The sequence below is a fragment of the Selaginella moellendorffii genome, unplaced genomic scaffold (genome assembly GCF_000143415.4).
Source record: "Selaginella moellendorffii unplaced genomic scaffold, v1.0 SELMOscaffold_36, whole genome shotgun sequence".
Classification (NCBI taxonomy): domain Eukaryota; kingdom Viridiplantae; phylum Streptophyta; class Lycopodiopsida; order Selaginellales; family Selaginellaceae; genus Selaginella; species Selaginella moellendorffii.
In genome coordinates, this window is record NW_003314297.1 from 336671 (window position 1) to 392202 (window position 55532).

At 45.0% G+C, this 55532-nt stretch overlaps 13 protein-coding genes across 18 annotated transcripts; 8 read left to right on the top strand and 5 right to left on the bottom strand.

Annotated features, from left to right (window-relative positions):
- Positions 1–3978: 3978 nt before the first annotated feature.
- Positions 3979–4837, bottom strand: LOC112349220 (NDR1/HIN1-like protein 3). The gene has a single exon (XM_024683275.1). It carries the CDS (start codon positions 4761–4763, stop codon positions 4014–4016), a length of 750 nt encoding a protein of 249 aa, XP_024539043.1. The 5' UTR covers positions 4764–4837; the 3' UTR covers positions 3979–4013.
- Positions 4838–4862: 25 nt separating this feature from the next.
- Positions 4863–5662, bottom strand: LOC9653186 (acyl-coenzyme A thioesterase 13). The gene is made up of 3 exons (XM_002978124.2): positions 5516–5662; positions 5323–5466; positions 4863–5259 (listed from the first exon to the last, which is right to left on the bottom strand). Exons 1-3 carry the CDS (start codon positions 5660–5662, stop codon positions 5101–5103), a joined length of 450 nt encoding a protein of 149 aa, XP_002978170.1. The 3' UTR covers positions 4863–5100.
- Positions 5663–6136: 474 nt separating this feature from the next.
- Positions 6137–6751, top strand: LOC9653187. Its single transcript, XM_002977953.2, has one exon. The coding sequence runs from the start codon at positions 6137–6139 to the stop codon at positions 6749–6751; it is 615 nt and encodes a 204-aa protein (XP_002977999.2).
- Positions 6752–6838: 87 nt separating this feature from the next.
- On the bottom strand, positions 6839–13943 carry LOC9657832 (callose synthase 12). Its single transcript, XM_024683151.1, has 30 exons — positions 13820–13943; positions 13589–13770; positions 13395–13511; positions 13255–13347; positions 13103–13194; positions 12929–13052; positions 12748–12882; positions 12619–12695; positions 12491–12560; positions 12328–12438; positions 12159–12279; positions 11986–12109; positions 11734–11932; positions 11634–11686; positions 11523–11583; positions 11382–11463; positions 11286–11329; positions 11151–11237; positions 11004–11098; positions 10865–10949; positions 10728–10819; positions 10601–10682; positions 10227–10550; positions 9885–10175; positions 9705–9837; positions 9483–9636; positions 8920–9430; positions 8502–8867; positions 7958–8449; positions 6839–7896 (listed from the first exon to the last, which is right to left on the bottom strand). Exons 2-30 carry the CDS (start codon positions 13673–13675, stop codon positions 6946–6948), a joined length of 5253 nt encoding a protein of 1750 aa, XP_024538919.1. The 5' UTR covers positions 13676–13770; positions 13820–13943; the 3' UTR covers positions 6839–6945.
- A 151-nt stretch (positions 13944–14094) lies between these two features.
- Positions 14095–17110, bottom strand: LOC9653188 (rop guanine nucleotide exchange factor 7). Its single transcript, XM_002978126.2, has 7 exons — positions 16398–17110; positions 15989–16105; positions 15712–15866; positions 15581–15655; positions 15201–15500; positions 14747–15133; positions 14095–14689 (listed from the first exon to the last, which is right to left on the bottom strand). The coding sequence occupies exons 1-7, from the start codon at positions 16678–16680 to the stop codon at positions 14273–14275; spliced, it is 1734 nt and encodes a 577-aa protein (XP_002978172.2). The 5' UTR covers positions 16681–17110; the 3' UTR covers positions 14095–14272.
- Positions 17111–17381: 271 nt separating this feature from the next.
- On the bottom strand, positions 17382–19512 carry LOC9653189 (uncharacterized transporter C405.03c). 3 transcript variants are annotated; one of them, XR_002993319.1, is made up of 4 exons: positions 18868–19512; positions 18384–18804; positions 17906–18331; positions 17382–17855 (listed from the first exon to the last, which is right to left on the bottom strand). XR_002993319.1 is itself a non-coding variant. In XM_024683153.1 (4 exons), the coding sequence occupies exons 1-3, from the start codon at positions 19438–19440 to the stop codon at positions 18000–18002; spliced, it is 1326 nt and encodes a 441-aa protein (XP_024538921.1). In that variant the 5' UTR covers positions 19441–19512; the 3' UTR covers positions 17382–17855; positions 17994–17999. The 3 variants fall into 3 exon arrangements, 2 of the variants coding, with proteins under 2 accessions (XP_024538921.1, XP_002978173.1); XM_024683153.1 differs by having other exon boundaries at positions 17994–18331; XM_002978127.2 differs by having other exon boundaries at positions 17382–18331.
- On the top strand, positions 19513–20718 carry LOC112349197 (ribosome-binding factor PSRP1, chloroplastic-like). The gene is made up of 5 exons (XM_024683156.1): positions 19513–19769; positions 19826–19966; positions 20032–20292; positions 20341–20449; positions 20501–20718. The coding sequence occupies exons 1-5, from the start codon at positions 19563–19565 to the stop codon at positions 20596–20598; spliced, it is 816 nt and encodes a 271-aa protein (XP_024538924.1). The 5' UTR covers positions 19513–19562; the 3' UTR covers positions 20599–20718.
- LOC112349196 (uncharacterized sugar epimerase YhfK-like) lies at positions 20614–22345 on the top strand. 2 transcript variants are annotated; one of them, XM_024683154.1, is made up of 11 exons: positions 20614–20791; positions 20847–20897; positions 20950–21096; positions 21151–21363; positions 21422–21453; positions 21508–21567; positions 21621–21668; positions 21734–21844; positions 21895–21972; positions 22030–22095; positions 22171–22345. In XM_024683154.1, exons 1-11 carry the CDS (start codon positions 20746–20748, stop codon positions 22222–22224), a joined length of 906 nt encoding a protein of 301 aa, XP_024538922.1. In that variant the 5' UTR covers positions 20614–20745; the 3' UTR covers positions 22225–22345. The 2 variants fall into 2 exon arrangements, with proteins under 2 accessions (XP_024538922.1, XP_024538923.1); XM_024683155.1 differs by having other exon boundaries at positions 20615–20791; positions 20959–21096.
- Positions 22346–22366: 21 nt separating this feature from the next.
- Positions 22367–24287, top strand: LOC9653190 (auxin transporter-like protein 3). Its single transcript, XM_024683152.1, has 8 exons — positions 22367–22489; positions 22555–22749; positions 22828–22940; positions 23004–23187; positions 23263–23360; positions 23430–23637; positions 23691–23948; positions 24038–24287. The coding sequence occupies exons 1-8, from the start codon at positions 22394–22396 to the stop codon at positions 24224–24226; spliced, it is 1341 nt and encodes a 446-aa protein (XP_024538920.1). The 5' UTR covers positions 22367–22393; the 3' UTR covers positions 24227–24287.
- Position 24288: 1 nt separating this feature from the next.
- Positions 24289–25898, top strand: LOC9657833 (psbP domain-containing protein 6, chloroplastic). Of its 2 annotated transcripts, XM_024683157.1 has the most exons (6): positions 24289–24387; positions 24437–24648; positions 24776–25092; positions 25141–25398; positions 25451–25653; positions 25697–25898. In XM_024683157.1, exons 1-4 carry the CDS (start codon positions 24308–24310, stop codon positions 25309–25311), a joined length of 780 nt encoding a protein of 259 aa, XP_024538925.1. In that variant the 5' UTR covers positions 24289–24307; the 3' UTR covers positions 25312–25398; positions 25451–25653; positions 25697–25898. The 2 variants fall into 2 exon arrangements, with proteins under 2 accessions (XP_024538925.1, XP_002978001.1); XM_002977955.2 differs by having other exon boundaries at positions 25451–25898.
- Positions 25899–26668: 770 nt separating this feature from the next.
- On the top strand, positions 26669–30220 carry LOC9657835 (glyoxysomal fatty acid beta-oxidation multifunctional protein MFP-a). 2 transcript variants are annotated; one of them, XM_002977957.2, is made up of 18 exons: positions 26671–26996; positions 27064–27135; positions 27205–27267; positions 27332–27388; positions 27453–27520; positions 27577–27658; positions 27710–27765; positions 27818–28120; positions 28176–28262; positions 28323–28497; positions 28555–28676; positions 28728–28891; positions 28945–29199; positions 29260–29381; positions 29439–29560; positions 29622–29770; positions 29840–29978; positions 30057–30220. In XM_002977957.2, exons 1-18 carry the CDS (start codon positions 26903–26905, stop codon positions 30090–30092), a joined length of 2166 nt encoding a protein of 721 aa, XP_002978003.1. In that variant the 5' UTR covers positions 26671–26902; the 3' UTR covers positions 30093–30220. The 2 variants fall into 2 exon arrangements, with proteins under 2 accessions (XP_024538949.1, XP_002978003.1); XM_024683181.1 differs by having other exon boundaries at positions 26669–26996; positions 28945–29381.
- A 493-nt stretch (positions 30221–30713) lies between these two features.
- LOC9657836 (histidine-containing phosphotransfer protein 1) lies at positions 30714–32022 on the top strand. Its single transcript, XM_002977958.2, has 6 exons — positions 30714–31015; positions 31113–31243; positions 31341–31409; positions 31491–31562; positions 31633–31705; positions 31773–32022. Exons 1-6 carry the CDS (start codon positions 30956–30958, stop codon positions 31821–31823), a joined length of 456 nt encoding a protein of 151 aa, XP_002978004.1. The 5' UTR covers positions 30714–30955; the 3' UTR covers positions 31824–32022.
- Positions 32023–33426: 1404 nt separating this feature from the next.
- LOC9653191 (BEACH domain-containing protein C2) lies at positions 33427–44199 on the top strand. Its single transcript, XM_024683180.1, has 31 exons — positions 33427–35725; positions 35779–36563; positions 36626–37207; positions 37270–37404; positions 37454–37558; positions 37609–37725; positions 37777–37853; positions 37906–37987; positions 38040–38372; positions 38430–38998; positions 39063–39147; positions 39206–39400; positions 39453–39989; positions 40037–40177; positions 40236–40667; positions 40722–40843; positions 40895–40964; positions 41018–41101; positions 41180–41236; positions 41289–41357; positions 41404–41490; positions 41541–41657; positions 41711–41860; positions 41909–41993; positions 42049–42169; positions 42220–42316; positions 42381–42494; positions 42553–42925; positions 43010–43731; positions 43791–43913; positions 44002–44199. Exons 1-31 carry the CDS (start codon positions 33703–33705, stop codon positions 44068–44070), a joined length of 8658 nt encoding a protein of 2885 aa, XP_024538948.1. The 5' UTR covers positions 33427–33702; the 3' UTR covers positions 44071–44199.
- The last annotated feature ends 11333 nt before the right edge of the window (positions 44200–55532 follow it).

Sequence of the window (55532 nt, forward strand, 5' to 3'; positions counted from 1 at the left end):
ATATATATATATATATATATTAAAAATATATATTAATTTTTAATATAAAAAAAATATTATATATTTATTATAAATATATATATATATATATATATATATATATATATATATATATATATATATATATATATATATATATATATATAAATTAGTGTGTTTCATGTTTAAACAAATGTCAAGAATATATGGTTATACTTTTTATATATAAAGTATAACTATATTTCATATATCTCTTCATTTGCCAACTCCATTTGTCAAATACTAGAATTTAAATAGTTGCTATTCCTTAAACTATTTCTAGAAACTATGATGGCCTGGGATATGAAGGAACATAATGAGGAGACACTTGTGGATTTGTAAGTAGTGCAATTTATTTTTGATCCCTTTGTATAAAGCGTTTCACATGCACAATTTCTGGAGGATTGGCATGTTGAATATCATGCCAAATTTCATAAACTTATAGTCAAACTTACTATAACACTTGATATAGCCCCTTTTATTGAGCAAAGAGCCTTTCAGATCCAAGGGATCTGGAGAGGGAATAGTAAAGCAAGGAAACACAATAAGTAGTCATGGAGAGATATAAGTGATAAAAGCAGAAATAGAAGTACATAAATAAATTGGAATAAAAATAAAAGAAATGAAAAGATTTAAGATTCCTCCTCAACTTTCCATAACTGCCTTTGATGCTTATAGATTAAACATGCAAAAAAGACAAGTATGGTAAACAAGCACCTTTTCTAATTCATTTGCCATTCATTTAAGTTTCCCATACTGAGGCATCACTTCCAAGTTTCATATAATTAGGTCACAAGGATCTGTACATACAAGCAAATATTTCATCATCTTGCCAAAATACCCATTAGCAAAATTGAAAGTCTCAGGAAAAAAAATTATAAACTATATACACGGTATCTGTATATACTATATAGATACAATGTTTGTATACCTCAGTAATATGAAATTATCAAGTTCTATAACTTTTTTGCCAACAAATGATATGTGCTCTTGAACCACCTTGAGCAAAGTTTTTCCATCACTTTGCCTTGACACGAGTCTGAGCACCGGCATAAAGTAGGACTCATTACAAAGCTAGTAACTAGGCTCCCAAACTTCCCATGGTGACTACATAATACAATTGGATGATATGGTGAAGATTTGTGAATTTCCTCTATATTTGTAGGGTGATATGGCATTGTGATTTACAAACTTTGCAACATCTAGTATCTAGTTGGCTTTGACAAGCTCTTTCCCTTGTCAATGGGGGTGAGAATGTGGCATACTTTCGAGGATGCATGAAGAACTTGCTAGCTCAAGTGAATCCAAATATGTATGAGTCTATCAAGTTGGGCCTGTTTTATTTGTTTGTAGCCCATATGCAGCATTCATTCATGGATATTGTCTACAAAACCCTGACAATACCAATGTGATTGCACAAAGTGTACAGGAAATAGAGGTCTTAGCACCACATCCACATAGTATGCATTTCTTTCCTCATTTCATGGCCATCCATATTATTTTGGGAGATAATAATATGATAATGATATAATGGGATATTATTTGGGATATTATTATAAATACTAGAGATATTATTAATTATTTCTATGAGGTTCAGATGTATAGCTATGATGGCATATACTATTATTAGCGTAACTCCTATGTATAAACTAGGGTTTTTTGCTCTTATTGTGTTTTATGTTTTTGCATCATCTAGATTTCTCTTGTTCTTATAGCTTTTTCATTTCTTCTCTTTTTTTTTCTTCTTTTCATTTATTTTTATGGTAGAGTAGTGTACTCCTCCTTTGCAGCAACCTCCTTCTCCTCTTACTTGGTGTAATTACTTGAAGCTATGTGGCTGCAATTGAATAATTAAACTTAGTTGATAGTAGTGTTTGTAACAATCTTCCAGATGATATGTACCATTAGTTTGATAATTTTAAAATGATTGCCACCTATCATTCTTGGGATGATACCTAGCATCTAACGGGAGTTTCTCACATATCTTTAAATGATAGCATTGCAATGGTACAATAGTTTAAGCATAATCAATTGTGCAAATTGAAGTCTTCTCTCAGGTGTCTTCAAGTGCATATTTAGATATACTAACAATAGTGATAATGCCTTCTAACAATTGCATCATCTTTGTTAAAGGCCATTTAAGATGCTTATATAATTTGGCGTTTGCTTTCAGAGCCTCTTCTTTGGTATGAAACTAAATATGTTAGAGCGAATCAAGTTAGGCATATTGTGGCCAGCTCTTTGTCAAGATCTTGTGAGACTTATGCATACACTTACCCTAAACAATAGTCTTTGATTGGCATAATGTTATAAGATATCATCTCTCCCACTTAGCTATATGTGCTTCAATTCCACTTCTTATGAGAGATACTTATATTCTAATGGAGATTAATACTATTATTGCCTATGTTAGGGTGAAGATGTAGTCATAGCTGTGATGTTTATTGCTGGGGGAGATGGTCCAAAGTTGAGTTGAGCTCACGAGTTGAGCTCAATTACAAGTCAACTCAAATCAACATGGTCAACTAAAATTTCTACAAAGGAAATTTAAATTGAATAAATGAAGGTTCTAGCAAACTTTAAAATATTTAATATATAAATATCTAAGTAAATATTTAAGATAAAAGTTTCTATAAGATTGAATTGTTTAGAAAAGACAAAGTTCACGAGAACTTACCTTTTGGAAAGCTATATTATTTTATTATGACTATTGTTACAATTATCATATTTTGATTTGACTACTTAATATTTTGAATACTTTTACAATTGTAGATACTATTTCTTCATTCAAAAGATTTTTTAAGGTTTTTGAGAAAATGGGAAGCAAAGAAAATATAAGATCTGTAAGTAAGAGTTGTAGTGCAAAGGAATGTAAGAATGTTAATTTTGTTTCACTACCACAACCTCTATATTACACTCTTGGTTTTTATTACCCATTTAAGAATGTAGAGACCACTATCACGATTGATAAAAATGCTTCTATTACTTCTAAAACAATAATCTAAAGCAAGAGAAATGAAGAAATGAATAGCATGGCAGAAAACACCAAGAAATCTACTCTATAAAACTTTTTATGACATTTGTAATTTATGTTTTAATTCATATCAAAAGCTCTGTTGCCTGCCTATATCGCAATCCTCTCATATGATAAGACCAAGGTATGTTTTTGCAGTGAATCCTCATTAAAATTTTTCAGGAGTTGTTTGTGAATAATAATTAAAAAATCAAAATTTTTCAAAAGACTCAAAAGTAATATCACATCAAAGAATCAATTTTATCTACATTTCCAAGACTGAAAGGCAATCTCACATGAGAGAATAGTAGTGTGCCAATGTGCTTTGCCACTATAATATAATTTATATTTCCTTGCAAGCGTGCCAATGTGCTTTGCCACTATAATATAATTTATATTTCCTTGCAGTCTACTTCCCTAGATATTTGGCATGCGTAGAAAAGAATATATATATATAGCAAAGTAGGATTTCATTATAATGATAGAGCATATGTATACACGATAATCTAAAATTCTAGAAGCTCTTATGTTTACAAGCAAGTTATGATTATGAAGCCCCATTTCCAAGACTACCAAGGGCTAGATACGGTGGATGTGAATGGTGACAATAATGAAGAATTTCACTTATATTACATGAAAGCCATGCTTGTGTTTACAAATAGAATTATCTAACTTATTTTTATATATATACACACAATATGAGATGGTATAATTTATATATATAGATAATTTAAAATTTATATAAGCTCTTTATTTGAAATTCAATGGTTATAATTTATACTTATAAAAAGACTTAGACTCCTTATTTAGTTTTTTCATATTTGTTTTAAAATTAAATCTCATCCATTATATTTTTGATAAATAGACAAAATTGAATATAAAACAGGTTTATATTAATATTAGGTAAAGGTTATTAATATTAACCTATAGAAAACCTGGGTGTAACGAATATTTCTAGAATATTCAAGATACTTATTCAATATCATAACTTGATATCAGAGTCACAGTTCTTTCTAAGCACGCTCTCCCTGGTGAAGGTGGCCAGGGGCCTCACATCCAAATCGCACCTCTCCACAAACTTCAGCCTGGGCGTCTTGAGCTTCCCGATCTGGAACCGGATCTTCACTCGAATCACCACCCGGAACGAGATCCTCTGCTGCGCCAGCGCCCTCAGCAAGCTGGAGGCCACCGCCCGCGGCAGCACCACGCCGTCCGACTCCACGTCCTTCTCCACGCTCGCCAAGGCTGAGCGCTTGGCCTGCGAGAACCCCGCGAGCACAGCCTCGCCCACCCGGATGTCGTCGAAGAAGACGTTGAGGTGGATGTCATCGAAGAGGATCTTGAGGCGCGTGTTTGGATTGGCCACGTCGAGGATCAAGCCCAGGTCCGCCTTGAGGAGCGCCGTGGAGAAGAAGGTGGTGGGCGAGGCTATGACGGCCCCGAGGTGCCGGACGGCGATGTCGCGGATGTGGACCTTGGGCGATTTGGGGTGGAAGGCGATGTAAGTGACGAGCAGCAGGCACGCGAAGAGCAAGCCGAGGATGAGGAGAATGGTGACGATCCATGTCAGGATCGCGATGGCGGGATTGGGGTGGCACAGGTACCTGGAGGCGAAGTTCTTGTGGGCGTCGTGCTCGTCTTGTTGTTCCATTTGCTCCTTTGATCTGTCAGTGTCTGTGCTCACTCCTGTTTGATCCAAGTGATGTGTTTCGCGGAGAAGGTGCCAAGGCATCAGTGTGTTTGACGCATTGTGAGCTTTAAGCTGTTTGCTTTGATCTCAATCGAAAGCATAACTTTACACTCGGCAACAAGAGAGGAAAGCAAAATGTTACAAACTCTCTAGTTTTTTAATTTGCTTGTTAGATCTTTGTTTTCCTGTAGAAGCATAACACTTCGTGTTTCTCAAGAAACTTTTTCTCGAGCATTGTGTTTGAGTTTTAAACTCCAGGATTGCCAGAGAAACAAATTCTTTCATTTGTGTTCTCTCTCCATACTTGTCTTTCTTACGCTCCAGAGATCGTCTAGATCGTAGATGATATTTCTACTAGATGATCGATGGGAGGTAAAACTCACAGCTTGGAGGTAAACAACGATGGCCGCGAGAAGTACTTGGTGTGATGCCCACTCGCCACAATCTCGCCATTCTTCCCAGCTCTCCTCACCTCGGCCGATAGCATCACAACGTTCTTCCCCTTCTTCAAAACTTTAGACTCGATCTCGAGCTCATCCTGGGAGAGAAAAGGAAACCAGTTTAAGAGTTCTTGGATCCTTGCTCTTGACTCCAAACTCACATCGATCCTGGCGGCCGAGACGTAAGTGATGCTGAGGTCGATCGAGACGCCCGTGTTAGTGCCACCCACTGTGAGCACCGCCATGGTGCTCACGCAGTCGATGAGCGTGGCAATGGCTCCACCGTGGAGCGTTCCATATCCATTCTACAAACACAGTTATACCGGAGAGGGGATCACGGATCTTACTACATACGGCGAGATTGGCGGGCACGCGAATGGCGCAGAGGATCCGGCCTGCGTCGGCGGCCTTGATCTCCACTCGCTCGAGGACACGCGCATCAAAGCCACCGGGAGAGCTCCTGAGCGCCTCCAAGACTGCACGGCCTGCTGCCAACGCCATAGCTAATTAGGGCTCTATTATAATTCATAGTTACTTTTATCCAGGTCCTTTTAACAGTAAACTTTTGCTTTATAGAAAATATAATTTTCTAGCTTAAAAGGTACAGGGAAAACGTTATTTGTTTAAGTTAACTTAATTAATGTATTAATATTAACTGTTTTAACCTTATTTTAACCTTTGGTACTTTTTTGTACTTTCGCTCATTTTGTTTTTGTGAAGCCTGACCGGCTCTTGTCAATGGCGGCCATAGTTTTCTTTAGTTTTCTTTGGCGACATTTACGTATATGCACGAGGCCTTGCACGATAAGTCGTAAAACTGGACCTGGCCTCACCTCAACTCCACACAAATAAAAAAGAAGAAATCCATTCATTCCAACGCAGTCACTGTTTTGTCTGTTCAATGGCCAGCGAAACATCCAAAGGTACGTGTGTAGTAGAAAGAACTCTCCCAAATCCTTAAAGTTGACGACTCTCATGCTAGATGCTCGAGCCGACCACGCGCGTTTCTTCTACTCCTACATTCCTGGAGTGCAGCAGTACAACGATTCGGGCTCTCGTGCCGTCAGGGACCTCTCGGCCTGGAAGCCAGCGCTCAAGAATCCACTCCCCCAGTATCTGGGACAAACTCCCGCCGCCGGCCATCTCCAAAAGCCGGCCTTCTCCTTCCTCTCGGGAGCCCAGGGCACCATCGCTGTTCTTGGCGGTCCCCAGTGGTGGGAGCAAATCTGGGGCAGCAGCCGCGCCGACGACTACACCGTCTGGGGGATCAAGAAGGACAAAGTTCCCATCGGCTTCCACTGCCTGTCTCCGGCCTTCTTCAAGAAAGATCGTGGACGAGCTCCTCCCACCACCTCGGAAGTTCAAGGCCAGGTCCTTGTCAAGAGCGATCTCGTCCAGTTCATCGATGCCGGGGCGCTGGTGCTCGTCTGGAATGACCGCGGAAGCGGGGCCAGCCAGGATGTCTCCATCTACACCTTGCCGGATCATCTCGGAGCTTTTGCTTTCCCGAACTATGATCCTCCTCCCAAGGGGACGTCGTACCCGATGATAAATCTCAGCAAGGGCCTGCTTGTCAAGCCCCCAAAGTGAAAAAGGCTAGCGAGAGCGAAGGTGACTCGGGCAATACAAACGAAAGTTGTGTGAAGTATGTGTGATGGAAATAAGACAAAAACGAACTTACAGGCGTGATATACTCTTTTCCTATCAAAGTCGCGTTAACTACATACACAATCTGGAAACTGTGAGATAGTTCTTCAAAAAAGACATGCCTTTTAATCTTCTTCTCAGTAGGATTTTGGCCTTTTGCCGACGAGAATCCTGGAGATCTGGAGGCCTCTGCTGAAGGCCTGGTTGAAAAGGATCCTCGTCTGCATTGCCTGGAATCCTGGCAGCCAAGATAGAACCGCGGTCGGAACCATGACTAAGATCCCAATGCCGAGCTCGTAGAGGCGAGCCACCGTCACCACCGTTGGCCACATTCCTGTTCTCTCGAGAAAAGGCCTTCGCAGCACCTGTGCAATCTGTAGCAGTCCCCAACCAGTGGGGAGGAAAGCCAACAAGCTGACGATCAAGTCCAAGAACCTAAAGCTTGTAAGCTCGATGAGGAGGATGAGCACCAGCACCGAGAAGAACAACGCGAATGCCTGGATTGCTCTGTAAGTGAGGTGCTCCCTCGTCGCGTACTTCTCGTGAGCGAAGGATAGTATCTTGTGAAGCAAGAACGCCACCACCACGTATATCCACGAGAGGAGATAAACCAGAATACTGGTGCTGTGGTTCGCGATGCCAAGCTGGTAGACAATGCCGTATTGGAAGAAGAAGAAGCGCAGGGAGAGGATCACCTCGAAAACTTTTCCCCATATGCCTGTCGTTCGCAAATGATCCTGCTCTTCGTCCCACCAAGATTCCCAGCTCTGGTCAGCCTTTACCAGGACCCCTCCTCTGTAGAACACCCAGTTGAAGAAATCCTCGTAGTCGTCCACGGTTTTGAGCCAGTCGAATCCCGACGGGTTGAAAACGAATGGTGCCAGGATCCATGTCAGTGCCAAGAACCAGCTTGAGAATGTGAGAAGAATGTAGACCACTGTGTCCTTGCTGAAGGAACCGTATGCCTCGTAAACGACCAGGAGAAGGGCGAGTTCGAGGCCTTTGATGAAGTGGCTTCTTGAGTAGAGCCTGTAGTTCTCCGCAAACCGCTCGTGCTTCACAACAAATCCTCGTCCGGTTGCACGATACTGCATCCAGAAAAACAAAACTATTAAACGGCAAGCCACACAATGCGTAAAACTGAATTACCTTGGCACCGCCATGAAGAAGAGTTCTTCCAAAATAGTGAGTCTTGGTGCCCATAGAAAATGTGAAAAACATAGAGGCTAGTTGAAGCTGGATAGTAAAAAAGTCCCAGACGGCCTTTGAGAATCCTCGCTCAATGGAGTTCTCCACAATCATTGGGAGCGCAGTGAAAAGTCCCAGCTGCACGATAAACTGCTGATTCAGTGCTGCCGTGAGAGCGCTGTTACTAGTTGAACTGGACAGAAGTCCACGCTCAACTCCGCTCAAAGCCAGATATACTCGGCCCCAGAGAAAAGCATACACCGTCAGGACCACCATCATGTTGTTCAAGTAAAACCCGACTGTTGTGTAGTAGAAAGAAAGCATGCGGAAAAAGTCCAGTCGGTGTCCAAGGCGATAAACATCCCGGCTCAAAGTTTGTTCACCGTTGCCACTGGCCACCTTAGCCTCAAATAGAGCTATCTGATTTAATCCAACATCTCGACCCTTGCCAACCTATACAGAAGACATGAGGTGTAAGTATGTCACTGCTAAAATAGCCACAAACCTGGATGTATTCGTGGTGAGTAACGTTTCCTCCCCTGAGAGTGCAGTTAAAACCCGCAAAAATGTCCTCGCTGATGTTGATAACTCTCGAAGCCTTGCTAATTCCACCTCGGGAGATAAACCAGAGCCTGTCGAAGACGTCTGGATGCCCGTAATGCATTCTCACTTTGAGTGGATTAGCTAAGACTCGCTGGCCAAGTGTAACAAAACTAGATTCTTGAGATGACATGAAATGCGCGAGTGAGGAGACTGATCCCGTAAAGACATGCTCACGAACTCCAAGAATAGTAGGCTTTCGCATACCATAATAGCGCGTGAACTCTTGGAGCAAGTTTCGCATTTTCAGCGCTTCTTCAAAATAGTTATCCTGTAAAAACGGAGAGGCTTAGCACAAATATGTCTAATATTATAGAGCATACCTGATTCATGTCAATCGTCTGAACAGCTTCGCCTCTGGTAAAGATTAAAGCGTGGTTCTGGTTCTCAGGCTTCCCTTCGCCTAGCTTTAGTGGACCAGGTAACTGGATCCTGTAAATCTCAACCTCTTGATTGCTGGCAGGATCGTATTTAACGAGAACCGAGTAGAAAGTTTTCGCGTCTCGTCCCGGAACCTCGTCCACGTATGCAATGCGCAAAGCTTCGAACTTCTGCATGAGGAAAAGTATCTCTTCTGCCTGGTGTTCGTTCTTGGCTTTCTGGTTGCCATATATCTGACAGGCCACCACGTACGTGAACTTCAAGCTTGACGCTGCTCGGTATTGCTCCTCCTTGTAAAGCGAGCCGCTTTGTCCGTGACCAAACGAGTCTCGGTGTACGTGTGACCCGTTCCTACTATCGTCAGCCATGCTTGACGCCCGCGACAGCATTTCACGGTAGCCGTGAAGATCATTTTCCGATGCCGAATCTAGAAAAGCTTGAATCTGCAAAGCTCTGTATAAACAGGCTGAGCACCAACCAATCAGCAGAAACATGTGAGACAAACCTGTTGTAGTACATCATTCCACGTACGGTACGTGCGAGAGTCTGGCCACGGTAAGAGGCCCAAAGGCGAAGTTCCAGACCTTTGTCCGCAGTCCACAAATCAGATTCTTTTATGCCAAGACTGCTCATACGTTCCAAGAAGTTGATCCACTCGTCTTCGTAACAAAAACAAAAAAGAAAAAGAAAGTTCAGCACTTGCGTCTAGAAACAGCAAAGCAGAAACCTGGAAATATCTTTTGGAGGTAAAACAGAATTGAGACTCCCTCCTCATTTTCATCAAGGAGCTCGTTCTTGGTGTACAAAACGGATTCGCTATAGTAGGGTGTTAAAACACTAAAGGACAACATCTTTTCCACCTGTGAAAGAAGGAAGTAAGCTAAACAAGATTTCAAGAAACACTCACCTGAGGAGCGCGAGGCATTGTCATAAAGAGAGAGTTACTGAAAAAGGAAATGCGTCGCCTTGCTTCCAAGTTGTGCGGAACACGTGAAATAGACTCTTTAGTACTTAATACAATGTGTACTCGTTTCAGCTGAGGGAAGAAATCGTTGTCTTCAGGGTCTGGTAGAATAATAGACTCAACGAAAGGAAGTGGTTGATCATTTCTCCGCGGTATTAAATAGTCTTGAAGACCTTTGTGCTTTGGAAAATCGCGCACTACAACATCAAATAGATTTTGTAGAGCCGTTACTACCTGAAAAACATGCTTTTTACAAAATTAAGCACGGAAATAACTCGGGCAAACCTCTTTCGTGTCCTCCTGAGTCGGCCTTTTTAACAATGCTGCTATCAAAGGCAATACCCGCGAGTGAATGTTAGGAAGCTCATAAAGGTTGTATTCGTTGCAAAACTTCCCCTGGCTAAGAGCGCTGTCGATCTGTTCAAACAGGCGAGTCAGGGTAGCGTGATCTTCGCTTTCCTCGTTGATAATTTTGCGAAGAAGTATATGTTTCAGGCTTTCATAGCATTCGATCACAGCGGATGGACGGAATTCGTTTTTACAAATCTTTCTCCACAACCTCCTGTCAGTATCCTGCCAATCTCTAGCTTGCCCAAGAGCCATTAAAATCTGAAGATGAAGTTCGTAAAAGAAAAGAAAAAAATAACGAACTAATGTACCTCGTTTCCCAATAAAAACGCTGGCCATTGCAGCACAGAGATGTTCCACTTGGGAGTCGGAACTTCCAGCAAATTGATTTCGCTACAGGTAAAAAGATTAGTAGCCGCACGTAACTACTGCTAATACCTGTTGGAAACCAGATCTTCCTCTCTGAAGGTGTTAATAATTTGATTCCAAACGTGCGCAAACCGCCGCCCTTCTATTTGTTTGGCCTCAATCTGCCAATACTCGTTAGAACACTACCTATTGCAACTGTTTATTACCTTCTTGTAGGGAGACCCAAATCCGTAACGAAGTTTTAACCTGTGCATCAAGTCTTTAAATGCTGCCGACCAACTTCCCCATAACCTGCATGCAAGTTCTCCCATTAGAACAGTGGGCAAAAGTACAGAAAACAAGTACCTGGGCCTTAAGAGTGATTCTTCAGGCATAAGGTTGAACTGAATGGCACTAGCAAAGAAAGGAAACCGCAATCTGAATTGATGGATGCTTCTGATCTGAAGTGTAACAACAATGAATGTGGCAACTTCTTCAAAAGAGAGCGCATACCTCACCAATATGTGAAAATAGGCCAATCAAGGCACCAACTAATGACGAGAACACAGAGTACCAAATTTGTGTGTCCATAAAATAAACCTGAACTAACTCGGTCAATTTTATATTCCAAGCAGAAAAGAGACGTACCAGCACAACCGGAGCCCACAAACATACCGCTGCAATACGATTTCCTGTAATATAAACGGAGTAAGCTTGTACTCTAAAAGACGATCATCAGCATACCTCTTCCAAAGAACTGGTGCCACCTGTATTCGACGTTTGTAGTCCGAAGTGTGGCTCTTGTTGGTCGCACTAGTGGACTGATCTGTTTTAGAAAAAAAGAAAAAAACGATTACAATGGCTTCTGATAAAAATGTGGGGCACCTGGAATGCGTAGCTAAAAGAAAACTTAGCCGCCAAAACCATTATCCAGAATAATGTGTACCTGATTTTTATCACAAAACTCAGCAGTAGGAGGAATCCAGAAATACTCACTTTATGTTGTCATAAAGACTCTCACGTAACCCACGGCCGACAAAAAGCCTCGTCTGCATTATTAGAATCAGCAAAAGCTGCGTATTTGAATTCAGCATACCTGAAACCACCACGTCATCAAGTTGAAGATTTTCCAGTCCTTGTTCTCGATGAAGTTCCGCACCCAGGGTAATATGAAGAGCAGTAGAGCTAGAACTTCCGGGGCTATAAATACCAATGCAGCTTCAATTAACATTTTCAGCCGCTGGTTTGCTGCGTTCGACCAAAATCCGTCCTGCCGGCGCTGGCGCCACATTTGACTGCTCGGACAAAAAGTTTAGTAAACCCGCCGATAAGAGTCTGATCTAGTTACCTGTAAAGGACTGCAAATACTATAACCCAAACAACGCCCGTAACGACCTTTAAGACCATTCTTACTCCAAACATCATGGTCTCTCTTGACATAAGTCGCCTTTGCATCCAAATGTCCAACACAGCTGAACCCAAATATCAAGCGTCAATATGGCTTGCAAAGATCTTGTTTACCTTGAAGGATGCGGAGCCCAGCCCAGGTAATGAATAAACTAAAAAGGTGTAGCGAGATATCTTTTTGTCGTAGTGCAGTCCATGGAGGCCCTGCTTCCTCCCAAGTAATTAGAATTGATGCCTGTACAAAATGGTGCTGTTAAAAGGACAACATATGTGCACAATGTACCTGCAAGAAAAGTATATACATAACCCATAGGCGATCAAAACTCCTGTATAAGTTCCAGAAGGAGCGTTGCTCTACAAATCCAGTTTTTCCAACTTTATGTGTCAGCATGCCCTGTGGAAACTTAAGAGTAAGTTAACAAGTTCAGCTTACAGTGCTAGCATACCGCAGGCTTAACAAAATAATTGCTTCCCAAGTTCAATGGCCATCCTAAATGTTGAAAGCATCTGTTACTCCTGAGCAGGTAAACATGTGCAAGAAAACTGTTAGATATCCATAGCAGGAACTTCATACCAAAAGTATTCGTTCATATCATCGTAATTCCTCCATGCCGAATGAGGAGCTTTACCATCCTTGCTTGCCGCAGCTTCCTGCCGTGAAACATACGTTACAAAATTACGGTCTTAATGGTTCTCAACTCACTTCTTTGACGATGGCATATAGTGGAGTAATCACGTTCTTCAAATACCCATTTTCCCCGTGGCTTACAGGGCGAACAGGCATGGCTGACATTTCGTCAATGTAGTCTTCCAGTATTTGATTCAGCTCGTCAACCATCTGGGACCCCATTTCAGCCCACAAACGTGTGGAAGAGAGAACTTACATTGTGGAATATGAAGGCGAGGCACTCGGGCATAAACCGAAGGTTGGCTGCCTCACCCCACACAAGAAAGTAGAGTGATATATAAAGTAGCTCCAGCCTCTCATCCACCCTTCCGTCATATACTCTAGTTCATAAAAATGTAAAGAGTTAGAATCAATGAAGCATCTCCAGTACTTGAGTTTGTTTGGCCGTCCCATGAAGCTGCACCATAGTCTGTAATTCTTGAGCACTTTCTTACGTAGCTTGACTACCACCTTCTGGTCTAGCTGCACAAGTTTAAACCACGATGAACGAAAGACAGAAACTAGCACACGAAGTAACCTTACCCGATCGATGGGGTCTGGCGGTGGCGTGACTCTCATTTGCGAGTTCGCAAGCAGAAGTATCAAATGCTCTCTTTGGTTCTTCACATTTCCTTCCTGGATAACAGCTTGAGTCAAACTAGCTCCTCAGAGATGACACGCACCTGAAATCCAAAGAAACCTTGAAGCCAATCGAGAAGATCCATCCCTTGTCTCCATTGAAAACCGGGAGGTTTTCTCAATTCTCCCACCGTCTGTAGTGCGGCAACAGCTGCCCGGACCTACACGCAAACAAACATCAATACGAGAGATACACAAAAAACTAAGCTTTTGCTAGAAAAATAGAATCGCGCCGTACCTCTGGAAAATGTAGCGCGACGTGATCCGCCAAGACATCGTGCACAGGAATGATGTTATACGCGGCCCCGGGCAGAGCTGGATTCATCCTCGCTGTTGCTGCTACGAGCTAGAACCACGCTAGAACCCTAGAACTGACAGCTGAGCTCGATCTCGCGAAGAACTACTCGGGACGCATCCTCCCTGCTGCCGCACACATGCAATCTTAGACCGACGATCTGGAAGCGCGTACCTGACGTCGCCCGGAGCTGGAACCCTAGAAATGTGCTTCAGCCGGGCACCACTATCCGCGATCCCGCGAGGAAAGAGAAAAACGCGCCCGTCATTGCCCGTCTCTTGACGGCCCCAGATGCGCCTTTTTCCAACGGAAGCAATCGAATTGATACTGTTCCTAGCCGTTAGATAAACCTGTATACGGACTTTCCAATGCGAGATCTTTGTGGATTTTCCTTGAGCTTTACATCCATTAAAAACCATGGAGAGAAAATGTAGCACTCGTGCAGTAAATTTTTTGCGCATGGAAGTCTCGACCGATCACCAACTTCAATATCGATTCGATCAAAGCGATCGAAAAATTAAATGGGAAGTGCTCGCATTCAGGGAAGAACTTTCCAGGTGATCGTGTTTTTACTTACACGGGGGTAAACTTCAACCATGGTAACTTCTCTGGGAGCTTTTCTCTTTCTCAGTCCCTTCCAGGCGGGCTTACGAGCTTCATGTTCCGCGCGTACGACCGCTTCTGGGCGACGAGATCGTCGACCGCCCGTACGCCGCCGTACCGCCCCGCGGCGGCCTTGCCGAGGGGCGTGGGAGAGTTCGTCTTCTTTGGCGAGCCCACCGGCGCTGGAGGTGGCGAGCAATTCGGCGAGGCGAATGGAGTTGCGTATGGAGTTCGTATCTGGAAGTGTCCCGAGGCTCTTCCTCGCCGGATGATGCTGCTGTTTAGATTCGAGTGAGCTGCTGCTGTTACTGCCGGGGAGTTGATTCGGCCTTGTCTGGCAGCGTCGTCGATGAACAAGACGTCGTCGATCCGAGCGAGGATGTTGAATGCCAAGCTCTCCAACACCCGCGAGTAGCTCTCCAGAATGGAGTGACCAACGTCCTAGAACGAAAGAAAGCTCTCATGAGAAACTCGAACGAAGCTTTGAAAGATCTTTACCCGGTTGTATTGGATCTTGTTCACGTCAAGCACGCTCTGGGGAAGTCCTGGAAACCGCTGCTTGAAGCTGAGAAGCAAGCTCTCCGCTCTCTCGACGAGCGTTTGCCTGTCAATCTCGGCGACGAAGTCCTTCACCTTTCCCCACGAAGACTTTGCATTTTGCTTGATCATGTCTTTCTGCTGGTGCTGCTGCTGCTGCTGTATTTGCTGGTGCTTCTGTTGATGGATCTTCCGCTGCCAGATGTGGATGGCGGCCTCCACTCGGTTGGCCGCCTCGAGTGCGTTGTGCTCGGTCGAGAGATTCAAGTGTTGGAGGAGTGCGTCCGGAGAGAACTTTTCGGCTGTCAGTCCTCGGTACATCACCTCTCCAAGGCAGGACTTGCCATTCTACACGAGACCAGCCATCTTTACAGAATGAAACCGTGACAAAGCTGGATGCAACTTAAGTGTGTACCTTTGGGAGCGATTCCCAGAACAAGTCCGGGACCTCCATCTCCGAAAGGACTTGCCCGTTGATCGCCACGGCTGCCTTGAGGATCTGACTCGTGCAGTCTCGTTGGTTCTGGAGGCTCTTCCTGGCTTCGTCCGAGAGTCCATTGGGAGGCACCCGAGGCGTTGGAAGCCACCATTTCTCTTCCTGCCTTTGCAGCGAGTGCTGCTTGTTGTTGTTCTTGTTGGTGTCGTCTTTCTCGGAGAGAATGATTCCTTGTTCCACATACCAGAAGTCTGTCTCTTTGTAGCTATCGAGGGACTCCTACATGCAACAAAAACAAGACTGGCTAAGAAAGAAGAAAACAAACCATTCTAAACTCCAAAATTCTGGTGCTGACTTACCAGTAGCATTGTGTCCAGTTTTCGCAATGCGGGCAGATTGATGTGGATGTCTGAGCGAGGCCTGGTCACCATAACCTGCAAAGCACATGTGTCAAGGAAAAAAGAGGAGAAAAAAGAGATCTGGCTATGACCTCCAGATTGCTTCCATCTCTGAAGCTCTGCCAGGAAGGAACCAGCTCCACAATGTAGTCGCTTACGGAGAGAAGCCACTCCATTTCCCGTCGCCACATTGTTTTTCTTTCGTGAGACAGAGGCTCCAACCTCCAAAGCTCTCCAAACACGGACGCTGTATCGTAAAGAAGAAAAAAAAAAACAAGCCAACAAAAACAAAAGGTAGCTCGTCAGCTCTACAAGTATAGCCAAGCCAGAGTACGAGGACAAAGAGAGAGCTCAAATCAAGTACTCTACCAGCAAGATTTGTGATGGCGTTGGAAATCGCGAGCGCTGTGCAAACGCCTTTGGCGCCTCCGGACATGTCTTCTCCAAGAAGAAGCTTCGCAAACTTCTCCTTCATCATCTCTACTTCTGAAAGAACAAAAAATATGTCATGTCGATCGAAGAGAATAGAAAAGAACACCACTCTCATCCAAAACCTTGAGAAGCACTAGGCTCTCATTCATCCAAAAACTTTGTGGAGAAACACTAGACTCTCATTCATCCAAAAACTTTGTGACTCCCATTCATCCGATTGGCTTCTCCCAATCTTTGTGGTGAAACACTACTCTCACTGGACAAACACTCAGCACAAGCAAGCAAGCAAACATGGTGGTTGCATTGGATTCTTAAAGAACGAACGATAAAAAAAGTACCAACGTACCAGAGGCATTGGTTTCACGCTTGACCCTCTTCTCCTCCCACGCGAAGCTGCTCACGCTCTTGCTATTCAGGCTGCTAGTGCTCACAGATTTCGTGGTAGAAGAACACGAGACCTCGGAATAGGAGCGCTCCCGCCTGCAAAGCGGCCATCCCAGCGGCGACGCATCGCTGCTGCTAGTGCTGGCGAAATCTTCCAGGAGCTCCTCCGGATCGTCGCGGCAAATTCTGGCGTCGTAGCTAGTGCTGGAGCTCAGGCCGTCGAGCAAATCCTCACTGCTATCCATTGACAGAAGCTATTTCGCCCCCATCCAAGAAAGAGAAGAAAAACTGGCCGGAGCTCCACCCACCTAGCAATCGCAAGAACGACCAAGAGGAGAAATCTAAGAAGCGATGCTGCGCATGGGAGAATGATTAAGTCTTCTGGCGACAGCGATGATCGAAGCGAGTGGTAGCGAAATCCCTCGCCGCTGTCGAGCGCTCTCGGTGCGATGGCGTGACCGAAATGATGAATCAGTCGATCGATCGCAATGCAATGGCAAGACACACAGATTGATCGATCGCGCGAGGCTCGCGAGGCGCGACTTGGTGGAATGGCCGCCCAGAGGAGGAAATCTTCTCTGTGCGATGGAAGACGAGGAAGAATCGGAGCGATGAATTATGGGAGACGCTACTTGAAAACAAAGATTGCCGATATCTCTTTGTCTTCATCCCCCGCTTCGCAAAGGCCTTCTTTTGCTCAAAAAAATAGAAAAAAAATTCCACCTTTATAATTTTTTTAACATATTTACCCTATTTACCCTTGCGCCTAAAAGAAGGTAACGGAAAAAATCCATGCCACGTGTTTGCGTACCGCATCCGGCGTCATCCCAGCCGCACGATGGACCCATCTAACGGGCAAGCTCCGCCTCCAAATCTTTAAAGGCGCCGGCGGCATTGGACGTGTGTTAATTGCGTTGCCGGCCGGCGCTTGGCACATTTCCGTACAAAAGATATCGCGTACGAACGTTACATTTAGTCAAAAGAGTGACGGCCGTTAAACTGCTGGCGCGCGACGACGACGACGACGACAAGTACGGTAACGAAATGTGATGCTGGCGTATAAATGCTTGATTGAGAGTGGCCCCCATGCATGCTTTCCTTCCTTCGTTTATTCGCTGCTAGCCCTAGGCTAAAGCAAAAGTTCCTTTCGTTGGATTGGCATTTTTGATGGATTGGATTGGATGGAAGGAAGTAGTGGAAATAGTGGTTGTATAAACACTCGGATGTGACCGTATATACGCTTCACGCCTGCCTGTGATTGATAGTCACATACTTGTCGATTTTCTTTTCAGTCGATCGATGCTTTTCACTCGACGAGCTGGAAAGTCAATGCCTTGGGAGATATAAAGTCCACACCCCTACCAGTAGCTCGATCCTTTCTTCGTTTCCATGATCTCGATCTTTCCGATTACGAGGATCACTGCATTGTAGTTTATTAGAAGAAAAGCTTTAGGATTGCCAAGCTCTTACGTCATGCCCCTCGTTTAGTGTCGATAAGTAACTCACTCTGCGCGAGCGGCAGCGACAAAGAAAACTTTAAAGAAAGAGCCTCGTGTACCTTTTTTCAAGTACTACCAGGGTCCACGAGTACTCCATCCTTGCTGGTGGCAGCAACAGGATCATCCAAGTGTTGCTCGCTAGAGAAACGAGCTTCTTCTCCTGGCGCAGCTTTTCTTTGAGTGGAGCAGCAATTCTCCGGCTGGTTGATGCCAAAGAATCCCGCCAGCACAGCCACAGCGCCAACAACGTTGACAGTTCCTGGAGCATGTCCACGAAGAGAATCAACCACCGCTGCTATTGGCACTTGGAGTGTGAGTCCAGCCGTTGCCACTGTTGTGGACGTGAGAAGCACTGCTTCGGCCCATAAGTAGTCGCTCAGGACGTTGTCCAGCATCCCTGGAGACAAAAACACGCGTCAGAGAAGAAAAAAGCACACTAGAAACTCGACCTTTGCCGACGATGAGTTCCCATTGTGTGGCCGTGAGCCTGTGAATCGGCTCCAATCCTGTGAAGTGTAGAAGCACCACGACCGGACAAAAGATGAGAGCGTTAAACAAACCAAGATACCCCAGGAAGAGAGCCGTGCTAACTTCTTCCGCGGACGAGTTCTCGTCCGGGAACTTCTTACGTATCAAGCTCGTATAGCAGGCGTAGAGCATCGCGGACAAAAGGCAGACCATATCTCCCACCACTGGATGAGGCGCTGAGTCTTTTTGCAGGCTCTCGGAGTCTCCAAAAGCAACAACGGCGCTACCAGCCATGCAAAGAACGACGCTGACGATTTTCAACACCGTGAAAGTCTCGTTGAGAAACATCACGGACGCTATAAACGTGAACAAAGTCGAAGTACTGCTTAGAACGGTGTTCGACTGCGATCAAAAGAAAGAAAAATCAAAACTTGAGGTTTTAAGAGCAAAGAAAGTGTAACTTACAGTGACTGTCGTGTACTTCAAGGAAAGATTGAACGTAAACTGCGCGAAGAACCACACCGGACAGATGAGAGCACTGATCTTCGCGGTTTCCCTTCTCGACAATAATCTCCTCGCTGTGGAACTGGAGCTCTCTTCTTCGTCAGACACAACCTCCGAGCCACCTTCACTGGAAGCTTGCTTGTTCCTTGCGTCTGCCACAACCTCCGAGTCAACTTCACTGATCTCGGCACTGGAAGCTTGCATGTTCCTTGCGTCTGCCAAAGATCCACCAATTTCAATGTCGGATCCAGCACCGGTTTCCAAAAGCTTGGCCTTCTCAGCGTTTGTAAGAACATGGTTCTTAGAGGCCGCCTCTCTCGTCTTGCGCGCCGCGTAGCGTCGCTTGATCCACCACACCAATTCCACGATCGGTATGTAAACCATAAACAAGCTGTTGCAAATGTAGGCGATGAGAAAGGGCGAAATCCCGCTATCAACGACCGATTGCACCACGAAGCTAGCTGCGATCCAGATGACCGCAACCAAAACCACGCAAACCAGTCCTACGATCCAATTCCATGTCGCGCGCAGCATTCTTACTCGGCGAGCTGATCTAAGCTGCGATTACCTCGCTCGCGCGCATGAACCCTAGAAATGCCTTGGAAATGTAAGCCCTAGAAGGGCAGAGGAATGCCACTTGGCTAGAACCCTAGGCGATGATTCTTCTCCACAGCGCAGCGATGATCGGGATGGTGCGACACGGATGCGGCGCTCTTCCGAGAAGGAGAATTGCTGTCGCAGCCGCCGCTTTGCAACGAATCAAGCTCCAGTCGCGGTGGAATCCTGGGGCAAGAATGTCGACCGAGGCCTGGAGCACGGAGCTCGCCTCGATTCCTCTCCTCCTCCAGGGGCGACATATTACGGTAGGTCCTCCAAGATTGAGATGGATCGATCGATAGTGATCATTTGCCCTCTCTAGATTCCTGACGATATCAAGAGCTATGTGGAGGACAAAATGGCCGACGCGATAATCGAGAGGAGCCATATGGTGAGAGAAGTGGATGTTCGCTTGTCAATGCGTGGAGAAGCCGAGAGTGGTCCAAGACTCTATCGCTGTGAGGTTTGAGTTCTTCCGTTTTTTTTTTCTCGTGAAGGCTTTAGTGAAGGCTTTGCTTTTGTTATTAGGCTACATTGTTCACGAAGAAGCATGGAGTTCTTCGTGCGGAAGAAGACGGTGGAAACATGCACGCTTGCGTTGATAATGCATCACGGCTTCTTGGGAAGAAACTTCTCAAGCTCAAAGATAAACTAGGACTCCACGGACGCCTCCGTTCCAGAGGTCGGATTCAATCCCTAGACAAAGCACCGATTCCTCCTTTTCCAACCAACGACGAGGAGATTGAAGATGTTATTGCAGAGGCCGAAGATCTGGCAGTAGAAACGGAGGTAAGCAAAGAACATGTTAGTTCTTTTTTCTTATGAGGAACTTCGCAGATTATTAGAGAGAAGTTTTTTGACATGCTTCCTATGCGGCCGGAGGATGCACTAGAGGAAATGAAGAACATTGGGCATGATTTCTATGCATTCCGGAATGTTAAAACTCGTAAGTTACCACCATTTTTTAATCCTCCTTTCTTCTTACCATGTGTTTCAGTCGAGATAAATGTTTTGTACAAGCGCAAGGAAGGTGGATATGGATTGATAGGCCCAACAGCTATACCTCAGAAGCTTGAAGAGGATCCAAAAACTTGATGGTTGGTGTTCTACACTAACGTTGGTCGTTTCTTCCTGCAGCAACAAAACAAAAAAAAATGTTTTTCCAACACTGTATGCGTGCGAAGAGGACTCATGAATCTAATCTCGGTAATTTCACTTGGTGCTTAGGGTTCATATGCAGCTATGGCGTGTACCTCATCGCCTTCGCTGCCCTGTATTGTGAACAAAGGTTTTTGGTTTTATATCTTGCGTCATTTGCTTCAGTGCTCTCCCTTGCTACGCAGGTGAAAACGCCTGTTTGGAGATGCGCAATTTGGTTTCTGCTCGGGTCACTGGTATGTATTCTTTGTAGATTTTATTTTTATTTTTTTTCCTCTCATCAACAAGGCAATGCAGCTGTAGAAAGCCGAAGTTTTTCACTTGCAAGACGAAGTTTTGCAAGTGGACACAAGAATGTGATTGCCAAACGAAGGACGCCCTGTGTGCGAGTTAGAGCCCAAGTAGCAGAAAAGCCTACCATTGACAATGCTACTGGTTTGTTTGTGACAATCTTGAGAAGGATGTTACTGACTTTTTCAATTCTGGCAGTCCTGGTTGTCGGCGGGGGTGGTGTTGGAATGGCTGTTACCAGAAATCTTGCCAAAGCCGGTTCATGGGTGACCGTCTTCCAAAGAAGTGAAAAGTTCCGCAAAGAAGTGGAGGAGCTGGGATCAATGTTGGCTATTGGCGATGTTCTTGAGCCATTGACAGTGGAGAAGGCCTTCAGATCAAACTCGTTTGATGCGGTTGTCTGCACTGTTGGTAAAAAAAGAAGAAAACATTCTCTGGCTTTGACTCTTTTATTTCACAACTCTTGTAGGTGGAGGAACTCAAAACGTGAAGGTGGACCAGGTATATAACTCTACGAATTCTAAGCATGTTTCTCTGATACGGTAAATCTGATAGGATGGCACAATTAATGTGATCAATGCTGCAAAGAAAGCAAATGTTAAGCGGTTTATCATGGTAAGGAAGTTTTATGCGTAGCAATGGCACAAAACATCTTGTTTCCATTCCAGGTATCCAGCATTGGAGCTGGAGATAGTGAAAAAGCCATCGATGCAAAGGTAGGAATTTTTCCTGTCAACGAAACTGAAGAAGCCGATTTCTTTTACACTTTTCTGCATTGCAGACTTTAGCAACGTTGGGTGAAGTCCTAAAAGCAAAAACCGTTGCCGAGGAAGCTCTGAAATCCAGTGGCTTGGACTACACCATCATTCGCCCTGGAGGCTTGAACAACGATGTGAGGAGAGTTTTTCCGTCAAACTGTTCCTTACACGCTATTCGCAACAGGCGCCATCGGGAAATGGAATCTTGACAGAGAATTCAAGCGTGGTGGGGCTCATATCCAGGACCGATGTCGCATCACTTGTAAGTCCCTGTAGCTATCGATGATTCGGCGTTTGAAGGCAAAAATAACTCTTGCAGATCTTTCGCATTCTCTTTGACGAGCGAACTTACGGGAAGACCCTATCGGCTATAGACTCCCAGAGGGTATATATTTTCACGAATGTTCTCGGTTACTCGTTCGCGGAAATTCTGACGAACCCCTTGTTTATCTTTTTACAGTTGTTTCCACCTACAACTTCTTTGGACGGAATAGAACTGCTGGCGTTAAGTTAAATCTCTTCCTGCAGACAGAATAGGCAAGGAAAACTTGACTCTTTCTTCTGCTACTGTTGTTTGGGACTGCCACGAAGATTGGAATTGATTTTTCAATGAAGTCAGACTCATAAACTGGAAATCGTCTACAGATCCTTATAAGCATTGTTGTCGTGGAGGGCGTGGAGTCATGGCAAACTCAAACTCTAGGACAGCATGGCTCTACTACTTGTTCTTGGACGGCACTTCTACCTTCGATGCTTGGCTCAATGCCTCTTCGTTCCAGGTACTGTGTCTTGTTTCTATGGCAAATCTCTGGTACTAAATTTGTTCGTTTGTGGTTCCTTGCAGATTTCCCAGGTTCTTCTCACATTTCCCTACTCTTTCGCGCAATTGGGACTCGTCTCGGGGATTTTATACCAGCTACTTTATGCTGTCATGGGCTGCTGGTCGTGTTACATGACAACCAGTCTCTACATAATTTACAAGGAGCGACGAGCGAAGCAAAACAACCCCATGGATTGCCACGAATATCGGAGCATCCAGGCAATGCTTCGTTGAGGTTTTCGCCTTGCGCCATTCTTTTGTTTTCTAGTGCTCATCCTCTTCCTTGATTCCTTACAGTGGTACGAGGTGATGGACGGACTCTTGGGATGGCGGTGGAAAATAGCGGGCTTAGTCTTCAACACCGGTGATCAGTTTCTCACCTGCGTTATCTTCCTTGTAGGATGTTCAAGGTAAATCAACTCCATTTTCTTCTTTTTTTCTTAAAAAAAATTACGATTTTGTCTTATGAACAGTCTCACACATTCACTCAACCATCATCTCAACAAAAGAACGTGGACGCTTGTCCTCACAGGCTGCTTTTTAACAATGGTTTTGATACCACGGGCGCAGCACTACAGAATTTGGTCCTCCATCGGGATTGTGGCGACCACCTACACTGCTTGGTACTTGACAATCGCTAGCATACTCCTCGGTCCAGTGAGTCACTCAGCCCTTTCGATTATGTCTTCTCTTTGCTAACTTTGAGAACAATCACGGTAAGCTTCTAAACAGGAACCCGATGTCAAGCACACGGCTCCACCCAGCACAGTACAGTACTTTGTTGGAGCGACCAACATGCTCTACGCATTCGGGGGACACGCGATTACCATGTAAGTAGTAGCAGACGCTTTATCATTTTTTAGTCTCTCAAAACACTGATTAATATCGATATCGAGCAGTGAGATAGCCGACGCGATGCGAGAGCCAAAGAAGTTTAAGGTGGTCTACTTCTACTGCATTCTCTACATCCTAACTCTCACGCTGCCATCGGCCATCGCAATGTACTGGGCCTTTGGAGACACGATGCTCCACAACACTTACGCGCTCGCGGTTCTTCCACGCTCCAAGTTTCACGTTGCAGCAAACGTTTTGATGCTCTTCCACCAGGTAAAATTTTCCAAAACTTTGGTATGGATCTCGAAACTCGCACAAACCTCCAGTTCATGCAGTTCGGCTTCATGGCGCTCCCCATTTTTATGAAGTGGGAGAAGCTGCTGGGAATCCACAGGTCCAAAAACTACTGGCTCAAGGCGGTGTCCCGGATTCCAGTGGTACTGCTCGTCTGGTTTTTCGCGATCATGACACCCTTCACGGGGCTCATCGACTCCATTGTTGGATCGATCTTCACGAGCTTCAGCGTCTACATTATCCCGTGCTTGGCTCATATGGTCCTCCACAAAACATTCACCGCGAGGAAGGTAATGCTCTATCTTTATCATTTTTTCTCTCTGTGTGTGTGGGCGTTCTTGTGCTCGATCGATATGACTCGAAAGGTTTGGTTTTGTAGGACGCGATCGAGCAGCCTCCATTTTTTATGCCGAGCTGGGTCGGAATTTACTGCCTCAATCTCGCTGTTGTGTTATGGGTTTTGATCGCGGGTGTGGGACTTGGAGGATGGTCCGCGATCTCCACGCTTCTCGAGAACATCCGTAGCTTTGGTCCCTTTCCCAAATGCTTCCAATGCCAAGCAAAGTAGAGGCTTGACACTGCTTTTGAGCGCGAAACAGATTTAAATTTTAAATTTGTTTGCTCGGGTATTTAGGGTTCTAGCTTGGCGATGGCGTTGAGGGCCGTGGTGCCGTGGACGCTGCCGGGAGCTGCGCCATTGCAGCTCAATGCTAGCAGCAGCGCCATCAGGTAAGGCGGCATTCTTGCTCTGGAGTGGGAAAAGAAATCGTCGCTATAGATGTGACGCGCAGGAGAATCCAAGGGCGGCGACCGTGATTTCGCGGAGGAAGAGCCTGGTCGGGTTCACGCTAGCGATGGGTCTGGCTGCGAATCAAACGGCTGCACTGGCCAGAGAGGTCGAAGTGGGAGCCTATCTTCCCCCGGTCGAGTCCCTTCCAGGATTCGTGCAATTCAAGGCTTCTGGCAGAGATACTCCAGCGCTTCGCGCCGGTAAGTGAAAACGATGGTCTGGTTCTACTGTGAGCCTAAGAAAGACCTTCAAATCTTCCTCTCTCTTGTTGTTTCTATCTTTTTTTCGATTCCTGAGCGCTAAAACTTTTTTTGTCTTCCATCTCAGGGAACGTTCAGCCTTACGAGTTTATTCTCCCATCGACTTGGAAGCAGCAGCGAATCGCAAACATCTTGTCTGGGAATTATTGCCAGCCAAAGTGTGCCGAGCCTTGGGTGGAAGTCAAGTTTGAGGATGACAAGGAAGGGAGCCTGCAAGTGGTGGCAGCTCCCATGGTCCGGCTTACAAACAAACCAAACGCCAGGATCGACGAGATTGGCAGTCCCGAGAAGCTCATAGCTGCGTTGGGACCTTTTGTCACCGGGAACAGCTACGACCCTGATGAAGTGATTGAAACCTCCGTGAAGGATCGAGACGGAGAAAAAGTGAGCTTTCGTTTGGTTCCTTCCTCACTTACTAGCTTTCTTTCACAGTTCTATTGCTACACGCTTGAGACGCCATACGCAAAGACTGGCACTCACAACTTGGCAGCTGCGACGTCTAAAGGCAATGTGGTGCTGCTCTTTGTAGTGAGCGCAAGCGAATCACAGTGGTCCAAATCGGAGAGCGTGCTGAGAACAATTCTCGACTCGTTCAAAGCCTGAGAACTCTGGTAAGCAGGAGCTACATATTTACCACGCATAGAGCTCGCAATTACGTGTAAAGTTCTTACCCCACAGCACTCGTAGAAGGTACTTTGAAAGCTTGACGTTTCAATTTTTCGAAAGCCGTCGTTTTTGGCAGGGACAGAAAAGTCTTTTTAGCGTAGCACGATTTCGGCTGCGCGTACTTACATGAAAGTAAATATTGAGAAACATGTGAGAGGCACGACCAGGTTCTTGTCGCGAAGATGTTTGTTGATTTTTTCCCTTTTTGTGAGAAACGAGTTGACAGCTGCAGCTGTTTTGCCAGACAACCAGGATCGACGGGTTCCTATATCTTTTCGGGTAATATTGTCGAAACTTGGATGTGTTGGAATCTTGTACGAAGGTTGTTTGCCATGTCCAACTTGATAGATGCGTCCGGCAATGATACGGCAGCGCCGACCACTTCCACTCGCTCCAAATAATGTGGTGCGAGTTTTATTTTTCCTCACCAGTTCGTCAAAAAGGGGGAAAGGAGAAAAGCCATGGCTCTGTTTCTCTTTTTCGTTTTCCTTTCTTTTATAAACCAGGTGGCCTGTTCTGTGCTATCGATCCCTGAGGAACTTCAATTCAACTCCTCCTTCCAGCAAAGGCAAAGTCAAAAATGGGAGAGGTAGTCTGAGTTTTTAATTTTTGCTTTGTTTTTGTAACAATGAATGCCACTCGCAGGCTGTGACTGTGGAGTTGATGGTGTCAATGCATTGCAAAGGGTGCTTCAGAGCCGTGAAGAAGGCAATCAGCAAACTCGATGGTAAGAAAACAGGAGCTCTCGTAACGCGTCATGTATCTTCCTGTCTCTGTTATCCAGGAGTAACTTCTTATAAGATAAGTTTCCAGGAGAAGAAGGTGATCATTACCGGCGATATCACTCCGGAGCTCGTTCTCAAGAAGATTAAAAAGACCGGCAAGACGGTAAGCTTGATCCCACCGCCGCCGCCACCAGAGCCAGAGCCTCAACCAGCGGCGGAAGAACAGCCACCTCCACCTCAAGAACAATCGCCACCGGCCGAAGAAGCAGCTGCCGCTCCACAAGAAAATCCTCCACCGCAAGACGAAGCAGTGGAGGCAAAGTAAAGTTCGTGCTTCATAGAAATCCTCGTAAAGCAAAAGGAAGTTTGAGGATAGTGTGATAGAATCTTATACTTTTCTATTCATGAAAACCATGTATCAAATTATTTCATCTCAGTCTTTGTACATTGCATTGTTTTTTAATAGTGTGATAGATTCATGGATAACTACCAAGTCTTTTCATGTCAATCTTATAACGTGTGAAGTTGTCTCATTGTTTTCCATGCAGTAAGTTTGCATCACTCTTGAAAACGTGCCTTGGTTCGAGGCTCATCACGGCCATGGTTGCTATTTTGGGGCCTTCTTATCTGACACACGCCTATTATTCGCATCTGCGGCGGTGCTCCGTTTATGCAATACACTTGTAGGGTTAAGCAAGCTCTACATTTCTTTTGGCGCGATCCTTGGCCGGGAGCTAGGGTTCTTCCAGCGATCGAGCTGCCAATCCTGCGCGACAGGCGGCATTCTATCCCGATCCAGCGATATGGCACGGCCTGGCGTCTCCCTCGAGGTTGGGGCGGATAAGGTTGCTGTGATCACGCTCCGGAATCCTCCCGTCAATGCGCTCGCGATGCCAGGTAGAATTTTGTCGAAATTTTCTAGCTGCCAATTGCGATTCATGGCTATCTTTGTTCTTCCATCCAGTGTTGTGGGGTTTGAAGGAAAAGTACGAGGAAGCTTGCTCCAGGGAGGATGTCAAAGCAATCGTTGTCACTGGTAATTCATTCTTTGTTTTTTTCTATGTATACGAAGGAGCTTCAAGTTAGAATTTTGATGATCTTGTAGGTGCAAATGGAAAGTTCTCTGGAGGTTTTGATATCTCCACGATCCAAGATGTTCAAGCGAGTGGTACGTGACCTCACTAGTTTACCATTTTGCGGGGAAATATTGTCTAACGTTTCCGATCCGACAGGAAATATGTCGGCTTTGGGACGCATCTCTGTGGATCTCATGACTAAGCTCATCGAAGGTATCTTGTTTGCTTGAAGCTGATTCGAATGCCGCAATTTTTGTACGTTGTCTATGGTGTTTAGAGGCGGGGAAACCATCCGTGGCAGCGATTCAAGGACTCGCTTTGGGTGGTGGACTGGAACTCGCCATGGTACAGTGTTTTTCGTTATTTATCTTGTGGGATGCTGATCACCGAGCTTTTGTCAGTGTTGTCACGCTAGAGTGGCAGCTCCAAAAGCGCAGCTGGGTCTACCAGAGCTGCAACTTGGTATCATTCCGGGCTTTGGAGGTAACTTGCCAGTACATTCCTAAGTTTGTGAACCTCAATGATCAATGTTAGGGACGCAACGCCTTCCTCGTCTTGTCGGCTTGACAAAGGCTATCGAAATGATGCTGGTATGCGTATGTTTTTGAAGGTCGTAAACCGATACTTGGTATCTCGCTGTAGTTGTCAAAACCGGTAACGTCGGAAGAGGGAAAGGAGTTGGGACTAGTAGATGAACTCGTCCCTGCTGAGGCTGTGCTTACTACAGCACGCAAAGTGGCTGTTGATATCGCTGAAGGACGCAGGCCATGGTGCATTACATTGCACAAAACCGACAAATTAGAACCTCTGGGCGAAGCTCGGGAAATCTTGAAATTCGCAAGAGCTCAGGCAATGAAAACCGCACCAAAACTAACACACCCGCACGTCTGTCTTGATGCGATTGAAGAAGGTATTGTAAAAGGCGGATTTGCGGGGCTGTTGAAGGTCTGTTTTGGAGATTTCATTTTGTTGCATCCTGACAAGTTTTTCTCTATCGCAGGAGGAGAAAGCATTTCAAGAAGCATTATTTTCAGATGCGTCCAAGTCCCTCACGCATATATTTTTTGCTCAGAGGTCAACCTCAAAGGTACACGTCATGCATTGATCAAATGATCGTTGTTGCAAGCTTTCCTTTTTGGCTTGGCAGGTCCCAGGTGTTACAGACGTGGGCTTAAAACCCAAAGTTGTAAAGAAAGTGGCTGTGATTGGTGGAGGTTTCATGGGTTCAGGAATTGTCACAGCGCTTATACTAAGCAACATCAAAGTTGTTCTGAAGGAAGTGAATTCTGATTTTTTGCAGCAAGGTCTAAATCGTGTTAAAGGTTAGTCAAGATTTTCCCAGCCCGTGCATGGCTCATGGCTTTGACGTACTTTTTCAGGCAACCTGCAAAGCCGTGTGAAGAAAGGCAAGCTTAGCAAGGATAAATTCGAGAGGGCTATCTCACTGGTAGAAGGTGTTCTGGATTATGAACAGTTTGGTAGCGTTGATGTGGTGATTGAGGTGCGTGTGTTGGACGAACCATCTTTACCGTTTCTAACGCGCGTTCTGTAGGCTGTGGTTGAGAACGTTGGTTTGAAACAACAGATTTTTGCAGACCTTGAAAAGTTTTGCTCTCCAAGTTGCGTACTGGCCTCCAACACATCAACCATTGATCTGAATGTCGTTGGCTCGAAAACTAAGGCACAAGATCGGATTATTGGTGCACATTTCTTCAGGTATGTGAGCTAGAGTGTTTCAAATTTCCGATTAATATTTTTGCTCGGCCCAGTCCTGCGCATGTGATGCCACTACTGGAGGTAGTGCGGACGGAGAAAACATCACCACAAGTGATACTTGATCTGATGACCCTTGGCAAGACAATAAAGAAAATTCCCGTAGTTGTGGGCAACTGTACCGGTTTTGCCGTCAACCGGGTCTTTTTCCCGTATACACAGGCAGCAACGATGCTACTGGACCTGGGAGTTGATCCGTATCGAATTGATCGTGCTATAACAGGGTTTGGGATGCCTATGGGACCTTTCAGGTACTTTTTCTTTAACTCTACTATTTCCTCACTATTCATGCTCGTCGTCTGCTGCTGTAGGCTGGCCGATTTCGTCGGTTTTGGTGTGGCTGTTGCCGTGGGACAGCAATACTTGAATTCTTTTCCAGAACGTGTTTATGTGTCTCAGATATTCCCTCTGATGTTTTCGGACAAGCGGCTCGGTATGTTTTCTATTCTGTTCTTAGCTGTCTGTACTGAGGAAGCGTTTTCCTTGCCAGGCGAAGGCAATCGCAAGGGCTTTTATCTATACGACGAAAAGCGTAAGCCACGTCCGGCTCCAGAGCTGCAAGGGTATGTCGACAAGTCGAGACAATTGGCAAAGTTAATGCCGGGTGGCAAGGTAAAGCCGTACCTTGTCTCTTGCGAGAAAGTCTAATGGGTGATGCCATGTTCTTGAACAGCCGATCAACATCACTGACAAGGAGATTGTTGAGATGATACTCTTCCCCGTCGTGAACGAAGCCTGCCGTGTGCTTGAGGAGGGTGTGGTGGTCAAAGCCTCCGATCTGGACATCGCAACAGTATTGGGGATGGGATTCCCTCCATATAAGTGAGTACCAGACTAAAGTTTTTCTGAGTGGGATAGTGTTCGTCGACTAATCTCCAACTTGATTGGCAGGGGCGGGCTTGTTTTCTGGGCTGACATGATTGGAGCTGGCTACATCGCATCAAAACTGAAGGAGTGGTCTGAAACGTATGGGAAGTTCTTCCAGCCATCGCCATTCCTCCAAGCACGAGCATCACAGGGTGGGAAACTGGTAAGTTTTATTTTTCCTTTCTACGTTATGCATTGTAGTATTAACTCTCGACCAACAATTCGATCTTCTGTGCTCCAGAGCGATCCTGTGAAGAGTGGCAAATCGCGATTGTAATTATTCGCGTGGACTGCCGCGGCGATACGAAGCGCTATCAAACGTGAAGAAGCTTGTGATCTTTTACTTGTGCCTTGTATAAATGCTAGACATTTTTAATTGGAAGATCGGACGGCTTGGATGCACAATCTCGGCGGAATGTAACAGGTGTGTAATGATTTAGCGCCGGCATTATGAAGATTCGCCGGAAGATTCGCCGGCGGCCGCCAGATAATGGATTTGATGAAAATCCCGATAATGGTGATGTCATCATGATCGTAAGAAAAATCGCGCCGTTGGATCGCCGGGGATCTACGATCTGGATTCGTCCATCACCGCATGCCGTTGGATACTGGAGAGCCATTATACAGCCGACACGTGTCATGACAATATCCGCACATTATGACCTGTCACGCAATATTCTGCATGATGTCGTTAGATGTTCACATCAACGGCCGGCATTCGATCTCTTAGATCAGACGGATTTCAACCGCATACGTGGCGAGCTGGTATCAGTCGATTCTACCAAATCCGACGATTGCGACGAATCCTCTACCGTATGAGCCAAATCCCCCCATATAAATACTACTGTAGTTTTCAACTCCCGCCGTAGTAACGTGATTTACAGCGCGGTAAATTCCTCTCTTGCTTCTTTGTTTTTCACCTACTGAGAATCAATCCAAGCATGGCTATGGCGCTAGGGTTTTGATTACCTGTCTCGCTGCCTGGCGCTCTCTCTCTTCTATCTCTCTCCCTCCGATCGAATGCGCAGGGGTATATAATTCGCGCTTGTCCGCCTGCTCTTTGCGCCGTGGATCGCCGTCGTCTCGTCGACAGGAATCGATAATCTTAGCATTCTTCTCAATCCCGTTCTTGGCTTGGCGATGGATCCCGGAATGCTGCAGCGCCAGTATGTGGAGCTGATGCAAGCGTCGTTTCAGGAGGTAAGAGGAGGGATCCTTTAGCAAAATTTGGTGCTGGGAATCACTCTAGAATCTAGCGACAGAATTGTGTAACGCTCGCTCTCATTCGCATTCGCAGAATCTCCTGGACGATCAGTTCTCGCAACTCCAGCAGCTCCAGGATCCCACAAATCCCGACTTCGTGGCCGAAGTGGTGTCTTTGTTCTTCGAGGACTCGGAAAAGCTGCTCAATGATTTGTCAAAGACATTGTACGGTGGAGTAACTTAGCGTGGTTTTTTCCCCCTTCCACTTGCTTTACGTTCTGTACTTTCGCTCTAACTCGTTTATCTCTTCCTTCGTCCACAGTGAGCACAATCCGATGAACTTCAAGCAGATCGATGCGTACGTTCATCAGTTCAAGGGGAGTAGTGCCAGGTATTCTCGATCCAAAAACCAGCATTGTCTGTGTGTGTGGTTTTTCGTTCTAGTGTTCTTATCGTTTTGGATGTTTGTCAGCATTGGAGCTGCCCGTGTCAAGGCATTGTGCGTTGCTTTTCGTGCCTACTGCGAAGAGGAAAACCGGGACGGGTACGATAAATGAACAGCTTCGATCTCTCGCGTTCTAACGCATGGCTTTTCTCTTGTTTTGTCTCTTCAGCTGCTGGCAATGTCTGCAACAAGTAAAGCGCGAATTTTTCCTTGTCAAGACGAGGCTCCAGGCACTGCTCCAAGTAAGTGCCTCGGACACTTTTGTTTCACGCAGAGCTAATGACGCTGCTCCTTTTGCATGATTTTCAGCTGGAGGAGAAGATCATTGCTGCCGGTGGCACAGTCCCGCTGCTCGAATGAGATCAATCGTGGTAGCAATATCGACCCCTCGTTACTTAAATGGCACTATGGATGGAGTGACCGTCTTAGAGAAGAGCACACACCGCGACTGGGCATATAGCTAGAAAACCAAAGAGTTTTGTTCTTCTGGTCACTCGGTTCTCTTGTAGAGTTTTTGTAGATCCCTGTATTGTATGAATCATCTTTTCCTTGTGCTTACGGTTTGTCTTAAGAGCTATTGTTTTTGCAAAAGAAGTCGGAATCTTCGAATCCCTCGCGGAACAAACTGTTACGAGTGAGAATCTCGATATGATGATCCAAAGTGGAGCGTGATTCGAGTTGTCCCTGGCAAAGGATACCTCATTATTGGATTTTTCTTGTGTACGAAGCTGGGCGCTCGTACATTTGTCATCTTGTCGTCTCGCAGATCTTTTCTCTCCAAAAGTTCTTCGCAACAATCTATGATGTCAATCGTCCAGCCCAGTCCAATCATCATCCGCGAAACATAGAAAGAACCTGTGCGAAGTCGAGAATCACGAGCAACGAACATAGAAAAAGCTGACACGATTGGATTTTTCCAGCACTCCCCCACAGCTACATTGTCTTGTCTTGATGATTTTACCACTCCCAATGTTAAACTCACTGGTAAAACATTGTAAGCTTTGTGGATGAAAGGTGGTGATGATCCTCGTATTCATATGGAAGATCCATGTTAATTACCACAAAGTAGATTTAAGGCTCGCGTATCAAACGAGAATGATCGTAGTGGCCAGCTACGCTGTCTGTCTAGAAGGCGTCTAGAATAAAACGCGCTTGCCTCTCATCCAGGACGCAGAGTTTTAACCGATTGATTCAAGCATGCCCGCCGAGGCCTCTGGAGCTCCTCTCCTTCCAGCGAGCCCAAGCCCACCGCCCAACCATCACTCCTCCCAAAAGATAAACCTGTGAGAAGAGAGAGATCGAGAACAAAAAGGAAAGATCTAAGCGCGAGAAGTATGGGACGAAAGAATTCTATGGGGACGCTCACGCGACTCGAGAATGGATTATGGGAGGGATGATTGCTCTCAAAAGATTATGTGAGAGATGATAGCTCTCATGCTCTCGACGCACAGTACTGATGCTTAGTTTTCTCTCTTGGATGATGGAGGTACAGGCTCCAGCATCGAGAAAGCCTCTCGTTCGTACTACTTACTCCTCTCACACGCGAAGAACAGAGGACTGGCGAGAAATTTCTCTCTTCCAACGGATTTTCGGAGGAATCCGAGGATGGACGGATGAATGAATGCCGCAGTGCCACTGGCTGGCCTAGCTACGAGAGAAAGAGGAGAGAAAGAGGAGTGATCTGACCTGCCATAGCTTGGTGGCGCTACTGGCGTTCTCGTCACTGCCTGAGCTCATCTTTAGCTCCGCTGATAGAGGCCGCCGCGCCGGGAATCGCACCGTCGACGAGGTGGAGACGTCGCGCTCGTACACCGCGACATCGTCGCCGCTGGCAGCCTCCATGGCTCGCCCTCCCTTGCCCTAAAAATTCCCATTCTTTTCAACCCTTCGTTGCCCATATAGAATATTCGTCACGCCTTAGAATATGCTTTCTTGGTTAAACCCTAGCGAGGCTCGGAGCTCTTCTTTTGTGTGCATGCGTTCCGTACAAGAGGGAATGTATGGCCACATCGCGTTACCACGAGCTTGGCCTAGGGTTAGGGTTTATGGGAGGGATGAGCTGAGTCGCATTTGGAGGGCGCTGGGGATGCGCGCGCGACCGGGCGCGTCCAGCTGCTGGAGGAGGTAAAGAAATAAATTCCGGATTGATTGGCCCCAGGAATTTCTTCGTCAAGCTTAGATCTGGCACGCATCGGGTGTATAGCTTCTTTCCCTCCCCCGGATTCGTCAGCGCCAGGGGATGGAAGGCCGCGATCCGAGCGACGATCTGGACTTTCGAGATGCGGGGGACGATGTAGATAGAGGCGCCAGTTATTTGGAGCACAGCGATGGATCGAAATTGGAGCGGAATCCGGCGGCGGTCGAGCTGCGCGCTAGATCTGGCGATGGCGGGCATGCAGAGGAATTGCCAGGGGAGGATTTCGACAATGTAAATCTGTTCGATAGGAGTGGCGGCATTGTAGAGGGGAAGATCGACGGGAATGGGTTCCACGATCTAGTTATGTCGTCGAGAAGAGAAGATGGCGGCGGGGAGATAGAAGAGGTTGATGAGTCCACCGCAGGAAATTCGCCTGGGTCCTCGTCGGTGGTGAAGCTCGAGGATCAGTTTGACGAGGTGAGCTTGAACGACAACGTCGGTACTCCCAGTGGTTTTTCCTCGGCCCGTGACTCGGTGAGTAGCATCACCGTTTTAAACTCGGGGAATGCCAGTCCCAAGAGCTCGTCGCTGGGGTCTCCTCTCCACTCGCGGGGAAAGGCTGTTCTTCCCGACGCGTCTCCAGAGCTCATGCGCCTCATTGATTCGGCGATCCAGGGCGCCGACGCCGACCAGAAAAGCTTGCACAAGCTCAAGAGGGTGGTGGCTGGTGAAGAGAGTATAGAAGGTGGCGACGGCAAAGTTGACAATGATACTCGTGCGAGGCTGGTGGTGGAGATTCTTCTTGCAAAGATGGGTGGCATTGAAGCTCTGGACGACACTGCTGCGCCAAAGATGATGCTGAGTGCCGGGGCTGCGATCGTGGCCGGAGAGCTTATTCCTTGGCTTTCGTCAGAGGGAGATACTGGGGTTTTCGTGTCGCCGAGAACGAGAATCGCCAAAGGCATCACTATGACTCTTCAAGCATGCACGCGGAACAGAGCGATGTGTTCGGCGGCCGGGCTGCTCAGAGTTCTCCTAGAAGCGGCACGAATACTTTTCGCTCGAAAGGCAGCTGCTGAAGAACAAGGTCACGAGTGGGATGCTAGTCCTTTGCTAGATGCTATCCAGGCACTGGGATCTCACTGTTTGACAGTAGTGGACCTCCGTCACTGGCTCTTCACGGTAACGGAGACTGGACAGTCGCTTGATCTTGTTCTCGCATTGGAGAAGACAATGGCGGGAGAAGAAACGAGAGGTCCTGCCTACACTTTCGAGTTCGATGGAGAGAGTTCTGGATTACTCGGCCCTGGAGACAGCAAGTGGCCATTTGGCAACGGTTATGCGTTTGCTACCTGGCTTTATATCGAAAGTTTTGCGGACACACTCAACACTGCGACGACTGCTGCTGCCATTGCTGTCGCTGCGGCCGCGAAGACGGGGAAGTCGTCAGCGATGTCAGCAGCAGCCGCAGCAAGTGCTCTAGCGGGGGAAGGAACTGCACATATGCCTCGGCTTTTCAGCTTTCTGTCAGCAGACAACCAGGGAGTTGAAGCGTACTTCCACGGGCAGTTTCTCGTGGTCGAGAGTGCCGTGGCCAAAGGAAAGAAGTCGTCTCTTCACTTCACCTATGCGTTCAAGCCGCGGAGGTGGTACTTCGTGGGCCTAGAGCATATCTTCAAACAGAGTCTGATTGGAAAGGGAGACAGCGAAGTGAAGCTCTACGTTGACGGCAGGCTCTACGAAGCACGTCCTTTTGATTTTCCGCGCGTGTCCAAGCCGCTAGCGTTTTGCTGCATCGGCACAAATCCTCCACCGGCAATGGCTGGACTTCAGAGAAGGCGGCGTCAGTGTCCTTTGTTTGCGGAGGTCGGACCGATCTACATTTTCAAAGAACCAATTGGTCAGGACAAGATGAACCGGTTGGCAGCAAGGGGTGGTGATGTCGTTCCTACATTCGGGAATGGTGCTGGACTACCTTGGCTTGCTATATCCGAGGAATCGAGGGCCTTGGCGGAAGAAAGTGCAGCACTGGACGTTGAAATCGGGCCGAAGACTCATTTACTGTACCATCCTCAGCTGCTGATCGGGAGGTCGTGCATAGATATTTCTCCTGCGGGATCGTCAGGTTCGTAGTTAGTTTTGCTTGCTGACAAGTTTACTAATGATTTTTTGCTCCAGGTTTGCACAGAAGGCCGGCTGAGGTTCTTGGCCATGTCCACGTGGCTTCTCGCGTGAAGCCCATGGAAGCTGTCTGGGCGATGGGTGAAGGAGGTCCTCTAGCGCTACTCCCACTTGTGGTTGGAAGCGTCAACAAGGAAACGTTGCAGCCAAATGCTGGTGATATCACTCTCTCCGTAAGATCATCATTTCTATCGGGACCGATCTTGCGTATATTGGCTACTGCTCTCAAGTACCCAGGCAACTCGGACGAGATGACAAGAGGCCACGCACCAGAACTACTTGCACATCTTTTGGGCCACCTTCTGGTTATCTCATCAATTTCGAAGTCAGTGGACGGACAGGAAAGAGACGAAGAGCTTGTGGCCGCCGTGGTGTCCCTTTGTCAGGCACCTAAGGGGAATGCTACCTTGGAAGTGCAGCTATACAGTAGCTTGCTTCTCGATCTGAAGCTTTGGAGCAGGTGCAGTTACGGCTTGCAAAAGAAGCTGCTATCATCACTTGCGGATATGGTTTTCACCGAGGAGAAGACAATGAGAGCTGCAAATGCAGTTCAAATGCTGCTGGACGGTTGTAGATCTTGCTACTGGATTGTTCCGGAGCCGCACTCGGTGCATTCATTTGCGGGTGGCAAAAATACTAGGCCTTTGGGAGAAATCAATGCTCTCGTCGACGAGCTTCTGGTGATTGTGGAGCTTTTAACTGGATCGGCTCAGGGACCTACTGCAGCGTCTGATGTTCGCTGCTTGGTACAATTTGTTCTTGACTGCCCACAACCCAACCAGGTAAAAACATTTTCGTCATTAGCTTTGTCTTGCGAATTTACCTGCATGTTTGTGCTTGGCAGGTCGCGCGAGTTTTGCATTTATTGTATAGACTTGTTGTACAGCCAAATGCTGCTCGTGCTGCGACCTTCGCGGAGTTGCTGATGAAAAATGGAGTGGTTGAGATGCTCTTGACGCTCATACAAAGAGAATCCGAGATGGGTGAAAATTCCGAGGGCCTGAATTTGCGAGAACTGGACGAGGAAGAAGAGGGTGAAGAATTTGAAGAAGTGCCCGAAGGTGATATAACGAGGACAAGTTCTGATTCTGAGGCTCCAGTTCCTTCTCAAAAACCGGTGGGACACAAGAACGTCGGAGGTATCACATTATCAATCAGTGCAGATACTGCTAGGAACAACTTCCGAAACGTGGATAAGGGAGATGGCATGATGCTCGGGATAGTTGGACTACTAGGGGCACTTCTCGTTGGGGGCCATCTCAAGAGTACCATAGGAAATACTGTCGCTGGCTCTGGAGCTGTTGAGTCACCTGGACTTGCGTCCTGGCTTTTATATGCGTTGCAGCGGGCGTTCCAGGTTGCTCCTAAGCGTCTGCTCACTCGTAACGTGTATTCTGCCGTCTTATCAGTTGTTGTGAGGTCCGAGGTAAACTAATTTTTTATTTTTTATCAACGATGTTTGTGAACTAAGGCTTGTACTTTTTCCAGGGAGGAATGTCGTCTACGGATGATGGTTTGGCAATTTTTGATACCGTTCATCGATTTGAACACAGACAGCTTTTTCTGTCTCTGCTTCGTGCTCTTCCTTCAGCACCACGAGAAATCCAGCTTCGTGCTCTCCAGGTACGTGGCGCTCTCTAGATGACCGTCGTCACTAAAGATGAAATATCAGGACATCCTCTTACTAGCATGCACTCACGCTGATAACAGAACGAGGCTGACGGCTATGCCAGAATGGCCAGAATGGCTACTGGAAATATTGATAGCAAACTATGAGGTGGGTTCTTTTGACCAGCCGTTCAATCGTGCTTCAAACTTTACTTCTAGGTGGGACTGCGGCAATTGCAAGAAGGACTCACGAGTTTTCAGGATCTCGAGGAGCTCATCTACAGCTTCCTGACTATAATATTGGAGCATTCAATGCGTTCTAAAGACGGATGGATGGTAACTGTCTCTTTCATCTAGTGTTTTGTTTAACATGTATTCATTTTGTAGGATATTGAAGCTGCTATTCATTGTGCAGAATGGCTTGCAATATTTGGCGGTCCAAGTATGGGAGAGCAGCGGTTAAGGTATGAGTCGACTTGGAAGTATGTCTTTTGACCTTTCCGATTTTCAATGCAGGCGCGAGGAGTCTCTTCCTGTCATCAAACGGAGATTACTTGGAAACCTACTAGATTTTGCTGGGCGGGAGCTTCAAAAGCAGGTTCGCCTCTCCATACTTCAAGAATGGTTGTCTTAAAGATCGTCTTTTGTAGACGCATGCAGTGGCAGCTGCAGCAGCCGGTGTAGCCGCAGGTGGTTTATCCCCAAGAGCCGCAAAGGTGGAAGCGGAAGCAGCTGCTCATCTGTCCATGTCTTTAGCGGAGAACTCGCTCGTGCTGTTGATGCTTGTGGAGGACCATCTACGTTTGCAACATCAGGCTTTCAATTCTGGTCTTTCAACCGGTTCCCTCAGCGTTGGCTCGATGTCTCCGAGAGGGCAGAATGTTTCGTCTTTTATGTCTTTCGGGAGATCCAGCTTCGATGGCGGAGAAAACTTAGGCTCTCGAAGGTATTCATCTGGAAGCGATTCTGGGCTTCCCATCGAGGTGAGTTGTTATCGACAGTCAAATTCTATGGCTTATTATGCGTCATTTGCATTGTAGGCATTCACTTCCATGGCTGATTCAAATGGACAGGTTTCGGTTAGTGCTATTGAACGGTTGACAGCCTCTGCAGCTGCGGAGCCTTACGAGTCTGTCAGATGTGCTTTCGCCTCTTACGGTAGCTGCGGAGTAGAGCTTGCTGAAGGGTGGAAGTCGAGAAGCCGCATGTGGTATGGGGTTGGTCTTCCATCCAAAGGTACTTGTGGAGGAGGTGGTGGTGGCTGGGAATCATGGAGTTCTGCTCTGGAGAAAGACGCCAACGGAGAATGGGTGGATTTTGAACTGGTCAAGAAATGCATCGTTATGCTGAAGTCCTTGCTACTCGACGACTCAGGCCCTGGAGGATCGGGAGGAGTTGGCTTTGGAGGGGGTGCAGGAACTGGAGCTGGAGGTGTTCATGCCTTGAACCAGCTTTTAGATAGCGATCAACCTTTCTACGCGATGCTTAGAATGGTTCTCTTATCTATGCGGGAAGAGTACACGGAGGAAGTGCAAGAGGAAAGCTCTTATGAACAAAATTTTGAGACTCATGGATCGTCGGTAAGAACAAGATCTGCTTTGCTATGGTGGTACGTAAAATTGTCTTTATTTTTCTGTTAAATTTGCAGCTGATTTCTATCCTGTGCATTGCAGTGTTATCTCTCCTTTACTGACGATGCCCTTGTCAGAAGCCAGAAGGCAACGGGTTCTGGTTGCTGCATGTATTTTGTACTCAGAGGTATGCATTTTTTGCTTTTCTTTCTAACATAAACGCTTGACAAGACTGCGTTGTGTAGGTCTGGCATGCTGTAAGTGCCGATAGAAAGATCCTGAGAAGGCAGTATGTCGAAGCAATTTTGCCACCTTTTACAGCACTTTTACGGAGATGGAGACCTATGCTATCTGGCGTTCATGAGTTGACGGACGCGGATGGTCTGTCTCCTCTTACTGTTGAGGATCGACCTCTGGCAACGGATGTTGTACCTTCAGAGGTGGGTAGTTATTAATTTACTAGCGATTCTTACATGGTTTTTTGTTTTACAGGCTGCTCTTGCTATGATATCACCATCTTGGGCAGCTGCATTTGCGTCCCCCCCTGTCTCAATGGCATTGGCAATGGCGGCAGCTGGCGTTGGTGGGGGTGAAGCATCAGCTCCAAAAGGTTTTCATGTGAAGCGGGAAGTCGCAAATGTGGAACGCAAGTTTCTGAGATTTCGTACCTTTTCTGGTTTCCAAAAGTCGGCGCCAGCTGAACCACCAGTTATAGCTTCTCCTGAACCGAAAGACAAAGCGGGTGCCAAAGCGGCAGCTTCAGCGGCAGCTAGAGATCAAGAAAGAGCTGCGAAGATTGGATCAGGTCGTGGTTTAGGCGCAGTAGCTATGGCAACGTCATCTCAAAGAAGATCTTCTACCGATCGTGAAAGAGTTCAAAGATGGAATCTGCTAGATGCAATGAGTGCAGCTTGGCAGGAGTTCTTCTCTTTGGGCGGAGAATCCGGACAAACGAAAGAACTAAAAAACAAAACATTAGCTTCTTTGTCAGCTATTGTGTTGACAACAAAGAGATTACGTTCTCTCGAGGTTCGTATTTCTAAAACTCCGACAAGTATTCTAACACTGTTAAGCAGGTAGAAAGACGATTGACGGTGATCGCGTCGGATGCTTTTCGGTTAGGCATTGGTCTGCGAGCTTGGCGTTCTTTACTTCGGCGACTGCTTGAGATTGAAGCGCTCTTTGGACCATTGTTGAGTCAATTAAATTGTCCTCGGGTAAGCTACTTCGCTGATATTTTGTTGATTTTCTTAACTGCATTAGTCGTTTACGTAGACGTTTTGGAAACTTGATCCGGTTGAAAACTCTCTGAGGATGAGGAAGAGATTGAAGATAAACTACAAAGGTTCAGATCATCATGGTGCGGCAGCAGATTACCGTGAACCAGAGGAAACACGTACTAGAGACTCTGCTCCTTTGCCAGATTCTCTTTTGACGGCTGGAGCACCGGCGCTTGTGCCCGAGACCACTGATGAAGGCACGGAAGACGACCTTGCAAGAAGCGACGTGGACGATGTAGATTTCAAGAGGGAAAATCATTCTCCATCTAAACAACACGAGTACGAGCAAATGGCTGCATCAACAGACTTTCCCCTCGCGTCGCCTGCACACTCTATACCGGTCACTCCTCAGTCAAAAGAACGCTTGTTGCTGGAAGTTTCAGCCGTGTTGGTTCAACCATTAAAGACCGGGAAAGGCATGTTTCAGGTATGAGTTTTGGCGCAGTTTTGCTTCTCTCTACTTAGTTGAGTTGCTGACCAGGTTACAACAAGTCACATATACTTTGTCACGGATTGGAATCAGGACATTGTTGATTCGTGTTCGCTTCCTGGAGGAACTAAGGTCTGGCATATTTCTTCTTTGAAAGAAGTTCATAGTCGAAGGTTAGTCTTACTCAAGATTATCTGGGTAGTTATTCACTTAGATATATGCAGATATCTGCTTCGAAAAAGTGCACTGGAGTTGTTTATGCTGGACATGTCGAACCATTTTTTTGATTTTGAGGTATTGTTTCTTCAGTTCGAACAATTATACAGTCGCCTTTTTGTGTTCTCTAGAGTGCAGACCAGAAGAGTCAGGTTTACAGGGCTCTTGTTCAAGCTCGGCCCCCTCACCTCAACACCATCTATGCCGCGACTCAGGTGGCGACTTTTCTAATTTTTGCTCTTTCGTATCGAGAGAAACTTGTTTCTAACTTAGTCACTTTCTATTCCGGGTAGAGGCCCGAGCGGCTTTTGAAAAGAACACAACTCATGGAGCAGTGGGCAAATCGGCAAGTGAGTGAGGTGTTTGGTTATTTCTTCAATAAACATATTAGTTTGTTTCCAGATCAGTAACTTCGAATATTTGATGCGGTTAAATACACTTGCGGGAAGGACGTATAATGACATCACTCAGGTACGATTTTCTTTGTCACGTACATTGACGTATGTTTCTTTCTTAGTATCCGGTGTTTCCGTGGATTCTTTCTGATTACACATCTAAAAAGCTAAATCTTGACGATCCAAATGTCTATCGAGATCTATCTAAGGTATTTCACTTCTGTCGACTAAGTATTATTCGAATAACATCGTGGTATAGCCTGTCGGTGCTCTCAACCCATCTCGACTCGAGAAAATTATGGAACGATACCATAGTTTCGACGACCCTGTTATTCCGAAGTTCCATTATGGTTCGCACTATTCTAGCTCGGGGACAGTAAGTCTTAATATCAGCTGATTTTGATACAATGTCTGAGTTTGTAATTACAGGTTCTGTATTATCTGACAAGGATTGAACCTTTTGCAACACTTGCAATACAACTTCAGGGGGGCAAGTTTGATCATGCGGATAGAATGTTCAGCGACATTGGCTCTACGTGGAATGGAGTTTTGGAAGACATGAGCGATGTAAAAGAACTGGTACGGTCTATCTTTTTGGTGTGTTTTCTGAGCCTTCCATTTTTTCAGGTGCCCGAACTTTTTTATATGCCCGAAATTCTCACAAACGATGGTGGTTTCGATCTAGGACGGACGCAGCTGGGAGAGCAACTAGGTATACAAGTAATGATACATTTAGTTTTTAATTCGCGGTTATCCTCTTATTTCAGGAAATGTCAAGCTTCCACCATGGGCAGGCTCTCCCATAGATTTTGTACAGAAGCACAGAACAGCACTTGAAAGCGAGTATGTGTCTGCTCATCTTCACGAATGGATCGACCTTATTTTCGGGTACGTTTTTTCTTTCCGTGACAAAAGAAATTGGCTCTTTCTCTGAACAGTTACAAGCAACGAGGGAGAGATGCCGTGGCTGCTCAGAATGTCTTCTTTTACATGACGTACGAGGGATCCGTGGATGTAGATAAGATCACTGATCCTGTCAGTAATCTGAAAAATAATTGTTTGGGATATGACGAGCACTAATCGCTTTGTTTTCTTTCAGGCCATTCGAAAAGCGACTCAGGATCAAATAGCGTACTTTGGACAAACTCCATCTCAGCTTTTGACAATCCCACACATAAAGAGACTACCTCTACATGACGTGCTACATTTGCAGGTTTGTATGCTTCTTATTCTTGATGATGATGGTATAACTCACGAACTTCTGTTTGCAGACCGTATTCAGAAATCCCAGTTCAACTGTGAGTTACTCCATACCTTCTCCAGAACGGTGCAACGTCCCTGCTGCAAAACTTCTTGCTGCTAGTGACTCCATCGTGACAGTAGACTTAAACGTACCAGCCTGCCATGTTGCAATGCATAGATGGCAGCCAAACACCCCAGATGGCCAAGGGTCTCCGTTCTTATTCCAGCATTCGAAGTCTGCTGCGGGCTCTAACGGAGGATCTCTGATGCGCATGTTTAGAGGACAGCCCGTAGTTGGCACTGAAGAAAGTCATTTTCCAAGGGTTATTGCGTTGCAAGCGCATGGCATCAGGAGTGATGCGGCTGTGGCAATATCTTCCAACGGAAGGCTATTGTTTACAGGTACTATAGTATTGAGATCACTTCTTTTTTTCTTACGTTTTTTCTTTTCTTTTCTTTTCTTTTTTTGTTTTTTTTTGGCTCCAGGTGGACACGCCGACAACAGCTTGAAAGTAGTGGCTACTAACAATGCGCGAGTCATTGAAAGCGCAGTTGGTCACTCAAGGCCGATCACTTGCGTTGGATTGTCTCCGGATGGAAGGACAATGGTGACAGGGTCTCAAGACGCTACAGCAATCATCTGGAGAGTGTATAGCAACTCGTTTGCTAGCACCAGCGGTTCAAGTGATCCTTCTACAATGGCAAGCGGGGATTTAGGCACTGTGGACATGAAGAAGAGACGGGTGGAAGGGCCTCTGTGTGTTTTGCGAGGACATGTTGACGAGCTCAGCGTTTGCTGTATCGACGGCAGCCAGGATATTGTAGTTTCTGCATCTCCAGGGAGGGGTGTTCTTCTTCACTCGGTAGCGAAGGGTAGATTTATTCGGCGGCTAGACATAGATAGAGCGGACATCCTAGCTTTGTCCACGGAGGGGATTGTAGTGGTCTGGGACAGGGGAAGCAGTAGACTGCAAACGGTGACGCTCAACGGGATTCAAGTAGCTACCAGAGTTTTTGAAGGTGATGTAAGTTCCATCGTGACGTCGTCGGATGGACGCCACATTATCGTCGGTTTCACGTCCAAGAAGCTTCACGAGCAGCAAGGCTTTGAGTTGCATCATCATCCGCGAGTTCCCGACGATGATGTTCCCGACTTAACACCCAAGGCGCTCCCATCTATCTCACTTCTCGACATTTACACGCTCCAGGTACTAGAGAACACTCTTAGCGAGCTCTTCTTTGTCAATACTAAGCTCTTGTTTTGCAGGTGATTCACACTTTGAGGCTCCAAGACGGCGAAGACGTGACTGCCATGGCTTTGAACAGAGACAACACAAATCTCGTGGCTTCTACTGCCAACGGACAGCTCCTTGTATTCACGGATCCCGCTGTAAGGACCATCACTTAAACTCGTTTGTTTCGCTAGAACTGTGATCTTAGAGTAACTTCATTTCTCCCGTGCTTCCTTTTTTTGACAGTTAAGCATTAGAGTGGTGGATCAAATGCTCCGTCTTGGCTGGGAAGGATCAAGCTTCTCTACACTATGATATACGAATTCTCCTGCGTTGAAGAGGAAGGAAAAAAATGAAAGAATGTTTCTTTGTTTTTTGATGCGCCATTTGCGTACAACGTCGTCTTGTGAAATACATTGTTTCAATATTGTCATGTTCATTCCACATAGCTAAAATGCCGCTGATGTGGTTGGTTGAAATTAAAGATTTAAGGGGAAGGAGGAAGTCCCTTTGTTTTGGTGTGCCATCTTAAGAATTCTTCTGTTTGACAGATCCAGGGTTCAAAAATTGTGCTAATAATCCCATTGATTAATCCTATTGAGGGTGAAATATATTATTTTAATATTATTATTTGCTTAATTGTGATGTATTCAAAGATCTTGCAGAGTTCAAAATTAACGATTTCTCTAAAAAGAATTTGACAAAAAAAAATAAATTTGTGGCTATTTAATTTTGCCACATTTAGCTCAATAAAAAATATTAAACCCTTAATTTGTACAAATATATCAAGGCTTAGGATATTTGACTCCATAAAATTTCTATCTTAATTAGTGGTTGCCTTTATAAACAACTTTCCAATATAACAATTGTTCTAACTTTTATGACAAATATCAAGAATGTTATAAATAGTGGTAGAAATATTTTGAAACTGATAAAAACATATACAAACTTTTATTAGACTTAATATATTTTTATTGATAATAGCTAAAACTCTCAACTATCTAATTCTACTAAATACATAATCATAATTTTAGTAATTTGTAAAAACTAACAATGATATTTTTATAAGTTTTTTAAAGTTATAGCATAACTTTTGTCTTCCATAGTGATTACACTATTGTGGTAGAAAACTTAGATGGTGATGAAAGTAAATGCATATAAATAATACTTTTACTATATATTTTGTTTTAGAAAGAATACATTTTTTGGGGTATTAACATTGTTGAAAAGGCTGACTTAAGATGATATAAAAGATATTTCTGTGCTTAATTTTGTAAAAACCTTTTTTATTTTTTAGGTAGTACCAGGCCTACAAAATCTACATGATGTTGTAGTGCACAATTTTCCAAACCACAAATGTCTTCAAGAATATTTAATACCACAGAGAAACACTTTCTTTTGTTGAATCTATAATTCTACTAAACTCTGATTTATTCCCTCAATTGAAACAAGGACACATTGCATTATGTTAAGTGACGTATTTTCTTTTACAGTAACTCTGCTCTCATCAACTTTCTTGAATTCTTAATTTTTTCTTTCAAAACTTACTTCCAGATTTCACAAGTGAAGTGAAGTAAGTTATAACATAGGGAATCTGTTTTGTACACCAAAAGGAGCTCCTTGACAAAAATGAGTAGAGTTTCAATTATGTTCTACCTCAAAAAGATATTTCTAGGTTTCTGCTTTACTATTTCTAAATGCCAAACTTTCTTTTTCTTTTTTCTTTTCGTTGTGCAGATGGGATAAAAAAAATCTGATTTGTGGACAGCCAACAAAAGTTTGGAACTTCGTTTTTGGGCATCTTGTTGTGGCTAGACTCTCACCTGTACTGTACAACTACAATATGTTTGTGTGGCATGTTTCTATTGAGGGGTTGGTGCTCAGCCTGTCATGCTTTGCAAAGTCAAGCTTTTCTGGATTTGGCATCAGCTTCATGCCTACTGTGAAATGTTGTTGCAGGTGTCAACCATGGTTGATGATAGTAGTAACAAGGAACATGTACACTGATACTCATTTGGTCAGAGATAAAGTAGCTCGCTTTACAAGGAGCAATACTGAGCAACATCAAGCTTGAAGTTCAACTAGTGGCCTGTCATATATATTCCTGTGAGTGCATCCAATAGTGTACTCCCTTTATCAAATGTATACATCTTGCCAAGTGCCCTATAGCCTCATGGGTATTTAGTAACCACTTAAGAGATAAGTGGTCTACTTCAATCATGAAATGCCATCTTGCCAAGATGATGCCATTGCTTGTGACCAAATATCCAAGATACTCCACTTTGTTAGTGAAAAATAAGCACTTCTTGACCTTTGACTTCAGCTTCCATTCAATGCCTCCAAAATGAGATTCACATGCTGACGTGCATACTTGTTAGGCACCAGCTTTGACCACGTGGTCAACATCAATCAAAGGGAAGCTCAAAGGTGGCATTTTAGGGTAAGGAACTTAACCTACCCTAATGCGGAGCTTTTGAGGTAACTCAGGGGTGGTTGTGGTGAGGAACCTCAAGAGAAGGCATAACATAGTCTAAGGAGACTAGATCTTTGTATTTTTGCACCAGATCATAATATTAATATCAGAGAAGTTGGTTATGATGGCCAACTAAGCTGAACACAAGAATCCTATTGTCAATAGTGGTGCCAATAATGGTGCTGATGGAGCTGTGGAGGTTTGGACCAGTTAAGATGTTGTTTATCAGCTGTGAACCTTAATCGAAATCAGCAAGAGATGCAAGACAAGATACATGGCATGATGGATATCATGTTTGAACATGTTGAGGCACTCGAGGCTGGACATGGTGGTGCTCCAAGTAAGCCTTCCTTGGTAGATCAACTTAAAATTCCAACCTTTTCTAGTGATAGTGGTTGTTAGGAATCCCCCAATTCTTGCCATATTCCTGACTCTCGTTGGATTTATGATCCATAGACCACATTCCTAACTCTCGAGACATTTCCCTATTCCTGACTCTCTGATTTCCCGTACAATTTCTGAGTCTCGAACCACATTCCTGGTGATGACGTGGTGCCTCCTCGACCTCAGCTATAATTAGGCCGTCCTCGATCCAAGAGTGGTGGAGCTTCATCAACCTATAGTATATATAGGTTAGCCTTGTTCCATTTCTCCACAATCTGAATTAACGCCAATCTAAGGCCTCTTCTTCGTCTCCACTAGCTTTTCTCTTTGTCTTCTGCATTTTTCCAATCCTGATCTTATTGAGGGTCTTGACAATTTGATTCAGATTGTGCTTTTTGTTTTTGCTTTAGCTCGTTTTGATTGTTTGATTGCCTTTGCCTTTTTCCCCCTTTTCTTTCTTTTTTGCCGATGGAGTCTCCAAGCCATCATGATTTCTTCACCAAAGTCCTTGCAAAAATCCAGTCTGAGAATACTGAGTTGAAGGCAACCCTTCTTCACATGCAACAAGAGCTTGCTTCACTTTTGGCTCAAGGATCAAGTAGAGTTCCTGAACCAAAGGTGAGTTTCCCAGGGAAGTTCTCAAGCAAGCATTCGAAGCTTCATGGATTCTTGAACTAGATGGAGCTGATCTTCGCACTTCAACATCGGTGGTACTCCACTCCCGAGTCTCAAATCAGCATGATCGAGACATTGCTCAAAGGTGCAAATTTGTCATGGTTTTCTCCTCTTCTGGAGAAGAGCATGAAAGGGGTTGTGGTTTTGGAGCTGATAGATCTTCAGTTGTTCAAAGAGAAGCTCGAAGCATGTTTTGGCGAGACGGATCGGGTTTGGGCTGCCACCACAAAGATGAGACGTCTCTCTTAGGGGTCTCGTCCTGTCTCGATCTATGCTACGAAGTTCCAACTCCTTGCCTTGGACACTTAGTGGGATGAGTGGGCCCTAATTGATCAATTTCATTTCAACCTCAACAACGGTGTCAAGGATTTTTTGCTCACCATGGAGGATCTCATGGACCTATCGGACGCTATCAACAAAACTGTTCGATGTGACAATCGTCTCTTTGAACATCGTTAGGAAAGTCGTTGCGCTACTGTTTTCCTGTCCCAGACTAAGGAATCCTAGCTTGAGTCTTTGGGGCATACTCCTGAACCTACTACTCTAGTCCTGATGGATATTTCTAGTACTCCCCGACTCATCAAAGGGAAGCTGAGTCCTGCTGAGAAGCAATGTTAAGTATCTCAGAATCTTTGCCTCTACTATGCTGATCCTAATCACAAAGCAGTTGTGTGTCCCAAGAAGCCTCCCGGACTGCTCGAGTTCACTCTGCCTCAAGGTCCACCTCTGTTACAGTCGGGAAATGACACTGTCCAAACAGAGTAGGAGCTGTCTTTTTGGACTCCCCGAATAAAAATCACTTTTTTTCTTTATCAAGCTCCTCACCACCTTTCATCAAAGCCACCAAAAATTCCCGCAACTTCCGCATCCCATGTCTCCTTTCTTTCACCGGACAATTAGGACTCAAGGCTCTGGTGCTACTAGACTCGGGTGCAACTTCCTGCTTCATGGACACAGACTTTACTGCCCGACATCACATTCCTCTTTCTCCTACCATACAGGATCTGAGGGTTGAAGGCATTAGTGGGCATTTTGTGTCTCCATCTTCTGGACTTAGGGAAATGTTGCTTGTTCGAGTACACATCGAGTCCACTGTCACCGATATCACCTTCAACATCATCAACAACAAGTCCTCCTCTGTGGTGCTCGGCCTTCCTTGGTTCCAACTGCACCAGCCTCAAATATGTTGGAAGGAATTACAGCTCGTCTCTCCCACATCACCATCTCCCACGTCTTCCCTTGCTGTTCATTAAGTCCGAATCAAAAAAAGTTCCCTAAACTCAAATTGAGGTTCTGTTCCTAACTTTACGAAGTTTTCACCCTCTTTGCTCCCTATCCCTCAATCTTCTTTTCCCTCTCTTCCATTTTACACTGGATAGTATCCTCGTCCCATCATTCCATTCAATCGTATGTCTCCTCCTATCTCCACAATCACTATGAAAGAACTCCTTCACGAAGAACCTGTTTTCCCTTTTGCTTTGCATGTTTCTCCTGTCAATCTTTCTGAGAAGTATCATGATTTTGGGGATGTGTTTGACAAAAAAAAAGCTAGTGTACTACCTATTCATCGGCCTTACAACTATCCTATTGATTTATAGGAAGGAGCATCACCTCCGTGGGGGCCTATCTATGGGTTATCCCTGTCTGAGCTTAAGGCCCTCAAAGAGTATGTGGACAAGAACCTTGCATCAAAGTACATTCAGCATTTGTAGTCTCCAGCTGGAGCACCTGTCTTCTTTGTCAAAAAGAACAATGGGAGTTTGCAGCTAGTCATCGACTACCAAGGTTTGAACAAGGTGACTGTTCGGAACCATTATCCTCTGCCCTTGATCTCAGACCTATTGGAATGCCTTGGCGGTGCCTACTTCTTCACCAAGATTGACCTCTGTGGAGCATACAACCTGATCCAAATCTAGCCTGGCGATGAATGGAAGATTGTGTTTCGAACCCACTATAGCCACTTCGAGTACATTGCCATGCAGTTTGGCTTGACAAATGCTCTAGCAGTTTTCCAACACATGGCAAACGACATCTTTCGAGAGTTTCTTGATCAGATGGTGATCATCTACCTTGACGACATCCTCATCTACTCAAAAACTCAGAAGGAGCATGATGAGTATGTGTGCAAGGTGCTGGCGTAGCTGTGGGAACACGGCCTATACACAAAGCTTGAGAAATGTTCCTTTGATTAAGAGTCTATGGAGTTCCTTGGGTACATTGTCACTCCTGAGGGTATCATGATGGATTCTGCCAAAGTCAAAACTATTCTCAAATGGGAGCCTTCACAATCAATGTCGGACGTTTAGGTTTTCCTTAGCTTCGCCAACTTATACCGCAAATTCATTGATCACTACTCCAACATTGTCCTTCCTCTCACGCATCTCACTCGCAAGGATGTTCCCTTCTTTTCCAGTAGGGTTTCGACACACTCAAGGCGGTCTTCAGTTCTACTCTTGTCTTGATCCACGCTGATCCCTCACAACCTTTCTTCATCAAGGCGGATGCCTTCGACTTTGCCATCGTGTTATGCTGTCTCAACTTGGAGCAGATTAGGAATTTCATCTGGTCGCTTTCCATTCTCGGAAATTCCAGCCTGCGGAGATTAATTACGAAATCCACGACAAGGAGCTCCTTGCCATCGTAGATTCCTTTGGAGAGTGGTATCGTTTCTTGGAGGGGGTGAGCCATCAAAAAACAGTCTGAACGGATCACAAAAATCTCAAGTACTTTGCCACTTCCCGAGTTTTGAGCCATCATCAAGGAAGGTGGGCATAATTCCTGAGTTGGTTTGACTTTGTTATCAAGTACAGACCTAAAAAGCTTCAGGGCCTTCCTGATGCTCTTTCAAAGCACTCTTATCTCAGTCTCAGGCTTGGTAATCCTGCCTTCGATCAACAGGATCAGGTTATCCTCGGTCCTAATCGGCTTTAAGTTATGGCAATTTCCTTGGCCCCTTAGGACTCCTCCTTGATGGACGTGATTAGAAACGATCTTCAATCCAACAACCTCGCCAGCGACATTTCCCCCCATCTTCAGGATGGACACCCAGTGACTCCTGACTGCCAGAAATTTGATGAGTTTGAGTTCTTAGATGGCTTGTTGTACCGTGGGGAGAAGCTTTACATTCCTGAAGGTGATGCTCGAAAGTTAGTCTTAATGGCATGCCACGATAGCCTGACTGCTGGTCACTTTGGCATTGCAAAAACCTATGAGCTGGTTGCATGGAACTTTTGGTGGCCTCACATGGACGACTACATCAAAGTTTTTGTTACCTCCTGTGACACTTGCACCCAGAATAAGGTACCTCACCACCTTCCTTCAGGTTTGCTTCATTCCCTCCCGGTCCCTTCAGGTCCTTAGGAATCTATGCCCATGGATTTCTTGAGTGATCTTCTGAGTTCTGGAGGCTTCAATAGCATTTTAGTCATAGTGGATTGCTTCACAAAGATGGCACACTTTTTGCCGTCTACCAAGGAGTTTTCGGGTGAGGACATGGCAAAACTGGTATTTAGGGAAATTTTTTGACTTCATAGGATTCCTGAAGATGTGGTTTCAGATCAGGGACCTCAGTTCATCTCTCATTTCTAGCAACAATTCTTGCAGCTACTTGGAGTGAAGGCTAACCTTTCTTTGGCATATCATCCTCAAACTGATGGACAATCCAAGTGAACAATTTAGATGTTGAAACAATTTATGAGGTGCTTTATCAACTATCATCAGAATGATTGGTTCGATATCCTTCCCTTTGCTAAGTTCTCCTATAACAAGTTTGTTCACTCCTCCCTTCGAGTTTCCCCATTCTTTGCAAACTCTGGCTGAAATCTCTGATTCAATCTCTCACTTCCTTCTCCATCTAAATCCTCTCGTTCAAATCCCCACTCTGAGGCATTTGTCTCCAACCTCCAAGAAATCCACAACTCCGTCTCCTTCCACCTTCATCGTGCTTAGGAATTTCACAAAACATTTGCCAATGTCCATCGTTAGGATTGTCCCCTTTATAATATCAAGGATAAAGTCTAGCTCCTCAAGCAAAATATCTTCACCACCAGGCCATGTCCCAAGCTCGATTTCAAATGCCTTGGTCCTTTCCCTATCACTGCCATCATTAATCCTATCACTTATCGCCTTGCACTTCCCTCCTTATATTAAATTCACCCCGTTTTTCACTCCTCTCTCCTTCAGCTTTATATTCCCAATCCTATTCCAAATCGGGTCATTCCTCCGCCTCCACCAGTGCAGCTCGAGGATGTGTCTGAGTATGAGGTTCAGGACATCCTTGATTCCAAGATCTCATGGTCTAAACTCTACTATCTGGTAGACTTGAAGGGTTAGGAATTTGAGGAATGCACTTGGGAACCTGTGGACAACCTGATTCATTCTCCTGACTTTGTTCAGGACTTCCACCACCACTATCCTTCTCATCCTAGTCCTCATTCTTTTCATTCTCCATCTCCTGTCCCTCGACGCCCATCTCATCCTCCTCTTCATTCTCATTCACATCCTCATTCCACTCACTCTTGAGGAGGGGGTGATATCATGAATCCCCTAATTTTTGCCACATTCCTGACTCTTGCTGGATTCCTGACCTACAGACCACATTCTTGACTCTCAAGACTTTCCCTAATCCTAACTCTCTAATTTCCCATACAATTCTTGAGTTTCGAACCATATTCCTGATGATGACATGGCACCTCCTCAACCTCAGCTATATTTAGGCCGTCTTCGATCCAAGAGTGGTGGAGCTTCATCAATGTATAGTATATATAGGTTAGCTTTGTTCCATTTCTCCACAATCTGAATCAACACCAGTCTAAGGCTTCTTTTTCGTCTCCACTAGCTTTTCTCTTTGTCTTCTGCATTTTTCCAGTCTTGATCTTGTTGGGGGTCTTGACAATGGTGTGGACAAATGTCTAACTTAGCTAGCCAATATGAAGAAGTTCTTGGCTATTAGAGGAACTTTAGATGTAGAGGTTTTAGTGGCTGCTATAATGATTTTGCATGATGTGGGTTTTCGGTGGTGGAATTGGTTTAAGGAGTTTTGTATTGCAAATAAAAAACCACCAATGTCTACTATGGATGAGTTTGAGGCTGGTTTTTATTTATGTTTTGTCCCTTACTATAACATGGAGAATGCTTGCACAAAATTTTAACATTTTCAACAAGGGAAAATGACACTTAAGGACTATATTGAGAAGTTTACTCACTTGATTAGCAATATTCCCATGAAGGATCTAGATCAAAACAAGTCTTACTTCATTGATGGCCTTTATAATGAGAGCCCATTATGCTACCACTCCATTGTAAGATCTAGAATAAATTAAGTTCCTTACCCTAACATACTTTAATAAACTTTCCCTTTGATCGATGTTGACTATATAGTCAATAACAATTCTTCCCCCTTAACAAAGTCCTTACCCTTTCACCCTTTCTAAAGAGCCCTACTCAAGCTCCTAGTCCATCTTCCATAGCCATATACATTAAGGAGGCATTGTGCCCTTCACTCTAAAATAGTACACTTTTCAATTGGCTAACATAAAATATCAGATGAATTTTCACCCTAGCTGGCAGCCGCACTCGATAAGTTGCCTTACGAATGAGCTCTAACACTTTATATAGACCAATATACTGATGAGAAATTTTACCACTCTTTCCATTCCTCAAAGGCACTAAGGTGTTCTGCCACTTATTTAACAGAAAGACCACTCGCACGAAAATGGTTTGGGGGAGCTCTTTGATGTGGTTCGTTGACTTGACAATAATAAGCACAAGTCTTGTAAGCGTTTGAGGAGTCCTTTCGAGAATTGTCGTGATGATTGTTGTGGACACAATAATAGAAATAAGCATCACAAGCTGAAGTTTGTGGTGGTTACCTTAGATGCAAAGGGGTCAAAGAAGCAGAAGTTCTTTGTGAAGAATTATAGATAGGGTTGTCATTATTGCAGTAAGCTTGGACACTACAAGGCTGATTGTCCATAGTTGAAGAACAAGCAGCAAAACAAAATGAATGAGCACTCTTCTACTCATGGTAAGTCAAATAATAAAAAGTTGCAAACTTTGCAACATGAGGATGACAAGAACAACCATTCTAGTCAGAGGAAGAGGCTTTTGATCTTTGCTCATCAACTCAAATGTGTGGAACAAGATGGAGCTCAAGGACACTCGTGAATCAACTTTAATATTGAAGGGTATGTTCTGTGGTGGTCTAGTGTGGATTTTATTGGATAATGAGAGTGATGACAACTTTGTTTTGGCAAAGTTTATTGAGAAGCATGGCTTAGTGATATGAAGATTTCTTCTATACACGGTAGCAGGTGTAGCTACGTCTGCTCAACATTTCAATATGTGTGTAGAGGGGTTAGAAGTGTTAATTGGCAAAACCACACTTGTGGAAACTTTTTATCTCAAGGATATCCATTGTGTGGATTTCATTCTTGAGATGCCATAGTTGGTGAAGGTGAATCTGGAGATAAAGTGGAGTATTAAGTATGACTCACTAAAGTACAATGGTGTTAAAAATGTGTGGTTTGGAGAGGGAGTTCAACTTCCAGTTGTTATGCTCTTCACTATATCTTTGAAGCGGGATTATTATAATGGAAAAACACTTTCGAGTTATTTACTGTTTGTTTGTGACTTGGGGAACCAAAACATGTGTGGGGAGAAGCAATAGTACGGGATGTACCTGACGAGTTTTTTGATGTTTTTCCATTTGAACTTCTTCATGGGTTGCCTCAATTATAAGGTGTGGAGCATGGGATTATGTTAGAGCCAGGGACACAGCCAATTTACTAGCATCCATTTTGGCTGAGTTATGTAAAGGAGCAAGAAGTTACTTGAGTTTGAATTTATTCAGCCAAGTAAATCTTTGTTTGGTGCTCTAGTCTTGCTTGTGAAAAAGAAGGATGGTTCAATGTGGATGTGTATTGATTATAGTGCCTTAAACAAGAAGATAGTGAAGGATAAAATGCTAATGCCATATGTGAATGATGTCTTAGACAAGCTTGGTGAAACACACATATTTACCAAGATTGATTTGAGGAATGGATATCATCAAATTGCAATGGATGATGCATTTATCTCCAAAACGGCATTTAACATGAGCTTTAGGTATTTTGAGTTTATAATTATGCCATTTATGAAGATTTTCTTCCACCATAGCCACCTTCCTTGGATCCATCTTGACACCCTTAAATGTTACAATATGGCATGGATATTCCACCTCTAACTTTACAAACTTATTTGCTCCTCCATACCTGTGAATATCCGTACCTTGATACAAGTACCTGTGAATACCTGTCCGTATTCACTTACTCCTCCTTGCTCCTCCATACCAAGGAGGCATGGAGCTATTTTGAGCTCCTATTTTGAGTGTTACATGGAGCTCAAAATAGCTCCATACCTCCGGTGGTAGGGTATGTGGACCCACACCATTGGAACACAAACAAGGAAGTCTCACATTCTATCTATCTATATCTATTTGGGTTATATGCTACTTTTGAGAGTTTTGTGGTGCCAACATGAGACTGAACTAAGGGACAAAAAATGTAATTTCGATTATCCATGCTGTGTTTGCCAGATCTTCTCTTTTGTGGTCATTCGAGATCTACAAAACTCTAGGAGTTGCAGCAGCAGCAGAAGATAGAGAGAGTACTGAGTAGCAGCGAGTGAGTACTTGGAGGAGAAGATTTTATTGACAAGTTTTTCCTGAAAATAAACAGCACTAACTAATCAAAATCATCACTATATATAATCTTATAAGGTCCCCTTATTATAAGTATCAATCCCCTTACCTATCATATGCATACACCCCTTTACTGAGTGATTAAGAAAACTTAGTAAAAAATTGGCTTATTTAAGCAAACCTATAAAGCAAAATATGTTTAGATGTAAGAGTTGTTATTCATTTGGATTAACCTTTGTATAAATTTTTTTATAATCTATAAAGTTTCCTAAACACCTCCATGTGTATTCTAGCTTATTGGATTAATCTGATGTTTATAAATTATAAACAGTTTATACACTTTTTTAAATACCTAGTGTTGCCATAAATAATTATATTACCTTACTGCACTGTGTTGAGTGATATGATCTCCTATCATATATGTGATGATAGGAGATTGGCAATTCTCAGCTGTCCTGCTTGTACTGTAAGATGCAGTGATGAACTTGAGAAAAAGAAAGAAAGGTAAGATTTTCTTTCATTTCATTCATTAGAACTCTTGATTCTCTTGTCATGCAATAAAACTAG

Coding starts and splice junctions, on each gene's coding strand:
- LOC9653186 (XM_002978124.2), bottom strand. CDS start 5,662: ATGGCGTTGGCAGCAGGCCGTGCAGTCTTGGAGGCGCTCAGGAGCTCT. Junction 5,467..5,515: donor GCGTGCCCGCCAATCTCGCC/GTATGTAGTAAG, acceptor CTGTGTTTGTAG/AATGGATATGGAACGCTCCA. Junction 5,260..5,322: donor TCTCGGCCGCCAGGATCGAT/GTGAGTTTGGAG, acceptor TTTCTCTCCCAG/GATGAGCTCGAGATCGAGTC.
- LOC9653190 (XM_024683152.1), top strand. CDS start 22,394: ATGGCAAACTCAAACTCTAGGACAGCATGGCTCTACTACTTGTTCTTG. Junction 22,750..22,827: donor ACGAATATCGGAGCATCCAG/GCAATGCTTCGT, acceptor GATTCCTTACAG/TGGTACGAGGTGATGGACGG. Junction 23,949..24,037: donor AAACATTCACCGCGAGGAAG/GTAATGCTCTAT, acceptor TTGGTTTTGTAG/GACGCGATCGAGCAGCCTCC.
- LOC9653188 (XM_002978126.2), bottom strand. CDS start 16,680: ATGGATAGCAGTGAGGATTTGCTCGACGGCCTGAGCTCCAGCACTAGC. Junction 16,106..16,397: donor GCGTGAAACCAATGCCTCTG/GTACGTTGGTAC, acceptor TTGTTCTTTCAG/AAGTAGAGATGATGAAGGAG. Junction 14,690..14,746: donor ACAAGATCCAATACAACCGG/GTAAAGATCTTT, acceptor CTTTCGTTCTAG/GACGTTGGTCACTCCATTCT.
- LOC9653191 (XM_024683180.1), top strand. CDS start 33,703: ATGGAAGGCCGCGATCCGAGCGACGATCTGGACTTTCGAGATGCGGGG. Junction 37,405..37,453: donor TCCAGCTTCGTGCTCTCCAG/GTACGTGGCGCT, acceptor ATGAAATATCAG/GACATCCTCTTACTAGCATG. Junction 41,658..41,710: donor ACTATTCTAGCTCGGGGACA/GTAAGTCTTAAT, acceptor TTGTAATTACAG/GTTCTGTATTATCTGACAAG.
- LOC9653187 (XM_002977953.2), top strand. CDS start 6,137: ATGCTAGATGCTCGAGCCGACCACGCGCGTTTCTTCTACTCCTACATT.
- LOC112349197 (XM_024683156.1), top strand. CDS start 19,563: ATGATTCTTCTCCACAGCGCAGCGATGATCGGGATGGTGCGACACGGA. Junction 19,967..20,031: donor CAAGACTCTATCGCTGTGAG/GTTTGAGTTCTT, acceptor TTTTGTTATTAG/GCTACATTGTTCACGAAGAA. Junction 20,450..20,500: donor ATTCCGGAATGTTAAAACTC/GTAAGTTACCAC, acceptor CATGTGTTTCAG/TCGAGATAAATGTTTTGTAC.
- LOC112349196 (XM_024683154.1), top strand. CDS start 20,746: ATGGCGTGTACCTCATCGCCTTCGCTGCCCTGTATTGTGAACAAAG. Junction 21,364..21,421: donor TGCGGTTGTCTGCACTGTTG/GTAAAAAAAGAA, acceptor CAACTCTTGTAG/GTGGAGGAACTCAAAACGTG. Junction 22,096..22,170: donor CGGCTATAGACTCCCAGAGG/GTATATATTTTC, acceptor ATCTTTTTACAG/TTGTTTCCACCTACAACTTC.
- LOC9657833 (XM_002977955.2), top strand. CDS start 24,308: ATGGCGTTGAGGGCCGTGGTGCCGTGGACGCTGCCGGGAGCTGCGCCA. Junction 24,388..24,436: donor GCTAGCAGCAGCGCCATCAG/GTAAGGCGGCAT, acceptor TCGTCGCTATAG/ATGTGACGCGCAGGAGAATC. Junction 24,649..24,775: donor TACTCCAGCGCTTCGCGCCG/GTAAGTGAAAAC, acceptor CTTCCATCTCAG/GGAACGTTCAGCCTTACGAG.
- LOC112349220 (XM_024683275.1), bottom strand. CDS start 4,763: ATGCCTTGGCACCTTCTCCGCGAAACACATCACTTGGATCAAACAGGA.
- LOC9653189 (XM_024683153.1), bottom strand. CDS start 19,440: ATGCTGCGCGCGACATGGAATTGGATCGTAGGACTGGTTTGCGTGGTT. Junction 18,805..18,867: donor TGAAGTACACGACAGTCACT/GTAAGTTACACT, acceptor TTTTGATCGCAG/TCGAACACCGTTCTAAGCAG. Junction 18,332..18,383: donor GGAACTCATCGTCGGCAAAG/GTCGAGTTTCTA, acceptor TTTTGTCTCCAG/GGATGCTGGACAACGTCCTG.
- LOC9657836 (XM_002977958.2), top strand. CDS start 30,956: ATGGATCCCGGAATGCTGCAGCGCCAGTATGTGGAGCTGATGCAAGCG. Junction 31,016..31,112: donor TGCAAGCGTCGTTTCAGGAG/GTAAGAGGAGGG, acceptor TCGCATTCGCAG/AATCTCCTGGACGATCAGTT. Junction 31,706..31,772: donor GGCTCCAGGCACTGCTCCAA/GTAAGTGCCTCG, acceptor CATGATTTTCAG/CTGGAGGAGAAGATCATTGC.
- LOC9657832 (XM_024683151.1), bottom strand. CDS start 13,675: ATGAATCCAGCTCTGCCCGGGGCCGCGTATAACATCATTCCTGTGCAC. Junction 12,110..12,158: donor TGGGCTCCGCATCCTTCAAG/GTAAACAAGATC, acceptor ATTTGGGTTCAG/CTGTGTTGGACATTTGGATG. Junction 11,330..11,381: donor GCACCAGTTCTTTGGAAGAG/GTATGCTGATGA, acceptor TTTATATTACAG/GAAATCGTATTGCAGCGGTA.
- LOC9657835 (XM_024683181.1), top strand. CDS start 26,903: ATGGCACGGCCTGGCGTCTCCCTCGAGGTTGGGGCGGATAAGGTTGCT. Junction 28,892..28,944: donor ATTGGTGCACATTTCTTCAG/GTATGTGAGCTA, acceptor TGCTCGGCCCAG/TCCTGCGCATGTGATGCCAC. Junction 29,561..29,621: donor AGTTAATGCCGGGTGGCAAG/GTAAAGCCGTAC, acceptor GTTCTTGAACAG/CCGATCAACATCACTGACAA.